Source organism: Ascaphus truei, chromosome 2 (genome assembly GCF_040206685.1).
Source record: "Ascaphus truei isolate aAscTru1 chromosome 2, aAscTru1.hap1, whole genome shotgun sequence".
NCBI lineage: Eukaryota > Metazoa > Chordata > Amphibia > Anura > Ascaphidae > Ascaphus > Ascaphus truei.
The window spans coordinates 51,770,563-51,842,651 of NC_134484.1; positions in this window are offsets into that span (position 1 = coordinate 51,770,563).

The window sequence follows — 72,089 nt, forward strand, 5'->3', positions numbered from 1 at the left end:
CCTCCGCTTAGTCATCCTGGGACACCCACGGGACCCGCGGGGACCGCCGCGTGGTCAGCCTGGGACCCCCGCAGGCCTGTTGTATGGGTGTTGCGCCTGCAAAAATGTAAACAAAGAATTTTTTCTAAGTCCGGCTTTTTTTTATCACCTGCCTTTAGCTGGTGAGCTTGTTTCAGCGCAACTTTCAAGTACGATAAGTTAGCGGAGCTTAGAGAATTGCGTTGATGGGCAGAAATCAGCGCAAACAGCCTATATATATATAATACCCACTGTACAAATGAATGGTTGAAGGGTTGGTATCGGGGCAGGGTGGGTTAACCCCTTAATTACTGTCGTGGTTATTATCCGCTAAGTTGATTAAGGGGTTAGGGGATATTACATTGGCTACTCTTATTCTTTTGTATATTTAGCAGCATTGGAGGGAACATGGGCAGGAGGAAGATGAGGATGAAGACGGCCTTCATCGTGGGTTCCTGGAAAAGGTAAGTGTAATATGTATTTACTGTATTTATTGTGATTAATGTATTTAAAATGGGCAAATGCATTATTATCCATATGTGGATAATAGTAATTTTGCCCATTAATGTATTGTATGTGTTAGGGGGCGGGGGGGGGGGTGTGTTGTATATTGCAATGTTTATTGGGGGCAATTGTCCCCAATAAACATGCTATTGTGCCTTAAATCCTTCATTGCCTTAGCGGATAGTCCACGTCGCGTCTTGGATGCTATAAAGATGGCAGCGACAATGGCATCCGATGCCCCATACCGGGGCCTGTGACTCGGGAAGCAGGGGGCCTCTGAGCCATAAATCAATGCGGTTCTGCTCAGGAGACCCCCTGCTCCCATACACTATTATTAAAATTTACATTAATGCTGCTTCATTATCATAGCGGATAGCCGCTACGATAATAAATTATTGGTTATTGTTGTGTGTGTTTTGACAGTAGTGTAGATGTGTAGGGGGTCTCCAGAGCTGAACCGCATTGGTTTCAGCTTCGGGGACCCCCTACTTCAGGAGATATGGGCCCCATTAAGGGGTGCCGGTATCCCCTGCAGAATTTAAATATTTGGTCACATGACGCGGAAGTTTTAAAAGTGCAGGGGCCTGTATTTCCTGAAGTTTGGTGTCCCTGGACCTGAAACCAATGCGGTTGAGCTCCGGAGACCCCCTGCTCATGTACACTATTATTAAAATGTATTTATTTTGTGTACGATCGCCTATAACAGCCTTGCATGGAGATCCAGAAACTCCATGCAAATGTTACATGCGGCTTTTTTTTTCTATTAGCTATCGCACGTGAAGTTTCAGTGCGCTAGCAGAGGGAAAAAACATTGCACCCATGATATGCCAGATTTTGGCACGTCCGATACAAAATGGGCTCAAGGCCTTAGTGAATCACCCCTCCAACTTCACTTTTTAACGGACGTGCAATTTTTTTTCAGCCTGTCGCAAAATCTCACTGCTTAGTGCATTGCCCCCAATGTCTTTTTTCATAAGAAATATGAAGTTTCAGATCGTTTTCACTAGCTGTAAATATTCAAAATATTCCATTTTTTTTTTGTTATTTTGGCACATTTTTAATGAAATTAAGTAAAGCTATTAGTTATATTTTTTTTTACATTTTTCATGAAACTTTAATGCAGTGTTTTAATTTAATCCCTGATCTACTAAAATTAATAGAAATTAAAAAGGCTATGTTTTACAAGTACATGTATCATTAAACTAGAGTATGGTACTTAAAGAGAAGATCATTAACATAGTGATATGTATATGGTACTGTATATAGTATGTCTTCTTGTGTACTAGTTCTCAAAGGCTTCAATAACTAGAGATTTCAATATCTATGCTCAAAAATAACAGCCAATTCTCTTGTTGACAAATCTTTTCCAAGAAGTTTTCTTTACAGTCATCTTGCCCTACTTCTTTAGAATTGCAAGACTTATTTGAAAGTCATGTCAGCACATTTTTACAGTCCCCAGTGACATTGTTAGCCTTATGTATTGTGAATAACAGAACTATTATTTTGTTAAAGGTAATATTAGTTCATTAATACAATCAGCATTGGAGCAGCTGATAAAACTTCAAAAACTACACAATGCATATTATTAAGCAAGTGTATAAGGCCACAATTACTGTTGGTGATTTAATTTCCTATGTTTTAAGATCCCACACAATATGCAGACTTTCCAGGAGGCTGGTGAACTACAGGATTAGGAGGATTATCACTCAAGGTTGAACAGCTGAACCAATAATAACAAATGTTCTGTTGCTGTTTTATCATTGCCTGCAAAATGCATGTTTTCCTCCATGGTCTTTTTTATTAAATATGTAACTATACATAATTTGCATTATTCTTGTTTGGGTTGTGTCTTTATTTTGTCAGTTTCCTCCATGGAAAAACCTAAAAATAACTGTTTTCCTCTTTCTTTTCTGTATTCTATATAAAACTGTTGTTTAAACTAAATTTATGGCGCTCTTAAAAAATTAGGGATGTGTCCAGAAAATGAAAAAAAAGGAAAGGGGAAGAAAACAACAAGTAAATGAAATACTTTAAACAACATAAAAGTGAATAGGTAAAATGAATAGATAAAAAAAAATCTTAGATAAAGGAAAGGGGGGGGGGGGGGGAGGTGAACCCACCTATGTAGCAGACCCATAAAAAGTAACACGTTACAAGAAAAAGAACATTACACTGTAAAGATGTAGCATTAATGCTCCCGCTGGCACGTGTAATGGGACACAAGCAACGCACCATTGTGTCTTCAATAGCTGCATGCAAAATAGAGGTGGGGCTGTCACATGCCAGTAAGGTTCTATCAACTGTAAGAGACACAGATAATTAAAGCAAATGCCTAATAAAAGTAAAACATGTTGTAACATTTCTGTATTGGACGTTTTAGCCACACCATTTGGGCAACCAAACAATCCAAGGAAAACTCTTGCATTTACTATGGGAGATTTTTGTTTCCAATTTTCCGCCACAGCATAACTACAGTTGGTGCACAAAGTATATGAAAGATTTGCCTCTGATAAATCCTGGAAATCTCAGGGTTTATTTTAAGGAAAAGTGTACATCTATAGGGGCCTATACTAGTACTGTAGCTTCAATTTAATCATTGCAAAATCAAATATGTTGGCATATTACTAGCTTATGGTATCACATTTTCAAAACCGTTTGTTAAAAAAAAAGACATACCACACTCATTTCTATTTGCTATACAAGCAAAATGCCCGTAATGTGTGATTTCCCTCCATCAGTCTGGAAGAGCTGCGCAGAGAGAGCAGAGAGACACTGCATCTCCCTACACAGCTCTTACAGGTGATCGTACTGTATTTATTTTAATTTAATAACATAGGATTGAAGCAGGGGGTTTCTCGACGTGAACCACATTACTTTCAGGTCAGGGGAGAGGCACAAGCCTCTATATCAGTGGCCGGTATCTTCTGCAAGTTTAAATGTCCCACGTCGTGGTCCACATGACGGGACATTGAAACTTGCAGGAGATACCGGCACCTCATACTGGGTCCTGTATCTCAGGATACAGGGGGTCCCCGGACCTGAAAGTAATGTGGGATCAGGTCGGGAGACCCCCTGCTTCAATTCTATGTTATTCTATGTTAATAAAATGTAAATAAAACAGAGCTTCATTACCTTAGTGGCTAACTGCTAAGGAAATGAAGGGGTTAACCACCAGTACCCGCTTTGTTGTTGGTAGAGGTGGTGAGTGAAGGATGTATTTGCTCCAGGGTGGGTGGTTAGGCCTACTGTGATGGTTGCGGAAGGGGTTAACACCATCATTACCTTAGCGGTTAACTACTAATGTAATGACGCTCGGCTGTTATTTTATTTTTATTACATAGGATTGAAGCAGGGGATCTCCGGAACTGAAATGAATGTGGGTCAGCTCCGGAGACACCTGGATTCAATCTTATGTACTGTAGTTAAAATAAATTATACTCCATCTGATGCAAATCGTAAATCCTATCTCGCCACCCTTTAGGGTGTTTTGCAGCGGCAATTTGCATCTTCGAGCTATGTATTTGAATAGCAGTTATTAACACAAATTGTGAGTTTCAGCTTTTTTTTTTTTTTTTTTTAACTATTACACTAATATTTTTTTTTTTGCAAGAGCAATAACGCTTGTAAAAAGGTGATTTTGATATGCTATCACAGCTTTCTGAATAGCTCACATACAAAATCGCTGTGTTGGAGAGAGGACTGAAAGAGTTGTGGAGAGCCAGGGCACAAGAGGCCTGAGACCACCAGCAAGGTATGTGTGTGTTGAGGGGGTGTGGTCATTGTATTGTGTATGTATTGTATGTGTGTGTGTGTGTGTGTGTGTGTGTGTGTGTGTGTGTGTGTGTGTGTGTGTGTGTGTGTGTGTGCGTGGGGCGAGAATTCTATTTTTATTTTGTGGTGGGGAGGTATTATATTTATTTTGTGTGGGGAGGGAGGTATTGTATTTATTTTGTGTGGGGAGACGGTATTTTATTTATTTTGTGTGGGCATGGGGTATTGTATTTATTTTGTGTGAGGAGGGGGGTATTGTATGCATTTTGTGTGGTGAGGAGGGTGTTGTATGCATTTTGTGTGGTAGGGGATATGTATGTATTTTGTGTGGGGATAGGGGTATTGTATGTATTTTGTGTAAGGAGGAGGGGATATTGTATTTATTTTGTGAGGGTGGTATTGTATGTATTTTGTGTAGTGGGGGTTATTGTATTTTGTGTGGGGTACTTATTGTGAGAGATTGTGTGTGTGTTTGTGGCCAGAGGGGCAGGGCAAATGAGTGTGAGGAGGGGGGATTGAGGGAGCAGGGTTGAGTGAGAAGGGGGTTATTAAGTGATAGTGAAGTGGGGTGGGAAAGTGTGAGAGAAGAGAGACAGTAGAACAAGGTGGGGGGAGTGAGAGAGTGGTGGGGAAAGAGTGAGAGAAATACATGGGGAGAGGGGGGAATAGAAGAGGTTGCTCACAATGAGGTGTGAAATGGGGGATCGCAAAGTCGCCAACACAGGGTGGGGTTCACAAGGCCAATGACATGAGGGATGAGGGGCGTCCCAGTGTAAATTCTAGTCCCTGGCCCAGGGAAATCTTTAAGCGGCCATGCTCACACGTATCATGTTTACTAGTGTAACAGTGTTTCCACCACCCAATCGCAGATAGGGGCCATTACAACGGTGTATGGTGCATATACCTACTGGCAACAGGAGGGCTGAGTCATCCGCCAATAGTACTGTAGTGGGGACACAGAAACAGGATCCTGGTGTTCATACCCCACTTATCTCTTTAGGAGTGCAGTGCCTCCTTCTGCTGTAGACTCCAGGAACTGAAGGTGATCTTCCACGGTAGAACTTATTACCTCTCCCCCCAGTAAGGTCACGCACCAGGCAGGAGGTATAGTGCAAACAGGAACGGGTTTATTACTATACTCTGTAGTATCAGGAACAAGACAGGATCTGCCCTTATACAGTCTCTCAGGATTCACCAGAGGATGGTCCCTGGACTGCCACTACAGGCCAAGGGCACCCACAGCCGTCCTAGCTCTTCCCCACCTCCCTAGCGGAGGCAGAGGTGTGGTCCACACTCACTCTCCCCTGGAGGGAAGAGCACATGGGAAGGCCCCAATCTCTGTGTCCCAGTTGTGTGACCTGCCTTCCTCAGAGGGTAAGGACACCACAAACTTTAGGGCGGTCCTGTCCTTAAGTACAGCCAGGAGGCGGGCACCCCGTTGTCCCAGCTACAACCTGATGTACCATCCCCTGCTGTCACTCAAGTGCAGTACCAAAGGTGAGGGGGAAAACCCCATACCAACTACTGGCAACATGATAGCACCAGGGTTTACTGCCAGCCCAAGGGCAGAATAGTAGCCATATCCAGCCATGGCTACACTAGATTAAAATAATGTACATAGCTATACATTCAAAAACACTTGTACATTTGTTACAAAAGACACCAATCATCTAGATATAAACTCTTAGCACAAACATACTTTGCAAGGTTTGATGTTTTTCAGCAATTTTGCAAATTAAGGAGAAATTTAGCATGGTTCGCAAACTTAAACGGAAAATATTTTACATTTCTCAAAATGAGTGTTACATGATTGATTCAACAAACATATGAAGATTGCATACGTTTTGAGTTTGATTAGACTTTGAATTTTGATAAACTACTTTGATATTATATAGAGATAAAAAACTATAGTACCTACAGTAGATTTGTTAGAATGAATTATCAGTAGTTATAACATACTATACACTTTAAATTCCCGTAAACAACTGTAAAACGTGAAGGAAAAAAATGGCTTTCAAAGTGCAAGACCATCTGGGGTTTTTTGCTGTTTTTTTTTTCATATTAAACATCTCTATTCACAGATGCACTGCAGTTTGATGTAGTCAGTAAATATCAAGGTCAATTTTATATAAAGCTGTGGTGACAGGTATACAGAAGAGAAAATCAGCGTATAACTTAGATGTGAGTAAATAATGCTTTGACATGTCACGCTATTATACAAAGAGATTTAAATCTCCAAGATGTATAAAGAAGCAGTATGTCAGAATATGTGTTAAAAAAAAGATTTTCAGCTGTTACTAAATGCTCTAGTGAGTCACTAAAAACCTACTACATAAGCTATTAACTCAGCCCTCTTTCTGTTTTCTTATTACAGCTTATACGTAATATACGTAATAACTTATTATAGCTTAATACTCAATTATTAAAGGCTTTTTGTTTGTAAAAAGGATAGCCCCACATTCAAGCAAGACTAGGTGACCATGTTTCTTCCCTGTGCCTGGTGGTCATTGGTGGGTTAATGTCTGAACGGGCTGCAGTCAGCTTTGGGGGGAAAATGGGACATTGGGACAGGTGCCATTCACTTTATAGATTCCAGGGTCAACTGTCATGTTGGTGAGGAGGTCTCATCACACTCTGCCATCTGCTTTGCTGTGCACAGTAGCTGTTTGACTGTGGGAGCAGCTGGAAATGCCTCTTGAGCTTGCCACCTTTAGTGGTTCTGTTCCTTCTTGAGATCTACACTGGGAGCTACATGGTGGTGAAGAAGCATGCAGCCTATGCTCTGGGTGGAGTATCTGCAGAGGACTCGGATAGACAGCAAGGAGGGAGCAATGTCAGAACATCTGAGCAGTGATCCCAGATGTCCCATCGGATTTAAGAGCCAACAAAAAGAGCTTCTCCATTTTGGCTTTTTTTTTGTTAAATAAATCATGACACAGTGTAATATGTCATGTGTTGTTTTTCATCTGAGGTTGTATTTACCTAATTTTTAGACCTGCTAAGGAACAGATGATTGTTATTATGTCCTGATATGTAAAACCATGGAATTCAAAGAGGGTGTACTTCCCAGCAAGCTCAAACTCCTACTCCCACACCATCATGAATATATATTTATGTCAAAAATAGTGCCCAATGCTACATCCAATTGACAAAACATATATGGTAATACGTATAAAGTTTAAATACTTCCATAATAATAATAATATTTACTGGGTTATTTAGTTAAACTCTTTGACCAAAGCGTCATAAGCCTGCATACCACGTCAAGGTAAACCAAAATTAATGCAGGTCCTAATACTAAACTGTGAACCCTTCCTTTTACCTCTGTATGAGGGGAAAGAACCATAGTAGGTCCTGTTCTTGCAGCAAAGTGAAAGACCTTCCAAGTTAAAAAGGTGAGGAGGAGTGAGCTCTGGGGGGAGTTGACACCTACCTCCATACACCTGTTACCAGTCAGAAATTGATCAACAAACACATTCCCAGATAGCTCAAACTCATACACCCACCACATCATGAATATATATTTATGTAAAAAAGAGTGCTAATGAGCATGGCAAATGTATACAACAAAAGACAGGGGTGCCCAATGCTACATCCAATTGACAAAACATATATGGTAATAAGTATAAAGTTTAAATACTTCAATAATAATAATAATAATTACATGGTTATTTATATATATAATATGAAAAAATCAAATTTAAAAAGCACAAGCCTTAATTTAATGTAGAACTTTTCCTGTTACTCGCACACTTGTGATGGAAGTGTAGTGACGTCAGTAGGTGACTGTGATCAGAGGCTGAGCGGGGACGTGTTCCGGTATGCGGACACGTGCAGGAGCTGCTCTTTCATCTATTGCTGGATTCAACAGTGCGGGTGCCTAACCTAGAGACATCCGGAAACTGTGGACTGTAGACATCAGGATCCGACTGCATATAGAGGTTGTCGGGAGCATATTTTTTTTAACCCACCATCTGTTGAGATACCACCTGATGCCCTTCTGATGAGAAAACCCACTGGGTGCTGTTGGTAACGTGCCCTAATACATGTATTGCCCATTTTGATTAGTACTGATGTACAGTATGTGCAATACTTACCACCTTCATTTTTGTCAATAAGAATTGAATTTACTACACTTTCAGAGTTGAGCTTGTTTTATTTTTTCCTTACTAGCCCTATCGGATGCTGAGTCATCTGAAGCAAAGTAGCAGCAGACTCATTTTTCACTATGAAGGTTTTTTTTTTTTACTATTTTACACTTTCACTATTGTGCTATATAGCAATCACTTATATTACACAGTTGAAGGTTTCACTTACTATCACTTTATGTATATTAATTAGCACAATTAGTAGCGCAGATTTCTTCACATTTTTTTTCACAAACTGTATAGAATCTATATATATAAAATTGAATTTTGTGAGATTGTTACTAGATGTGGTGAATCTGATTGGTCTGTGGGTCTGTCACTCTGGCCAATCAGAAGATTTTTGGATGGCGGTGCAGCTGCCTTGGAAAAAATTTGTGGGACCAAACTTGCAAGAAACTGGGTACAACAAAGTTTAATGGCACATAAAAACAGCAACAAACAAACTCTGACGCGTTTCAGCCGCAGCGGGCCTTTGTCAAAGAGTATAGTATACACAAGACACATAAGATTTAAATACCCACAATTCCCGCCTCCTGTGATGACGTTTCGGCGCTCTCTACCTATGAGAGTCAATCTGCCCCCTCTGACAGGGACGCTAAGTAATAACAGCACTAGACACAGCTGGTATCTCTTAAACAAGCAGGCATCAAACGGAGACAGAGAAGCTCCACCTCCCCTATGACGTGACGGCTGAGCCACCAATGAATAGCTCTTGGTCTGATTACAATTGAGCTTAACTATTAGCCTGCTGGAAACGATAGTACAAAAAAAGGGGCATGAAACAAATGGGTACTATATACACACACAGTATAGTGGAAACTAAATAGATAAATACCTTCCACATTGTACATAATTAAAGATACAGGATTCCAAGCAAAAATGAGCAGCCCTGAACTCCCTTAACTATTTAAGAAGAACTGTGTGACAATAAAACTCACTCCAACCATGAAGTGATCCAAAAAAATTTTTAAAACAAAAGTGCTGAATATTGGATCATCATAATATATAACGACTAACAATAACTGGCAAAATTAATTATATAATAAATTGATATCTTATAATATACTATGTCATTCATGTGTCCTTATATATAATAAAGAACACATATTTGTTGTATATGGACAAAGCACAATAATAAACAGATAACTATACCAATCATCTATAACTTAGATCTATAACATGATTAAATAATACCTAGCCATTGGATAATGTTCATAGGACCTTATATACCCAATGATTATACATGTCCAGCATATCCAACCAAGTGAAAATCTGTTAATCATGAATAAAAATGGGGGGGGAAGGGAAAGGAAAGAATGGACGGCGGGGGGGGGGAGGAAAGGGGGAGGGGGGAAGGGGAGGTAGATGGGGGAGAGGAGGGGGAGGGAGGGGGAAGAAGGGGAAAGGAAAGAAAAGGAAGGAAAGAAATTTAATTAATGTAAAAAATGTTGAAGTTCCCAGTCGACATTGATGCCCACTGGGGCCAGAGTGTCCAGAGAGAACATCCAGAACATCTCTCTCTTATTCAATGCATTTAATCTATCTCCCCCACGTATGTGGGCTTCTACATGTTCAATTGCCATAAATTTAAAGTTATCGATACCACCATGGGGACATTCTACAAAATGTTTGGAGACTGGATGTTTTAGATCTTTACTTCTAATAAATCTCACATGTTCCATCATGCGCTGTTTAAGGGGCCTAATAGTGCGACCTACATAACCTTTACTGCATTTACACCAAATGTAATAGATTACAAATTGCGTATTGCAATTGATGATTGTCTTTGTAACATGTGGTTTTCTCAATTTTTTTACTATAAGTAATTTTGAAGCCTTTTGTTGTTTTTAGCGTAGAAATGGCTTTAGATGAAAAAAGGCTGGGGGAAAGATGATTGGCTTATGTCTTAGCTTTCTTGAAAACTATCTTTGGACCTTTTTTGACAAAGGGAAGGAGGTCAGCATCCAAACTCAAAACATCCCAATGTTTGCGAATTATGTCCATCACTTTTTGGGCCTGGTTACTAAATCTAGTCACAAAGTAGGGTGTTATACCCTCTTTTTTATATTTGGTTCCACTGGTCATTTTCTTAGATTTGCCTAATTTACCACCACAGGAAGCAATGAGATCATCGCGTTTTAAACTTAATGAATGTTGATAAGCGTCATTTATGGTAGCTCCATCATATCCCCTCTCCATAAATTTTTGTTTAAATTATCAGAGTGATGTCTGAATGTCTCGTCTGTGGAGCATAGCCTCCTTAACCTAAGGAAATTGACCTTTAGGTATACCTTTTATCAAGGGCTTGGGATGACTGCTGTCTGACCTAAGGAAAGTGTTCCGTGAATTGACTTTCCTGTATACCTCCATTTGTATGGTACAGGAAAGATCAATATAAAGGTGTATATCTAAATAATTAATCTGAGTTTCGTGACTATCAAACGTGAAATTTAAATTAAAATTATTATTATTCAATATATCAATGATTGAAACTAATGTGTCATTACCCCCATCCGAAATCAGGATGAGGTCATCAATATATCTTTTGTAGAAAATTATATGATTACGAAGTGAATTATTTGTGCCATAAATGTGCGTGCTCTCCCAAAAACCCATAAATAAATTTGCATACGATGGGGCAAAAGAAGTCCCCATTGTGGTTCCCCGTGCCTGAAGAAAAAAGTGTGTGTCAAACATAAAATAATTGTGCGTTAATAAAAACATAATTGAATCTATTAAAAATATATTTTGTGCTCCAGAATAATTTGATCTGTGTAAATAATGGTGGACAGCAGCCATCCCCTAGTCATGGTCAATAATGCTATAAAGCGACGAGACATCCATTGTTACCCATCGGTATGATGGAGACCAATCAATTTCACCTAGAGACTTAATAAGATCTACTGTATCCCTGATGTAGGAAGGCAAACATTTAACTAATGGTTGCAGGAAAAAGTCAATGTACCGAGACAGACCATCTCCCAAAGATCCAATGCTGGAGACGATGGGATGCCCCGGAGGGTTCTCCAGCGATTTATGGATCTTTGGGAGATGGTGAAATATCGGCACAATGGGGCAAGGGGTGAGCAGAAACTCAAATTCATCTTTATTGATTACCTGAAGCATCCTACCCAATTCCAACAGGTCCACAAGTTCTCTTTTAAATTGGACCGTGCGATTGGAAGGCAATTTGGAATATGAATCAGTATCATTCAACTGACATAGAGCCTCAATCTCATAGGCCTTGGCAGATTGTACAATAACTGCTCCCCCCTTGTCAGCATTTTTAATTATTATAGACTTATCCTTCTGCAAATCAATCAATTCTTTTCTCTCTGGCATGGATAAATTAGAGGTGGAGGACCCAAAGGTAAAACGCTGAGACAAAATCGCGAAATCTCTTTCCACTAATCTCTCAAAAGTACACAGATGGGGACCCTTAACAAAATTTGGACAGAAGAGTGATTTCTTTCTATAACATGTATGGATATTGTCCAAAAAGGAGGATAAATCACCCCCTGATAAGTCATCAGTTGGAATTGCTTGTTCTGAAAGAAGACTTTCTAAATCATGAACGACACTCATCTCTTTGAAAGAAGACAACAAGTGTGGTTGATGAAAAACAGATACCCCAGAAGCATCAGGAGTGTTATCAATGTTGGAATCAATATGTGTATAGAGGTTATCTTTGGCAAAGAATTTTTTTAGAGCTAATTTTCTCGTGAACCTCTGTAAGTCAATTGGTGCATCAAACAAATGAAAATTAGTATTGGGCGCAAAATTTAAACCTCTGTTCAATAATCTCAATTGATCGACAGTCAAGTCTACTCCCGAGATGTTGATAACATTATAAATGTCTCTTTCTAGAATTTCTTTCTTTTCTCTCTCCCGCCAAAGTCTCTTCCTTCTCTGTGATCTTCTTGTTCTCCTGTGCGCTTGACGTTTTTTGACTGGGTAAAAAAAGAAGAATTAGAAGAAATGTATGGGTTGTCCCTGGTGGAAAAGGAACTATATGTAGAGTCATCTTTGTTGTGTATGTTACTGGATGTTCCTGGCTCCTCTGAAAAAGAAACACCATGACTTCTAAAATCAGAATCTTCATCTTTGTATTTTATACTGAAAACCATGTGACATGATATACATCTGTGTACACATACATATACTTTTTCAGGTTTATAGTTCCATGTATCTGTGTTTATTTCTCTGAGTGAAGTCTGTTCATCCTTTTGAGTGAAGGGTATATAGATTGGACTGTATTCAGAATTATTCAGTTGATTGACAATGGTTTTTTGTATGTTGATGGGGATTGCATGGAAAGTATCTATTGGGCAATGATTATGTAATTTCTATCATACATGCAGAGAGACATTGATATATTATTATTATTGATATAAGTACTGTACAGTGTCCAAAGTAGGTTCTTTAGTATGTTTACTTAATATGTGTTTTTAAATTTCTGTATGCACACATATATTGAAAAAACGAAGGATTTGTCTTTTTAATAAAGTTATTGTATATGGGTATTTTTTCCTACATTTGCCCAACAACTGATGACTCATAGGGGGCGTACCCATCACAGGGAGTATTCCCATTGGTCCCCTGGCTCCTGTGGATGGTATTTCTCCTCCTATGACTCTGTGGTCACGGATCACTATGGGGGTGGAGTCGGAGTCCGGCGGTGGTCTCGTGAGCCCGCCCCGGGTGATGACGTGGAGCGGAGCGGCGTCTCCGCAATCAAAGGGGGAGGGATGCCATGGGGATTATGGCCGTGCCTACCGGGTCTACATCCATGGTGTAATGTGACGCGAGGTAAGAGGGGAGTGGTGGCCAATCCATATGGATGCTATGGAGGATTTCGGAGGGCGGTCCCAAATAAGGTAGTCACGTCATCATGCATTGTGGGCGTGCATATGACATCAGTTTTTTGCGCGAAAATAGGAAATCATTGCGTGTATAAAAAGGTAGTGATGTATAGACAAAGCATACTCCTTGATAAAGTGTATGTTTACACCAAACGCGTAGGAGGGTGTTAACCTCCACTTTTAGATGGATTAATAAAAAAGAATTTTAAATACATTTGCTTGGGACCCACTCTTGGCGGTGCGCTGGTTTTTTCCTTTTCTAATACAGGCACTACACTGCTGTATTTCTTCTCGATTATTTATAAACAACATTTTATCTTTACAGGTGAAAATTTCCAAGAGTCAGACAGCCCAAACAAGATGCCAATTTAAGAAGATTGTACATTTGGAAGAGGTGAGATGAAATTTGTATTATTGTATTTTTCAAAAAAGTGATTTACTGTAATTCAATAAAAACTATTTCAGATTTTAAAATACTTTATATTCATCTGATGTTCTTAGAGGAATAAGTGGTGGATTACATTTAAATACCATTAAATATCATATTGTACTTTACGAAATGAACAGGAATAAGGGACAGCTTAAATTGCCTTTATATTTTATATTTTAAAGATTTATAGACACACTAGCAAACTAGCACCTACTAGACAAATGAGGCCGTAAATGTCTCTATATGTGTAGCATGTTTATTCTTGTCTCCCAAATGCATAACCTTACATTTATCTGAATAGAGCTCAGAACAAGAAAAGAATAAAGATCACAGAGGTGAGTATAATTTTTTTTATTAAAAGATAAATAGATCAATTCTCACTTACATGTGAAAAAAAAATTCACAGACCAAAAGAACCAGCCAGCCCAAGGCAGATCCCAATCTGCAAAAGAAATTCACCCACCTCTATTTATAAAATGGGCAGCATTCAAATGTCATATATTGATGATGTTTCATCAGGAGATTTACGAACAATAGACACAGCGTTCAATATAACATAGTGCATAAAAATATAAACTCACAATATTGAGGTTTGTTTAGAAAATGAAATTATAGGATATTATTTAGCTTAAAAAATTACAACAAAGTCAATGCTGTTGGATAATTACATATGTATGTGTGCAGTATTAAAATAACATCTTTATCAGTGCTATACATTTTCTCTCGCTGCAAGAACATTGACATATTAATCAAAATACTGGAATCTCATTTTTTAATGTTAGAGTCAAGAGCAACATATAGCTGACAAATAATCCCATTTGGGTATTTAAGGGAAGCATGTCAAGGGGACACTTATTGAATGAAAATATTGATCGCATGAGAATGTTACCAAAGGAGAATATTACTTTCATTATTTCCAAGTATCTGAATCTATAGTGAATGTGACTGATAAAGAAACAGGTTCTTGATTAAAGCAGATTTAACTTTGTTGTTTTACTTACATTATCTATTATATGATATGTCTATGATATGATTTCAACCTGTATAAATAAATCATTCCCTGTTTTATGAAATAACAAATATAATTTTTACCTGATTTAGTGTATGTTAAGAAACAATAAGACTGTGTTTTGCTGTTTCATTTTTACCACAAAAAAATTATTTAACACATCAGTGAGGAAGTACTGTAAAATATTTCACTACATCTACAAAAAATAAATTCTTACAAGCAATATCATCACATTAAACATGTTATTAATAGAGATAGAATTTTTTTTATTAAAAGCAGGTTTTGTGTATCACTGGCAATCCACATGACGAATGATTAATTCAAACCTAAATCCGTAATCCGCGAAACACGGGTGAGGAGGAGGAACTGGGGATGACCGGTCAAGAGATATTTCTCCCTCCATTAGAGAGGTGAAGAAGACAGGCTACTTTGCTCAGTGCTCCATAAAATGAAATATGTTTTAAGGTTATCAATAAAAAGCATTGAATTACTTGATTCATGATAAAAAGGAGGAACACCCATTAAAACGTCTACACTAGAACAAACGACCAGTGCATTTGAGGATAGAATGACCAAGCATGCTAAAAATTCTGAACCCCTAGGGGCCTATGCTAGTAACCTCGATAACCCAATTATTGAGGATTTTGAGCAGAGTTATCATCCAAAAAAAGCTACAGCAATTCAGAAAGCCACAATAAGTGGGTGGCAAAAGCATTTTATCGTCATTTTTGGCTCTCGCCCAAACATGCCGGCAGGTGTGCAGCGATAAACACCTTATCGGGAGTTTTGGAAAATCATACAATTCTAGTTGCCTCGATTATGTTATCGAGGCTTTAGAATGGCAATTTTATCCAACATTCGTCTCGCCATAAAAGGTTGGCGTGAAGATATTGAGAAGGCTGCGAGAGATGGACTTAGAAAAAAATGCATTTTCCCTGAATCGGATTGATGACGGGGGTCTCCAGAGCTTATATACATGAATACCAGCACCGGAGACCCCCGGCATCAATCCGATGCAATAAAAATGCATTTACAGGCATCTTCATTACCATAGCAGCTAACCGCTAAGGCAATGAAGGGGTTAACTACCAGTGCCATGTTTATTGTGGGTATTAGGGTGGGTGAAGGTGACATTTTGCCCATGCTGTGTGTTGTGTAATGAAGGTGTTAACCCATCCCGCTACCCACCCGGTAGGTATAAACACCCACCAAGGGCCATATACTACCTTCACCCAGCCCCACTACTTACAATAAACATTCAAAAACACAACAACCCTACTACAAACCTCCCCTCCCCCCAACACATACAGTACAGTAATGGGCAAAATGACTATTATCCAGATATGGATAATAGCTTATTTGCCCATTCTAAATATAATATTAGCAAGCCAGCATAAATAAAGTAAATAAAACTTCTACTTACCCCTGCCATGATGAAGGGTGTCCACATCACCATTCTCCAGGTCCATGTCCTCAGTTGACAGCAAGAGTACAAGAAAAAATACAATCTAATGGCCCCTAACCCCTTAATCTTCTTAGCGGTTAATATCTGCTATGGTAATTAATGGTTAACCCACCCTCCTTTGCAACCCACCCAGTATGCTTATCCACCCACCCCATTGCCACAGTACCCACCCTTTATCCATTGATTGGCACAGTGGTAAATCATACCCATATTATATGGGTATGATAAGCCACTTAGCAGTCAATAACCAACCTATAAAAAAAATTATCAATCACAAAAATACCCAACAATTAAAGAAATAAACAAGCAACTAAACTCCACAAGAATAAGGGAACTTAAAAGCTTCAACTACACATCAATAAAATTATTCACCAAACACTAAAACCACAAAAGAATAAAACTTATGTTATCCCAAAATACTAGAATACAATTAAATAAACACCTAACCAACATAACAATTCAAGAAATAAAACCGCTAAACAATCCTAAAATTTAATAAAAACAATCTATCCAAATACCAAACAACTTAGTGAAAATAATAAACAGAAATAGAAAAAATAACAATCAATTCAAAACAAGCATTACCCACAAATGCAATGTTTGTCACTGTATTTATCTGTAGGGGTACAGATGAATACATTAGCAGTCAATGGGCAATCAAAAACATAAAAAGAAATAAATAAAAAATAATACCTGAAAAAAGTACAATTACATATATTCAATATTGGTCTTACCTTTCGAAGTCTTTACCGTCCGAATCCAGACGTATAAGAAAGCTCTCAACCGTGACGTCATCCACTGCAATCCACCTCCATCCTCCGCGAAGATCAGCATCAGGTAAAAAAAAATCTTCTTTCTTTCATCTTCTTTCACCTTCCTCTATCTTCTTCTGTCTTTTCTTCTATCTTCTTTTCTTTTAATCCAAACCCAAAGGTAAATTCAAAACAGATGTTGACTTGTTGCCATCTTCAGCTAAAATGAAATGCAACAGGCCTTTTATAGGGCCTGTGACATCACATTTTAGGTTCAAATGGTACAGCAATCTGGTTAAATGCTTTATCATGTGACCAGCTTTTAATTTTTTTTTTTTAAGGATTTGACATCATCTCCAAGGAAGGTATGTCACATCCTTAAAACGACATCACTCATATCACATGGTATTACAGCCAATGGGATTGTCTTCAATCCCATTGGTTCCTGTACCATGTGATATGATCCATTAGTTTTAAAGGATGTGACAGCATCACTTAAAGTGATAGGTGATAGTAATTTTGCCCATTTCTGTACTGTATATGTATGGTAGTGAAGGGGTTAACTCCTCCTGCAACCTTCCCGGAAGGCCTAACCACCCAACCCCCTTCATCCACCCGCTCCGCCCCAAATAAACAGGTTATTGAAGTTGCACCCTCTCATTGCTTTAGTGGCTAGCTGCTAAGTTAATGAAGCTGTTTTAATAAAAAATGTTAATACTTGTGTATGTGAGCAGGGGGTTTTCGGAGAAGAACCGCATTGATTTCAGGTCCGGGGTTCCCCTGCTTCCCAAGATACAGGCTCCGTTATGGGGTGCCTGTATCGCCTATGCATTTAAAATTCTGCTTCACGTGACCAGAACATTTAAATGCATAGGAGATACGGCACTCCATAACTGGGCCTGTATCTCGGGAAGCAGGGGGTCCCCGGACCTGAAATCAAGGCGGTTCTGATCTGGAGACCCCTGCTCACGTACACTAGTATTAAAATTTGTATTAAAACCCTGCGATCGCTGGCGAGATATGTGCAGGGAGAGGCGGCTCTCTCTGTGCAGCTCTCTATGCAGCTGACCCACATCAAAGCAGATCGCACGGGTGAGAACTTTTGAGAGAGGCTGAAATCACACCGCTTCTCCTCGTAAGTTTTGGTCATTTTGCTATCGCATGACTTCAGAGTCTTTCTGAATACTGAGATAACTGAACTGACAAAACCTGCGGCATAAGATGCCAAGCGAGACATTTTATGAAGGCTACTAGCATAGGCCCCCTAGTCTTATTAAGTATCCACTCTGCAATATAAATGTATTAAATTTGAACCTCAGAGCAATGTAAATCTTAAAGAAACCATGAAAAAGGTGGAAGATGAGGGATGTTTGATATCATTTTTTATGGGAACATTGCTTCTCAAAAATGTTGATCTTGCATTCCTGCATTCCTATCTGGAAAACCTTGGTAACTAAATCACCATTTGCACATAGTGTTAGGATCTGCAAAAGGGACACCCCTTGGTGTGGATGCAGGCTTACAATGCCTTGCCAAATAATTTAACTAAATGACACATACTACTAAGAAGAAAAATATATAAGTATAATATTTAACAATATAATTTGTCATATTGGATGTAACATTGGGGCTTTTTGTCTTTTGACATAGAATAGTGTTTTAGTCTGAAGCTGAAGTCATTTGCTGCAGGCTTTAACTTTTGGGTTGATAACAAATATTGTGTGTTTCTGCTGTGCTAATATAGTTTCAACATTAAAACATTTGTCACCTAATAGTTTTTGTGTTAACCTGCAGGTATTGACTGTACTTACTGTTAAGTGGGCTCTGGCTGGACCCTTGTGCTGCACATGTTTCTGTGATTGTACTACATCAAAGTGAATATATAGGAGCATTTATTATTAGTATTGATATAACGGTAAAAAAAATCTCAATAACAATTATTAAGCTTCCACAACAGTTTACAGATGCAGCGGCCGTTATTCGAACAAATCACATAGCCGTTTTCGTGTGCGCTGCTGTACTCCATGTGGCATTATCGCGGCCAATCGCCCCAGGCACACGTGTTTATCGCGGTTGCTTTGTTTGAATTTCATGGATTGGGTGCAATTAAATGCAATGAAATGAATGAATTGGAATGTGTACTGTATTGTGCTACTGTGTCAATTTCAGGTGTTTAAAAACCAGAACACTAATATGCCATTTTCTGCACTCACCTGCACTCACGTCTTAAGGTGGTACAGTTGGAAGAAATCCTGCGCCATGACATGGGCGTTCAGAGGTATACAATGCGTGAAGTGCTCGAATAACGGCCGCTGAATCTGTAATTGTGTCTGATTTTTTTGGGGAAGAAAGGACAGTCTGCATCCATAGACAATATATATCCACTGCTTTACTTCTGCTTTTTTTTTCTATCATTCTCTACTTGTACATAATTGGTGATGAAGGGTACTACTTAAACTCTTACTGTAGCTACACTTTTAAAAATCCCTCTAGTGGAAAAAAGTGTATGCATACGTTACAGTATTTACTTAAGAAAAGTGGGTCCTAGCTGAACCATTAGCAACAACTGCAATGTATCACTAATAGTCTGTAGCTCTGGTTGTGATATTTAACAATCGATTAATCCACCTTATCCTGGGAAAAACATTCTCACACCCACATAATGGTAACTAGATAAAAATCAAGAACTACATGAACTGCAAAACCAAATATGTGGTATACTTTGTCAGATACCCATGCAGATTGTACTATGTGGGCAAAACGTCCCGCATGCTGAAGGAACGGCTATGCCTACATCGTTCATCTATACGGAAAGCCCTGGCGGACACTGATGACAGAGAGGACCTGAGACACCTGCCGGTCACGAGACACTTCAAAGAGCAATAACATGGCTTATCAACTCTACGCTGCATGCCAATATTACAGGCAAATATCCCTAGCCATGGAGGCGATAGGAATAAACTGCTGCTGCAAGTGGAGGCCATAATGATCTTCAACTTGAACACAGTGAGCCCGAGGGGCCTGAACGAAGATTTCAAGTTAAACTTCTTCCTTTAAACAATATGACTGCTGAACACTTCAACACCTTGGTGATGGGAAGATTTCATCCCATGGTTTCTCAAATTTGAGTGGCTTCTACACCAGACATCAGTGATGCGTGAGACATGCCGCCTGGAATATTGGGATACATACCCATATCCACAATTATGGAGTCTTCAGGACCAGTGGATCCATGACAACAACCACAGATGATACCCAATAAGGTACCAAAGGTTAAGAATCCAGTACTAATACGTTGACTGTTTGTCATAATGCAGAATACAGTATACAAATTCAAATCTCTGATGACACATTGGAAAAATTAGTGTGGATTGATACACAACAGAATGAACAATGTCATTGAAATAGAGCATTTAATAGATTGTCTGTTCGATTCTGATATTTGCTTTCACCCTGAGGAGAAGAAATAATGATGCTTTCAATATATTATCTTATTCAGAACTGTGCTCATGTTCCTTTCAGGGTTTTGTCTGTTGATCAGTTTTCAATTATGTGGCACTGCCATGCTAATAACAGAGTTTGCAGATACTTCCTGTGCTTTTTGAACATATGTTTGCTGCATACTGACACCCAAAACATCATCTTGTATCTATATAATTTTTTCCCCGTCACGAGTGGCACTATGGGTGTTTCTAACCACTTTATATTTTTCCAGCCGTGCTACAGTACTACAGAAACTGCTGCTTCAAACCTGCTATTTATTACAGGGTTCCACATACTGTTCACTCGTAGCACGTCCTACAGTAGTAATCACAGGAACGCTTGTGACCAAAAAGCCATCCAGGAGCGCTCACTCGCACATGCACACTGATCCCTTGGTTAGTGTTCTGTATGCCGACAGGGGCGTCTAGCAACACAGGGACACTCCTGCCTAATAGCACCAATCAGGTACACTGGCGACACACTTTATTCGAGCTCGGCTAGTCCCACGAATTCGGGTATACCCGGGTGTATTGAGGTTTGTGACTGTTTTCTGCCCGAGTGCATTGAGTTATTTTCCAAGCCGGGATTGAAGCATTTTATTCCAGCTGGCTGCAATACTGCACAGTATATATATATATACTGCATTACAATTCATGAATTTATGCCATCTGGTAGACACGCGAAGCATTGCAGCCTATTAAATCCTAATCATTATCATTTAACAGATCAGCCACCCATCAGCCAGGCATGAACCCAGGCTGGGAAGGCAAATGCAACGGGGCTTGTCAGAGGTGAGGAGCGGCGCATTCCAGGTATCTGCCAGGTACATACCGGGTATTTGCTCGGATAAAGTGTGTCGGTGCAGTACAAGACACTTGCACATGCACACTAGTCCCCCTTCAGGCAATTGCTTCGGGTCCCGATTGGGAGACACTAAATGCTGTGGGAGGTTGCTAAGAAACGAAACAGGAGTGACAGCGCTAGCCAATTGCGCAAGCTCAGTGAAAACTACATTATGACCGATAGTAAACCCCTGCTCATGAGGGAATTTACAACACACATCTGGATAGGGCTGAGAGACTGGATCTGACTCTCATGATTGAAAGTTAATTGATTGATTGATGGGTTTTTTTGAGGTGGAGGGGTATTTATTGTACACGTATTGTCATTCTCACATTGTATCTCCCTGAGGAATGTCCCGTTTTCTGGGACTGAAACTTTGGAATTTCTGTGCCTTGTTTCTAATACACTATTTCTACTGCAAGATTGAGTGCTGTCTCCTGATTTCGTGGGATCTACACGGTATCGGTCATTTACTTATTTTATGGGACAAGCACCTATCTCTGCTTATGGAGTGCCGACTGACTACACACACACACACACACACACACACACACACACACACACACACACACACACACACACACACACACACACACACACACACACACACACACACACACACACACACACACACACACACACACACACACACACACACACACACACACGAATCAGCACTCCTAGTGAAGATAATAATAAAACCTGGTGCTTGTCCCTTAAAAATAAATAGAAAGAATATACGTTACCATCCGAGGACTGATAAAGTAGAGACAGCACACAGTAGGAAGATGACAAAAGGTTATATTAGCTTAAACAGCATCACAGATAACCGACGTTTCAACCCCACAGAGAGGTCTTTTTCAAGGGGATGTGAAAAAGACCTCTCTGTGTGGTCGAAACGTTGGTTATCTGTGATGCTGTTTAAGCTAATATAAGAAAAATAAGATGCAGCTTCAACCCTTCATGTAGATTGCTTTTCCTCAATCCAAAGTATGTGAGGTGTCCAGATTTTGGGGAGCGCAGGTATACTGTATGTATATAGGTAAAATCACAAGCATATAGTGCAAATACTGTATGTCTTTCAAACGATTGATTATTAATGAGTTCTTTGTAGAATCCAAAGAAATTTGTACTTACAAATTTCTCAGTACAAACATGTACTTAAAGGTATCTTTGCCCCGTAATAGCAGCTTTCACCAAGATAGGCACATAAAAATATGTACCGGACCCTTATCGTAATAGAACAGAAAAACAGGACATAGGGCAGACTGTTCAAACTTTATCTTCATAAAAAAAAATGTTAAAAATGCACTCACATTTTGTAAAATATAATCAAGCAATACGGATAATATTATCCACGCGGACGGAATTCAGCTCCAGTGATCTGTATCCGTGTAATGCCCGTTCTCACGTGTCTGGAAGGGAATCCCTCAGAGCAGCTGGAGGCCGAGCGGTGAGTAGACAGATGACTCTGTATGCGTTCCCCTCCTACGTCACTCGGAATTCTCGCGTCTCTAGGAGGAGCCCCCAGAAAGTATAGGATATTGGAAGGTACGCAGGCTGGTGTAATCCAATGTGTCCCTCTGCTACCTGGTAATAGATTGAACTCAAACGTTTCCCCTATAAAGGTTTCATCAGGACTCCTGATAATGAGAAGATACACAGTAAATGTTAGGGTGTTTCGACTGTTGAACCGACTGTGAAGAGGAGACACATTCCATATATATAAAACAAAACTAGGATGCGCTAAAGCAACAAATGATATTAAGGTCTAAATGAAAAACATAAAAAGTATTGGTAAGGGCTGCTTGAAAAAAATAAACTGTTCCCAGTTCCAATGATGATTGCTTCAGGAAAGGTAATTCAGCACACCTCAGATGATAAAGAGAAAAAAACAGAAAAAGAAAGAAAAAATAGTGAAACACATTTAAAAAAGACTTTCAGAGAATGCCAAAGGTGAGATATGCACTTACATGTGTTCAGGAACTTAAAGGTTTCTCTACTCCTCCTCCACAGCAGTACAGACTGCAGCAGGAGAAAACCTGGCAGGCAACGCTACTTCTTTAAAATTATGCTTTATATACCCTTTTCTTCTAAAGGTATACAGAGTATACATGCAATAAAACGAGAATCAGTCTCTTATCGCTACCCTTATCACCGGGACTTCACCACGCCGTACCAGCGTGTTACGTCACTTCCGGTCCTCGGGTGCCACACAGTCTCCGGTCCTCCTTCACCCTACGCATTTACCAAGAGTTTTGCACATCTTTAAATCATCACATTTGATTTAGACAATTATATTTTCATTAAAACATGGACCTGTATTTTGGACAATTGTTCATTCCAGATAATGAATTTGTTAATCTCACATAGGAGACAATCATTAAATAGACTTTATGATGAGATTCAAGAAATTGAAAATAGATTTGAAAAAATAGAATATGCAGGTGAAGTCCAATAACTAGAGATTAAATTGAATGAGGAATTAGTGGAAAATAAAACAACATAAATATAAAAGGGATAAGAAAGATTACAAATCTAGAAATTATAGAAATTTGAAGAAAATAACTAAAATAAAAAGAGATCAATCTAGAAATAAGAGATGGCAAGACAGAGCTCCTTTAAGAGAAAAAGCATAACAAGTTTTACCTTAGGAACATAGCAATGTAACTTATGTACACAGGTAAACAGATAGAGAACAGGAGAGGTGGAAATCTCAACTTAAAGAAAAAAAATTATTTTCCTAAAGGGAATGATTCTAGACAGGGTCATTACAAAAATTCTCATAAAGAACAATATAGAGAACAGAGACCAACGTAGAACATACACAATATAGAAGATATAATGATTCTGGTTACAATAAAAGAAGGTTTGAAGAAAACGAAAGGGATAAATCAACATATAGATATAAACAAGAGCATGAAAAAAGAAACAGTACATTTTTAGAGAGGGAGAAAAATGCAAATTGGAGAGAAGAAATATGAGAGTCCCTGATAGGGAGAACAAAACATGTAGAATCAACCCTGCGGAGAAAGTACAATTCAATCACAGACGAGGAAACAGGGGAGGGAGAAAGACCTCAAAAAAGAAGAGCCCCTTAAAGAAAACAGAGATTTTTAATTTGAGCTCCCACATTTTGACGAAAACGAGATTAAAGCACAGCAGAGGGGGTTATCATTTGCAATTTGCACCAGCATCGAAACTGAATCCTTTCAACTTATACATAGATCTTAATAAATATATCAGGAAACGTATTATATATATATGTATATGTATTATGTATGTATGTATATACGTATATATAATACGACACATCTGACGAAGGATCAATTGATCTGAAACTCGTTGTGCATGCAGAGACCTGGCCCGGAAGTGCTGTTTGTCTGCACAAGGACACCGTAGCTGGCGCTTGCATCAAGGAATAGCAGCCCTGCACACCGAATGCGGTGAGCAGGAACACACTGCACCGGCGAGCGGGAGGCGAGCGTCGTATACCTGGGGCAGCTATTTAATATGTGAGTTTCATGTTACCTTACTTTTATCTCAAATAAAAAAAATTTAAATCATTTTGTGTGGCGCTGTTTCCCACTGTTTTGCCCTGAGTGACTTTCATTGATGAACGGAGGGAGCAAGAGTGGGACTGACTGCCAAGGAGGAGCAGCTTAAAGATACTTATACAGTAGAAACACCCAGTACCAAACAGGCCCGTGTGAGTACATTTTTTATGTACATCCCCATCACCTCTGTGTTAATGTATGTGTTCAAATTTGTCTGGTGGAGGAACACGGACAGCTCCTCACCTTCTTTCTGGCGGAGGGCATAGTACCTGGCCCAGAGCTCACTCTCATCAACCTCCAGCCCGTAGGTCTCCGTTATGACCTCCACTAGCTTCCTGGCCATTTCATCCCCATTCTGATCCCTATGCAAGCTCACCATCGTAGAGGCTGGGGGTCTCAGGCATTCCATGATCCGCTATCTCTTCACTGCTTCAGTGCCCGTCCACAACTCCACTACCTTGAGAGTATGTTCCTTCCATACTACGATTCCCTCTTCCCCTGATGGGGTTGTTGATATCCCGGAAAAGATTTTCAACTTGCCGTAGGGTTGCGGTGGAGACAACTGACCTATTTTCTCCATTAGTTCGACAGGGAGAGATGGAGCACTACAGGAAAAAACTGCTAGAGAGTGTGTTCCCAATAAAGAGGTTTATTGGATCAGAGCATAGTACACAAAAAATGAGCCCTAGGGCCCCCACCAACGCGTTTCGAGCTTCCGCTCTTTCTCAAGGTGCATAACCTCTGGCAAATCCCCTTACCTGATATAGGTTCATTTTCCCGCCTTTCCTCGCCACTAACCCGTCGCTCAGTAGCGTCACGAGAAGCGCGCCATGTTGACATGACGCACCACGAGTCGCGCCGTTGCACTGGGTAGAGTGGTGACGTCAGCGCGTCTACGAACCGCAACAACAACTTTATTAATGTTATGTAACAAACAATGATAAAATAACTTAAAATAACTTTATTGAATACTTCAGATGTGAACAGTATACATTGTCTTCATTCTCAACGAAGTGTATACCTGGAAAAAATATATTAAAAACAACAGTAATGAATATAAAAAAATCCTAATTAGTTAATGATGTTTATTCTTAGGATACCTATATGTGACTCTTGAAAATGATTCCAGATAACCACAAGCATAGAATTAGACATAGAGCAGGCATGCATATAACTATGAGAATATCATCTTAGATTATTTGCAAAAGATTACTGCTGAGCTATATACCCCATAACCTGCCTAGTCCATTTAGCTATGAAATAGAAGTCAGTAATCTTTTGCAAATAATCTAAGATGATATTCTCATAGTTATATGCATCTGAAGTATTCAATAAAGTTATTTTAAGATTTTTTATCATTGTTTGTTACATAACATTAATAAAGTTGTTGTTGCGGTTCATAGACGCGCTGATGTCACCACTCTACCCAGCGCGACGGCGCGACTCGTGGTGCGTCATGGCAACATGGCGCGCTTCTCGTGACGCTACTGAGTGACGGGTTAGTGGTGAGGAAAGGCGGGAAAATGAACCTATATCAGGTCAGGGGATTTGCCAGAGGGTATGCACCTTGAGAAAGAGCGGAAGCTCGAAACGCGTTGGTGGGGGCCCTAGTGTTCATTTTTTGTGTACTATGCTCTGATCCAATAAACCTCTTTATTGGGAACACACTCTTTAGCAGTTTTTTCCTGTAGTGCTCCATCTCTCCCTGTCGAACCTGTGAATATTCTGGAGAACAGGCAGCACACATCCATGGAAGAAAAGACCCACAGAAGACCCTTCTACAAACAGTGAGTGATTTGCTCCTTTTACACCATAGAAATCCTATTCAATGTATGAGACTGGACACAAGCAAGTGTGAGTATTCATCAATCAAGAGATGTTGCTCTTCCAGCTTATTGATGCAATGGAAATGGTGTTACATGAATAGAGGGTTCATTTAAAACGTGGGACACTTCAAGGATATGGAATTATGTCCTAATATGTAAATTACCCAACAAATGGTCAGGTCTGTGCTAGAGCACCATACAGTGTTGTTTACTCTTGTACTATTTTCTCCATTAGTTGTTTACGAATAGCTGTGGCCCATCTGTATTGCGGGTGCTGTGGTGACTTGCTTTAGACCTCTTACTGCTAGCTTGGTTTCAGATAGAGTTCTTTGGGGAAGACGCAGGTGAGAATACCAGGCACTTGGTAACGCTGGGAAGGGCTCTAAGGGTCTCGGTTTGTGAGCGGCGTTTGGGGTATATTAGTGGAGTTTCCCCTGGTGGGAAGCGGTAGGAATTGTGGCGCATTGTCCTCCACTGACTGGATGCATCCCATTTGTTATCTATAATTTTTGCTTTAGTGAACCCCAGTTTCTGCTTCAGGGTGGTGTGCAAATCAGGTAAGGGTAAGGGTACCGGTACCTGGCTGATGGCAATCATGTGGCCAGGCGACACTTGGCGTCATAGGGCCCCCTTGTGAACCACGTGGCTTGATGGCAGGGACATATTCCCTCTTGGATGAGATTATCTTAAATTTAAATGGGGCACTCCAGGTCTGAAATCTCAGCAGAGCCTCCAAATGTAACCCTATTTTCCCCGTACCAGAGAAGGAACTACCAATGCTGCTATTACTGGTTGGCAACCTCTAGAGGCCTTTACCGCTACCACTGGGAGCCTGGGGTGATACTGGTTTGTATCGGTGCAGCACCTCCACCTGCAAGGGATCCCAATGTGGTGGGATAAGCCCCTTATAGGAACAATACCAAAAATACACACACTCAGGTATATAATGACAACCATTACTGAACACACTATAACAGTACCCTGTACCACACAGTATAATAGGCCCAGCCCCGTACCACCAATGAGTGTCCCCAAAGTACATATGGTGCTTGGCACCAATACACTGATGTCCTTTTCCCCCAATGTCAAGACCCACCGAAAAGTGTAGGAAATAGCGCTATCCCGTGAAGGGTTGGTGCACTTAGTTGGGTACCTGACTGGGGCTCCATCACTCCATCACTCAGGTAATGCAGATTAACAAATGTTCTATTTATTTTTGATATCACTTAACTTTGACAGTAGCGCACATAATTGTTTTCACATTTTTTACTAACAAGGTGATCCGTCTGATCCAACATTGTCATTGTCCGCGATGGCTTCCACCTCCACGTTGGTTGAATTCCGGCATGGATAATATCACCATACAGAGTCACTTACAACGGAGGTGGTCTGGTCCCAGACCAAAGGCCACAATCACCATGCGGAGTCCTCACTGTTTCCCTGACACTAGACAGTACAATGGGGAAGCACCCTTAGCTAAGGGGCCTTCCGGCAGCAACTACAAGCTACTGTGAGTTGGGGCCTAGCTTGAGACACTACCTGCTTGATCCAACTCCCTCTTCTGACTGGCGTGGCTCTCACAGCGCGCCAAATGTAACAGCCCTATTGGCTGTTGCGTGCCATGTGGTCTTTGCCCAAGGGGCTGCAGGGGCTTATTGTTCCCTTTGCGGAGCTTTGGGTGTAATTGCCGCCACTACAGGGCAGTAGCAAGATGGCCACCACACTTGATGCACCTACTGTGCATGCGCGCTTGCTTGTGCGCATGCGCGGCATAAAACAAGATGGCGACGCCCTGTCCGATGTCCCACCGAGGAGCTCTGGCGACCCAGTCGCCCCTGCAGTAGCCTCCCATCCCCCACACCCACAAAGGAGGTAGGGTAAGGGGACCTGGCTACACATGTAATATGAACATTTGCTTGAAATACATTTCTTGAAGAAATCATGAAAATCTGTGTGAAGTGGACTGTGAGACATTTGCACATTTCATAGGACCCCAAAAAAGGAAATAACCTATACACTTTTCATACGTCAAAATATCATTGATTTACTTTTATCTGAAATTGATTTACTTTTATTTTGTATTTGCTATTATCACCAAATATGGACCCATTTTTGCCAAAGTCTCAATTTACTGTATATCCTTGTTCTACATGCTGAAAGAGGGGCGTGAGTAAAGGCACTGACTCTGAAAACAATGACACTACGTTGAAGCAGGGGAGCCTGTTAAAAAAACCCCACTGTCAGCACTACATGTGACCATTGGCAAGTCACTTTATTGCCCTATGCCTCACAAAACAAATTAGATTGTAAGCTCTATGGGGCAGGAATGTACTTTACCTGCAACATTTTATGTATATAATTTTGTAAACTGTTAGCACTGTATAACAAAAACATTTTCATTAGTTATCAATTAGATGGCAAACCCTCCCTGGCAGGGGGCCAAGGACATTCATCAAAAATAGTTGATTTCAGTCTACTTTTCTGGTGCTTACAAGTCTGAAAGTGGGTAAGACAGTGAGGTCAAACATAATACATACAGTATGTGGATACTTTTGGACAACATCAATAACAGACAATGTAATCTCGGACTCTCTCACTTGGTTGACAAGTAAAGTATTTTTTCACATATTTAAAAAGCAGTCTTTGGCCAGAATTTACGTGAATGGTGTGAAGTTGACTCAGGACGCTGGAAGGTGAATTACAGCAGAAAACTGCTTAGTCATCTTTCTTTATTTTACAGTTTTAGGATTTGCTCTAACTAACCAACAAGGAATTTCTTTATCAAGGACTCTAGTATTCCACAAATTTTACGATACATAAAAGAAGAAATTAATAATCTACTGAACATTCCAGAGAATCATAGCTATTACAAACCATTAAGTCTTCACTAACCCTGAAAGCTTCACTAGCACTTGCCTGAGAACATCTGAAATTCCTGTCCATTGGTTCAGTTGTATTCTTCGATTAGTGGTCTTGATTCTCAATTTAACTTTATTAAGTTATGTATTGGTTTGATTACTGTATCTCAATAATTATACTGTACCAATTATGCAGATTCATTATTCACTACATGAAAACAGATATCTTTAATCATGTAACCCCTTCAACCTACTACATGTTCCTTAGTATCCATCTTTTCAAACCCAAATGTTTGGAAGCATCTCTCTTCACCTCTTCTCACAGAACTCAGCATATAGTTATAATATGCTACAAATGTAGCTAACCTAACTGTCCTCAGTGCCGCTGCCACCCATGGTCACATAACCACATTGGTAGTGGCACCTGAGGATTAACACTGCAGGGGAACCGAAGCATAGATCCAATACAATGTGACCGCATTTGATACTGTCTTAAGAGCTGCAGACTTTCACTTTTGCTGCCACACCACCGGAGACAGTAAGTCTAGCTACATCTGTATACTGTACCTTGTAGAGCAGTTTGTTGGGAAATTATATATTCTAATATTGTTTGCTTTCAGTTAATGCAAAATTGTATACTTTGATTTTTTTTATAAATCTTTTTTAATTGGGACATTGCAGTTAACATGTAATCACTTTGAGAACATTACATTTGCATATTACATACATTTCACACTTACAGTATACAATAGATATTGGAGCATAATTATCCTTACAAAATAGCTTGCTGCTCGCTACTCATCTCTCCCCCATCAACCCCTGTCTGGTGAAGAAAGGGGGGGGGGGGGGAGGCAGTGCACCAGTCGCATTAGATACTGATGTCTCGATATCTCATTTGCTCTCTTTAATCTTAATCTGGTAATTAAGCAGCTTGCTCTCGGGGCACCTCCTCCTATATCTGTCTCCTTCTTGAGTGGTTACCCTGCCCCCCTTTTTTTCCTTTAAACTTATTCCTCCCAAACATGGGATAATGATTTTGAATATTAACAATAATAAAAAATAAAAATACTAATAGTGGTAACCTGGTTTTCTTAATCACTACTGCCATATATTAGCTTGTAGGACTTGGTCTTTATCCTAGAACAACATATATAACTTTTATCCAAGATCATCTATTGGCTGCCCCCAGGGTGGTCTACCATCATCCTGGGGCAGGGTGACTCCGTGTTTCCTCCTCCTTCTTCCCTTGTTCTAGCTCAGGTTTAATTGTTTATCGAACTTTCTACAGTTGTTTGTCTGTACATGTTTCTTGTTCTTGGGGAGCAAATTATGAAATAATCATCCCCCATTTTGTTTCAAATTTGATCACTTTATCTTTGTCTTCGTATTTTTATATAATTTTGTCAATTGTGATCAGTTTGGCGAGGACCTTTAACGCTGTACTGCCCGCAGACCAGACCGATTCCCAGTACTGAGATGGGTAAGGGTAAAACACACCCAAAGCAGTGAGGGCATGCCCGGAGTGTGGTAGGGTACGTTGCCGGGTCTGGTGAGAGAGGGTTAGCCAGATACTTGCCGAGTCTGGGGTGCCAGAGGTCCGAGTAGTGAAGTAAAAAAGCCATGGGTCAAGGGTAGAAGAAAACAGCGTAGTCATAGTCTAAAGCCAGGTCCAGGGGTTAGAGAGGTATATGTAGTTAAATGGAAGCCGAGATCAAGTCCAGAGAGGGTACACGGAGGGCAGGTTCAGGAACGAGAGCTAAAAAACAGAAGAAAGCCAAGCACAGAACTCCGAACAGCACAAAGCTACAAGAAGCTATGCAGAGCAAGGGAGGAGAGGACGAACTGGGGTAATATACTGTGGTCGACCAATAGAGGGTAGAGGTGGGGCGGAGGTGTGTCCAAACAGTCCCTGTGAAAGGTTCAGGGACATAGAGGAGATGGGAGCCAGGTGTGTGGCTGGGGGGGAGTGAGGTAGCATCCTGTGATTTGTGGGGCCAGCCGTGCGAGGTGAGGGCAGAAGGGATTGGGTTTGCGCACGCCCTGTAATGCTCCTGCATGCGCGACCCGGAAGCGTGGTGGCGCGTGCCGCAGAGGAGAGAGAGCGGGGCAGCATCTGGCAGACGGAGGTGGGGACCCGGCGGGCAGACCGAGCAGGGAATGCAGGGGCAGGTAAGGGGGGGACATGCCGCCGGGAACGTGTCCCCCGATTCCTTACAGGAGAATTTAAATCAAATTTATTGTTTGCCCTTCTTGTGTATCCATTTAGTCAGGATCGCTTTCCTGGCTGTCAGTAAAATCATCTCTGCTGGCAGGACCGCTTTCCTGTTATGGTTGGCCTGAATCGACCAAACTTCTGTGTTGCCAAACAACATGGGTATTGGATGTTTTATCCACTTTACTTTTGTTACACTTGAGATGTATATTAATACTTGGTCCCAGAATTCTGAGATCATATTACATGATTATAGACAGTGGGTAAGGCACGCTTTTTGGAAGTCGCATTTAGGGCACTTTGTTGTATCCAACTCTATATTGAGTATTTGTCTCATGACTGGGATATAAGACCTGTGCAATATTCTGAACTGCGTCTCCCTCCAACTTTCTGAAGTGATTAGTTTACAGACTATTTGTGGTCTATTATTAGTTCCTCCATACATTGGACCTCTTGTATCTCATTTCGCCAGGCCCTTAGATTTGTTTTATTGTTTTTCTCCATATCTTGAACCTTTATTAGTCTATATATTTCCGCCAGTGTATATCTTGAGGTATTAGATTGTTCAGAATAATCATCCAATTTATTGTTTCTTAGTACATACTGGTTATAGTTTTGTAGTTTTCTGCTATAGTTCATTAATTGGATATATGGGAATATTTGTATGTTTGGGATATCGTATTGCCGTATTAATTCTTGAAAGGCCCAGAAGCTCTGAGTATCTTTATTTATAATATGGTCTAAACATGTGACCCCCTTATCCTTCAATGTGAGAAAGATTTTCTGATCTGAGTCAGGGAAGAAGTTGTGATTTCCCCGGATAGGGAAGTATCTTGATTTTGAGTGAGAAAGCTTACATTTCTTTCTCACCGCCTTCCAAATCATTATGGTATCTCTAATGAGTATATTTGTGTTTAGTTCCAAGGGTAGTTTGGTCCATTCTAAATGTAGAATGCCAGTGAGAGTTCATTGGAGAATTGTCTTCCTATGTCTAGTGTAGAGTAGTGTTCTTTTCAAGTATCCAATCACCCACATACCTCATTAGACATGCCAAGTTGTAATCTCTTTGTTAATTTGTTACATTTATTCCCCCCGTCTCCCTAGTCATCTGCATTTTTTTTCAGCAAAATTCTTGTTCTATTTCCTTTTCAAAGGAACTTATTTATCACGTTGTTTAGTTCTTTAATATCTTTGTGTTTGATTAATAGGGGGGTGTTTGCATGGTGTATATTTGGTGCGCAAAAGGAAATCATTTTGATTACCACTGCCCTACCAAACAGGGACAAGGGAAATGCCATTCAGCTTTTTAGTTCTTCCCTTATCTTTTTTATTACAGGTTTTATGTTAGTGTCGTAGAGTCTTAATAGGTCTAATTCTAGATGATTTATGCTTAAATATTTAATTGGGGCTTTCGTAATTTTTAGAGGTACTGTATGTTGCTTTAATTATTCATGTTGTTAGGCTTTAATATTTACATTAGTTCCATTATGGACACATTTATTTTAAATCCTGTGAAAGAGACGAATTCTGAATTTGCCTGTAAATTTTTTTCTATTGAATTGTCTGGATTTGTCAGAAACAGGAGAATGTCATCTGCGAACATCACCAGCTTGAGATCTAGTTTCCCCATTTTGACTCCTTCAAATTCCTCCAATTGTCTTAGATTATGGGCCAGGGGTACTATTGCCGTGTTGAACAGTAGCGGGGACAACTTGCATCCCTGTGTTGTACCTCTGTGTAAGGTGGGGGTTCTGATAAACTGCTTCCTGCAATAATCTTACCTGAGGGTTTGTTATATAGTGTTTTGATTACTGTGTTGAAGTTGCCTTCAAATCCAAACTTTTCGAGCACAAAGTGTTCATGTTCCCAGAGTATATTGCCAAATGCCTTTTCGGCATCTATCGCCACTAAGGCTGAGTTCTTTTCATTATATATGTTTGTATCAAGTGAATGACCGATATCACTTTTCTTATATTTTTTACTGCGGACCTGCCTTTGACGAACCCTGACTGGTCAGGATGGATAATTGAAGGGAGTACTCTGGCAACTCTGTCGGCTAAGATTTTTGTGAGTATCTTCATTTCTTGATTTATCAAAGATATACAATATCGACTCTGATCATAGTGTGTCCTTCCCTGGTTTATATATAATTCTGATATGAGCTAATTCCCTGGTTTGTGGGATCGCATTTCCCCCTTCAATATTCTGAAACATTTTTTTTCCAAGGGGTAGTTAATTTTTTCTTTAAATATTTTAAAGTACTCCCCCGATAATCCGTCAGGGCCTGGGTCTTTGAAATTTTTTAGATTTTGTATTGTTGTGTTTATTTCTTTGGTCGTTAATAGAGCATTTATGTTCTCTATCTGGGCTTCACTAATCTTTGAGATTTTTAAAGAACTGTTCTATCTTTAATGGGTCGACTTTTTCCTTATTGTACAATTTTTCATAATATTCCTTAAATATGTTGCGTATTTCCTCGAGATCTGTTTTAGTCTGTCCTTTTGTGTCTTTTAGTTTGGTGATTGGTTTCATGATGTTAAATCCTCTCATAAAGTTGCCCAGCAATTTGCCTGATTTATTTCTGAGGTTAAAGAAGCTTATCTCTTTAGCTGATTATTTTCTTTTTTCCTGGATGTCTAGCCACAGCTCACAGGCCACTTTTTTGTCTATAATCTTCCCTATTTTGTGGGGAATCAGTTATTTTGAGTGATTTAAAGGCTTTTGCTAGTTTCCTACTGGCTTTATTCAACCCTCTAGTTGCTCCCCTTGTGTCTGCTAACAAAGGAGATAATTTGGCCTCTCATGACTGCCTTGGATGTTTCCCAAAAGAGAGTTGGGTTAACTTTATGTGTTTCAGTATCTACTCATACCCTTCCCCTGCCACCCACCCTCTTCTCTCCCTTTCTTCTGTGCTCTTTGGAATGCATCCTCCCTTTCTAACAAGTTCCTCTCTGTGCATGACTTCTTTATCTCTCACTCTCTGCTCCTATTTGCTATAACTGAGACCTGGCACACTCAGTCTGACTCTGCTCTGGAAGCTGCCCTCTCTTATGGTGGCCTTTCTTTCTCCCACACTCCGCGCCCTGATGGAAGGGGTGGAGGTGTGGGGCTCCTGCTTTCCTCTCTCTGCCGTTACCGAACCCTTCCTATTCCTCCATCTCTTGCTTTTCCCTCCTTTGAGGATCACACTGTCCAGATCTTCTCTCCTCTCCCTGTCCACGTGGCAGTCATCTATCGCCCACCTTCCTCTACTCATCCCCTTCTGCCTTTCTCTCTCACTTTGAATCCTGGCTCTCTTTCTTTCTCTCCTCAGACTCCCCTGTTCTTCTCCTTTGGGACTTCAATTGCCACATTGGTGACCCCTCTCTCCCTTGGGCTTCCCGCTTTCTCTCTCTAACCTCTTCTTTTGGCCTGCAACAGTGGACTGCAGCCAGCACCCACAAGGACGGCCACTACCTCAACTTGGTTTTCACCAAAAACTTCTCTATCTCTGATTTCTCCATTTCCTCCTTTCCTCTCTCTGACTATCACCTCATCTCATTCTCTCTATCTCGCTTCTCCCCTTCTCCAACTCCATCTACCCCCCGGTTCTGCAGAAACCTGCGCTCTATTCACCTACCTTTTTTTGAGTCCACTTTATGCTCTTCCCTCTCCTCTCCCAGGTCTGCTACAGACCCTGACAACCTGGTCAGGAACTACAACTCTGCCTTATCCTCCTCTCTTGATCTACATGCCTCGCTTTCTCTTTGCCGCACTCGCCCTTCTAACACTAGACCCTGGCTAAATTCCCACACGCGCATGCTATGTTCCTCCACTCGTTCCTCTGAACGCCTCTGGAGGAAATCTCATACTCTCGCAGACTTCCTTCACTACAAATTTATGCTATCCTGTCTCAACTCTGCCCTCTCGCAAGCTAAACAAGCCTACTTTTCTTCACTAATAAGCACGCACAAGTCTAACCCACGCTGACTCTTCTCTGTCTTTGATGCTCTACTCAAACCACCCTCAGCTGCCTCTTCTTCCTCCATCTCCGCTCAGGACTTTGCTGACTATCTTAAGGAAAAGGTGGAACCCATACGTCCGAACATCCCGTCTGTTTCTTCCTCCCATCCTACACCTCTTCCTAACTCTCCTCCTGCTTTCCTTGACTCTTTTTCCACGGTCTCAGAGGAGGATGTATCACTGTTGATCTCCTCTTCTTCCTCTACCACTTGCCCTCTTGACCCCATTCCCTCCCATCTCCTAAAACCTCTTGGTCCTACTATAATCCCTACGCTCACACACATTTTTAACTCCTCCCTCTACTCTGATATATTTCCCTCCTCCTTCAAACATGCAACAGTTACACCATTACTCAAAAACAGCAAGCTTGACCCTACCTGTCCGTCTAACTACCGACCTGTCTCCCTCCTGCCTTTTGCCTCTAAACTCCTTGAATGTCTTGTATTCTTGCTTCATTTTCTCAACACCTATTCTCTCCTAGACCCTCTACAATCTCGATTCCGCACTGCTTACTCCACGGAAACAGCCCTCACTAAAATATCTGATGACCTCCATGCTGCCAAAGACAGAGGTCATTACACTCTGCTCATATTACTCGACCTCTCCGCAGCATTTGACACCGTGGACCACCCTCTTCTCCTTCACATTCGCCATACTCTTGATATTCAGAACTAAGCTCTATCCTGGATTTCCTCTTACCTCTCCCATCGTACTTTCAGTGTCTCTTCTGCTAACACCACCTCCTCCTCTATTGATCTCTCTGTGGGGGTACCCCAGGGCTCTGTCCTGGGACGTCTTCTCTTTTCTCTGTACACACTCTCTCTAGGTGCCTAATAACATCTCTTGGGTTTAAATATCACCTCTACGCTGACGACACACAAATTTACTTTTCAACACCCGACCTTACACCTGCTGTACAAACCAAAGTTTCTGAATGTCTCTCTGCTATATCATCCTGGATGGCCCTCTGTCGCCTTAAACTCAACATGGCAAAAACAGAACTCCTCATACTTCCCCCCAAATCTGGCCCTACTACCTCCTTCCACATTACTGGTGGAAGTACGATCATTCACCCAGTAGCCCAAGCATGCTGCTTAGGGGTCACACTGGACTCCTCTCTCACATTCTCCTCTCACATTCAAAACGTTTCTAAAACCTGTCGCTTTTTCCTCCGCAATATCACTAAGATACGCCCATTCCTCTGTTGCTCGACTGCTAAAACTCTGACTCATTCTCTCCCATCTTGATTACTGAAACCTCCTGCTGTCCAGCCTTCCTGCCTCTCACCAGTCTCCCCTACAATCTATCCTAAACGCTGCTGCCAGAATCGCTCTGCTCTTTCCTAAATCTGTCTCTGCGTCTCACCTCCTGAATTCCCTCTCCTGGCTTCCGATCAAATCCCGCATCTCACACTCGATTCTCCTCCTCACTTTTAAAGCTTTACACTCTTCTGCCCCGCCTTACATCTCAGCCCTAATTTCTCGTTATACACCATCCCGACTCTTGCGTTCTTATCAAGGATGTATTCTTTCTACCCCCTTTGTATCTAAAGCCCTCTCCCGCCTTAAACCTTTTTCACTGACTGCCCCACACCTATGGAATGCCCTTCCCCTCAATACCCGACTAGCACCCACTCTATGCACCTTTAAGACCCACCTTAAGACACACTTGCTTAAAGAAGCATATGAATAGCACTGTGGATAATACTGGACACATGATATAAAGCTTAGCCCCCTGCAGACGCACTTACCAGAACTCCCTCCCACTGTCTCTGTACATTCTCCCTACCCACCAATTAGACTGTAAGCTCCTCGGAGCAGGGACTCCTCTTCCTTAATGTTACTTTTATGTCTGAAGCACTTATTCCCATGATCTGTTATTTATATTATCTGTTATTTATTTGATTACCACGTGTATTACTACTGTGAAGCGCTATGTACATTAATGGCGCTATATAAATAAAGACATACAATGCAATACAATACTTCAAATTCCTTCCAGCTATTATGTAGGTACTCTTTGAATCTATAATTTTGAACTAGATAATTAGGGAATCTCCAAATGTTTAGGCTAACCTTTGATATTCCCAGTTCCAACTCAAGATATACTGGTGCGTGGTTCGAGATGACAATCTCCCCTATCTCCATATTGGATACCTGGGAGAGTAGTCTTTCATTGGCTAATATATAATCAATCCTTGAAAAGAATGAATGTAAATTTGAGTAGAATGGGTACTCTATCTCTGTGGGGTTAAAGGTCCTCCAGATATCTACCAGTTTTAGAGTGTCTTTCAGAAACGTCATATTTTTGGTTGGTGTTTCCTATGGGACTTCCTTGCTTAAAACCTGATCTATCCATGTATACATCCTGGATAGCATTCCAGTCCCCTCCTAAAATTATATTATGACAGTTTTGGCTTAAAATATTTTGGGTCTCTGAAATTTTGAGGGATGTGATCATTGGGGTCATATGCGTTTCCCAGGATATACTCTTTTTTCAGTATTTTAATTTTTATTAGTATTCCAAGTCTATTTCTGATGATAACACTTCTATTGATGCCTTCCTTCTATGCAGGATGGCCACCCCTGCGTTTTTGTTTACTGCTGGTGACAATATGCACTGACTCACCCAGTCTCTCTGGAGTTTTGTGAATTCCTTGATATCTAAGTGAGTTTCATGGAGCAGGGCTATGTCTACTCTCTTTTTTTAGATAGCTAAGTATCTTCCTGCGCTTGATTGGGTTATTTAATCCTTTTACATTCCATGAGACCATTTTTACTGGCATTGTCTTAACCCCTCTCCCCTTGCCAGTGCAGCCTTGGTTTTGAGCATTGGGACTATTCAACGTCTTCTGGAAACACAGAGTCACCTTAACATCTACTGTATAACATAAACTGTAACAGTAATTTAAACATAACATAACTTATTCAACGTTTTCATTTTCTTGGACTCCTCTTTTTTTCAGAGGAGCGTGGCACACCACCTGCATTTTGGATTGTTTTCAATTTTTGCCACCGTGCTTCTTTGGAGAATTAATTGCCCTTCTGAGTAATTTTCACAGTCTATCCTCCTTGTTGGATTGTCTTACTCTTCTATGGGTTTCATTAAACCCCTGTTCTTACCATATGCATTTTTTGTATTGCTGTATTATAGTGGTGCCCCTCACTCACCTCGAGGACTCTTTAAGGTTTCTGGCCCCTTGTTGTATACTAAATTCATGTGATATCTTTATCTTTTGGGAATAGTTTTTATTTCGGTCCCTTTTTATATAATCCATCTTCCCTCTTACTGACTTCTATGGGTGGATCAAATCAGTCCCCATCCAGACTATTCATAAATTGTTGGATTAATAATTAGCAGAATTCCCAAGGGCTCTTGTTTAGTACTATGTTTAGTTCTTCCTTGCATTGAGGATTGTGGGCTCAGTTCTCTAGGCCCCAAAGGATCCTCCTCTAATTAGGGTCATATTTTCATTAGGATACCTTCTCCCCCCTCTCCTCTCCCCACCACAGCCGGGGTCTCCAACTGAGAGATATCCCCCCTCAAACCATCTCCCCGGAGCCCGAAGTTGTGGTTAAAAGGCATTTTGTCCAAGCCAGGGTTCCGTGCCGCTTTCCATCCATTTGTAGTAGTTGGCTGTCTTTGAATGCTCTTTTGATATTTGTTTTGTCATAGAAATTCAGATACCTGGCAACCGTGGGCCAGGGCTTGGAGTTCTGATCCTCTCTAGTTTGTCCCAGTCTATGAGCCCTTTCCACTCTGATACTAGTATATTCTTCTTTCTTGGTCAATCCTAATTTGTCTGGCAGCCATTTTTGACAAGCTTGCTTTGCTTAATGGATTCTAGGACTCCAATGATGCGGATGTTATTACTGCACAATCTATTTTCTAAATTGACCATTTTCTCCTCCAAAATTTAGTTTTGTTTTTGCAGATCATCTACCTTTTTGGTTAGTGAGTCCAGGCTATCCTCCACTGTGCTCGCTCTGTTCTTGGCTTCCCCAACCCTGTTTGTGTGTAAGGTAAGGTCTCCTCTGAGCTCTTTAATTGCTAGCTATATTTTGTCTGAATGAATTTCCAGTTTATGCATGAATTCCTTTGCTACAGCCTTGGCTATAGTTTCATTATTCAAACCTTGTTGTGAGAAGGGAGGGTTGGAGGAGTCAGTCTCTTCCTCCCACTGGTCGGATCCTCTTCCCTCATGGCTATCGGCCATTTTGTGGTTCTCCTTTGCCCTTTTTTAGACCACTGCTGTTTTGGGGCTATACTTTCACTTTTAGCTAGATATATCTCCATAAACAAGAGCTTGGTGACCTCTCCTCTATGGCAGCGATATTTTTGGGCAATTTTATGCAGTTATTTAGCCGATATTTTGAACTCCACCTCCAGAGCCAGGTGAGCATGACTACCTGCCCTGGTGCCATACATTATATTTTAATATTGTATTAAAAAGTAATTTTGTGTTAGAAAATACAATTTTTTCCCCAGTATATTTGAGGTATTCTAACAACATAGTTATATGATGAATGGGCAGAGTTGAACAAAGTGATCTGAGCTTTCAGCATGCGTTACGGTTGTGCTTTATCACTTATTTGTTCCCATGAATTGTGTCATGTTGTGTGGGTCTGACAAAATGGGATTGACATGAAGTAAGGACAATAGGTTGAGGAAGAGTTCTTATTTTAAGAATACATTAACTACTGCCAAAATAACCAATTGTAGAAATGACAACATCAATAAAGGGTAAGAATGCCTTAAAAATAGTCTTACTGTATCTCACAATTGGTTTTCTTATGAACCAGCATCAGTTTGTACTTTACCTTTTCCACAGAGGAATATTCAGGACTTAGAAGAGTCATCACTATTGGAATAATCATCATAATTTTTCTAATATGCTATATTAAGGAATATTTATTACAGTGGTAATAAAATGTAGCAAAGGACATTTTTTGCAGATGCTAAAAGCAGTTAGCAAATTCAGTTGTTTGCGATATATTGAAATACCAACTGAAACTGAGGGTACATCTGCATACCATGAATATGACGGTGGTTATAATAACTCTTCCATACTGAGAAAGATTTTTATGTTATGAAAATGTTTATGCATGAACAATTTGTTTAAATTATGATTATTAATTGGGCTTCTTTCCTTTTGATTTGTGCTTCACCACCACCAGCAATGATAGAACAGAAAGTCATATGAAATTAAGAGATGGAAGTAATTGCATGAGATGGAAATAATTGTAGAGAATGAGAGTTTTTTTTTTTTTTTTTTTATAACTTAAATTTTATTGAATCAAGACAGCATAAAATACATTACAGAATACTTTTGTCTTGTATGCAAACAATATTTTAACAATTATATAAGTAACAACGAGATCCTGCTGTGCTTCGGGACCCGGCCTTCCGGGTACTTTGGTGTGGACTATATAGTCCAAGCCGACTCTACTTAAATGGACAAACAGACACATATAACTCAACTTAAAAGGGGAGACAATACATACTCACAGAAAAAAAAAAAAAAAAAAAAGTTGAGGCGGGATGGGGAGGGGAAAGGGGTAGGTTGGGGGTGAGGTAGGGGGAGTGTGTTGATAGTAGGTGCGACACGTGGCTCCGTGCTAAGCATCGCAGATGTTTGCAAGCTGAGTCGTCTCTCTTATTACTTATGTTATAATGTTGCTATAAGGGGTCCTGGGTGAATAGAATACTTCCTGTAAGCCCCTCCCAAGGAGAACGCACCTACTGTTATCAGAGCCATATTGAGGACCTCTCAATCCCCGGGATATCTGTCTGTGCCAGCCAAGGCGTCCAGACTTTTAGAAAATTGTCACCAGTATCGTTAACTAAACTCGTTAATTTTTCCATCTGGCAAATGAACCAAATTCGATTCCGAATATTTGGGATGGTTGGAATATCAGATTGTTTCCATAATGCTGCGATCTCGCACCGCGTTGCAATTGCGAAGTGGGCAATTAGTTTGTTATTTGTTTTGGAAAGGCCCGTCAATGGCCTGTTCAGTAGGAACAACCACGGGTCTGGGGGAATGGTGAGATCGAACAGTCTCTGTATCCAATGTCTAATCGCCTCCCACAGTGGAGAGATCCGTGGACAAGACCACAGCATATGTAACAGGTCGGCTGTTCCTCCGCACTGGCGGGGGCACAGGGGAGAGGAACCCGGCACAAACCTTGATAATTTCAGTGGGGTGAGGTACCATCGCATTAGGACTTTATATGCGTTCTCCTTGAGCGTGGTGCATATGGAGCTCTTCGCTGTGGCCATATATATGGCGCTCCATTCTTCATCTTCTAAGTTTTCTCCCAGATCTGTTTCCCATTGAGAACGGAATGAGGGTATCCGCTGCTCATGTTCACCAGAACTGATCACTTCTCCGTATAGCTGAGATGTAAGTCCCTTCGTGTCGGTCTCAGCCAGACAGAGCTTTTCGAAAGATGTTAATAGGGGGTATGGGGCAAGTTTGTTATAAAATGCCCTGATCTGGAGGTATCTAAAGAATTCTGAGTGAGGGATCTCTTTTTCTTCCCTGATATGGTCGAATGTTTTGATTTTTCTGTCGTGACCCTCCAGATCTCTAATCCGATTGTAGCCCCTCTGTCTCCAGATTGAGATATTACTGACTGATAGACCTGGAGCGAAATCAGGGTTATTCCAAATGGGTGTTGCCATAGAATGTTTTGTCGTAAGGGAATGCCGAAATTTCGTAGACTCCCAAATTGACACTGAGTTGGTCATCGAGGAGAGCGGCATGGCGGTAAATTTTCGCGCCGTTTTAGGTAACCAAATTAAGCTGCTCAGTTCCAGAGGTGCACATGCAGCATTTTCTAATTCCACCCATCTCTTTAACTTTGGGTTAGAATGCCATTGTACAATCTGACTTAATTGTGCCGCCTTGTAATATGATACCAGGCAGGGTACAGCCAGGCCGCCCGCCGCCACAGATCTTTTCATATTTAATTTACTTACTCTCGGTTTTTTACCTCCCCAGATGAATTTGGATATTTCAGATTGAAGTGAGTGCAAGTCCCTCCAACTGAGTGGCACTGGGAGAGTTTGGAAGAGGTATAATAAACGGGGGAGTAAATTCATTTTGACACTATGGATACGTCCAATCCAGGATATCCTTTTGGATGTCCACTTCCGTAAATCAGATTTTAAGGTCCGAATCAGGTTGGGGTAATTTGCATTGTACACGTCCTTTACAGTTTTGGTGATGTGGACACCCAAGTATTTTATGTGGTTTTGTTGCCAGTTAAATTTGAAATTTAATTTTAGTAATTTCTCTGTGTGTCTAGGGAGGTTGACATTGAGGGCTTCCGACTTGGATTGATTGATTTTGAAGCCGGAGACCTTAGCGAATCGATCTAGTAGGGCGAATAGGTTTGGCAGGGAAGTAAGGGGTTTTGTGATAATCAAGAGGATGTCATCCGCATACAGGGCCGCTTTATGGGTTTGGGAGTATGCGTTTAACCCTGAGATGTCTGGGTTTCCTCTGATTTGCGCCGCCAGTGGTTCGATACAAAGGGCAAATAAAAGTGGGGATAATGGGCAGCCCTGTCTCGTGCCACTCTTTATTTGGAATGGCAGAGAGGGGTAGCCTTGGTGTATGACCCTGGCGGTGGGGTTAGAGTACAGCGACAGAATCGCCTCGCTCACCCGATCTCCAAAGCCAAATGTTGCAAGCGTCTCTTTTAAATATGGCCAGTCTATCCTATCGAAAGCTTTTTCTGCATCCAGACTTAACAACATGCTTTGAGTTGCCTTACTATTTGCCAAATCCAACAGATCAATAAATCGTCGTGTATTATCCGCTGCTTGCCGGCCCTTGATAAATCCGACTTGATCTGGGTGTATAAGTCTGGGTAGGATGAGACTAAGTCTATTGGCCAATAATTTAGCGTATAATTTAACATCAGTGTTAATTAATGATATAGGCCGGTAACTTTTGCAGTCTAGCGGGTCTTTCCCAGTTTTATGAATTAGTGATATTGACGCCTTTAACATCTCCTTGGGGATGGGGGCTCCCGCTAAAATAGCGTTAAACATGCGGAGCAACCTTGGGGCGAGCAGCTTTATAAATTTCTTATAGTAAAGCCCTGAGAATCCATCAGGCCCAGGGGCCTTTGATGGCTTCAGTTCTTTAATGGCCTGAGATAGTTCTTCCATAGTGAAGTCAGCATTCAGAACTGCTCTATCAGTGTCCGTCAATCTCCCTAGTTCCGAGCTGGCTAAGAAATCTCTTAGGGCACCGCTCGTTGTAGAGTTATGTGCCACTTTTTCACCGTTATACAGTGTTTCATAGAAGGAGCCGAATTCGTTTACAATTTTCTGAGGATTAGACGTGGGGGTACCAGATTTTAAGCGTATAGCTTGGATGTTATACTTAGCTTGCCTGTCCTTTAGCATGCGGGCCAGCATTGTATCCGGCCTGTTCGCTTTCTCGTAAAATTTTCTCTTTGACCAACTCAGTGAATTGTCAGCTCTGGAAGCTAGTAGCATGTTAAGTTCAATTTTGACATCTTTTACCTCTTGTAATGTTTTGGGGTCTAAATTCTTTTTATGGTTAGAGGAGAAAGTCTGTAATTTGTTTTGGAGATTGATAATTTTGGACTCTCTTTCTCTCTTTCGTCTGGCTGTGATATTTATTAACGTGCCGCGTAACGTTGCTTTATGGGCTTCCCATAGGACAAGCTGTGAGTCAACAGAGCCCGTATTGATATTGAAGAATTGGTCAATCTCGTTGCCAATAACATCACATATTTCCGGTATTTTTAAGATTGATTCATTAAGTTTCCAGTTCGTCCCAGGTCTATCAGTTCGGATATTATTGCACCTTAGCTCTATTGGTGCATGGTCTGACCATGAAATATCATGGATCCCTGCTCGGGTAACCTTAGGAACCAGTTGACAGGACACAAAAAAGTAATCAATTCTGCTGTACGAGCCGTGTGGGTGAGAGAAGAAAGTGTAATCCCTGTCTGCCAGATGTAGTTCCCTCCATATATCTGACAACTGGTTGGTCTTGAGGCCCCGGCGCAAAGATACACCCGCTCCTTTGTTGTACTGACCCACGACCCCTGACCTATCCATGTGCGGTTGCATGACTATGTTAAAGTCACCCGCGAGCACGACGCTCCCTTGGGCTACTGAGTTCAGGGTTCTGAAAAACTTATCGAAAAAGATCGTGTTCTTCTCGCTGGGAGCGTATAAGCAGGCCAACGTGATTCTCTGCCCCCTAATTGTTCCTACAACAATGATGTATCTACCATCCGTATCACGTTTAGTTAACTGCACCTCGAACGGAATGCTGTTCCGGAATAGTATAGCTACCCCCCGTTTTTTGACTGCTGCTGCTGATGTGAAAACCTGGGTGAAATCTTTGTCAAGATATTTAGGGGTACTTGATTTACTAAAGTGTGTCTCCTGTAAAAAATGGATTTCAGCATGTTTCCTTTTATAGTCTGTAAAGGCCAACTTCCGTTTGGTTGGGTTGTTAAAGCCCTGTACGTTATGGGAAATAAGTATCAACGCCATTTATTAAAGTGTGTGTGTGATAGCTTCGTGAAATCTTTGGACTCACCCAAGAATCCATCCTTGGAGCATGTTCGGTCGGTAGTGCTGAGACGCATCTGTACCATCTGTTGTGTGTTGTGACGGTGTGGACGATGTTCCCCTGAGAGGTGAAGGGAGGGAGAGGTGGGAGGGTGGGAGGTGGGAGGGGGAGGGGGGGAAGGGAGGGTGGGAAGGCGGGGGATGGGGGACCACATGCAGGTAAAAACATTAGGGAGGAAACAAAAAATAACATGCATATATAACGTCAATATTGCAGAGACATCAAATAATAAAAAAACAAGAATCCACCTCGGGAGCCCCCGAGTGTGTCTCTTGCGCCCATGGGGTTGGTCTCCTGGTCCAGTCTTATAGAGGGATCTCTCCGTCTTGCTGGGACCCGACCTCCCTGGGACTTGTGTGCGATCCCTCTTTCTCAGGGATCGAAAGTGGAAATGCATGCACGCCAATACGGGGGATCCCGCCAGCGTGTTTTTCATAATCAGCTACTATATGTAACTCCGTTAAACTCTTCAACGATGGAAACTGGAACAGAAACTGCATATCAATAAACACCTCCTAAACATAACGAAAAACTTTGCCCTGTGTCTAACCTTCTGTCACCCTCCCTGAACCACGTTACCAATTTGGAGCTCATCTACTTAGTTCCGTGGAGAATGTTAACTCATATACCTCCAGTCTGAGATGATCATGTCCACAGCAGCCCTTTTCTTCTGGGTAACTCTACCATGTATGAGGATATCTACACTGATGAACAGATGTACCCTGCCCTCCGTGAATCCGAGCCTAACATATCAAGTGATTAATCCTCGTCAGTCTGTCTATACCCTCCAAAGAGCCTGTCCCCTCTTAGATTGGGAGTTGCATGTCTTCCAGTAGCCCTATGCAGAGATCCCTCTGTGCATGTGCCACAGACGTAGCGGAAATAACCTGTCTCCCTGCCCACTTATGCCTGCGCTCTCTATATACCTCCAGAGGCTACGTTGTTCAGCATCTTAGCGGCTCCTGTACTCATCACTAAGGTATCTCAGGTCAGGAGTCTAGCTTCTCAGATAGCGCTTTATAGGGAGAGATAGGCTTTAGTCTCTCTAGACCGTGGTCGAGGGACTTAAGTAAATTTTATTTTATTTTTAAACCTTATATTATGAACCCTGTGGTGGGATTGGCTTGTTTTTTGTTTACCCAACCAGTCGCCCTTCTTCTTCCTTCCCCCCTTCTTCATCTCCTTCCTCCCCTCACCTCCTCTTTCTTCCACCTCTTCTCCCTCCCCCCTCACTCCACCTCTTCCTCCCATCTCTCTCTCTTCCTCTCTCCCACCCCCCTTCTTCTCCTCCTCCATCCCTCTCCTCCTTCCTCCCCCACCCCCCTTTCCCTTAGATCCTTTTTATTGTGTGTACATCTGCATCCCCTCTCCTCCTTCCTCCCCCATCCCCCTCTTCTCCTCTCCCCCCTCTCCTCCTTTTCCCCCTCCCCCTCCCCCCCACTCCCCCTCCTCCTCCCCCCCCTCTCCCTCCTCCTCCCCCCCCCTCTCCTCCTTCCTCCCTTAGATCCTTTTTATTGTTTGAATGTTTTATATGTGTGTATATGAATGCTGTATGTGCATATGGGGGACCACAGTTCTGGGGCACAGGCACAGGCGGAGGCTGCTATGCACACTTCTCTGCAGCGCGCCTAGAGCTCCTCTATGCCTGTGTCCCCATCAGCCCCCTCATTTCTGTGTGGCAGCGCTCCTCGGCCGCCATCTTGGTGAGGGCAGCAAGCCCCTCCGCCTCCTCTCTCTTCTGCGCAGGCGCCGGGATCTCGCGTGTGGCAGCGCTCCTCGGCGGCCATCTTGGTAGGGGCAGTAAGCGTCCCTGCCTCCTCCCTCTTCTGTGCAGGCGCCGGAGGTCCCGTTCGTGGCAGCACTCCTCGGCGGCCATCTTGGAGAAGGCAGCAGGCGCCTCCGCTTCCCCCCTCTACTGCGCAGGCGCCCGGGATCCAGCTCTCGCGGGAAGACGGTGCGGGGTGATGACGTCACTGGACAAGCCCGCGAAGATCAGTGAAGCTCCCGCGCGCCTCGGGGAAGGAGCAAGGGAAGAAGCAGGGGAAGATGGCTGCCGGCAAAAAATGTGAGTAGGACCTGCTGCGTTGTCGGGCGCTGATTCCCCTCTCCAGGGACTGGTGAGGGCTACGGAAGGGGTCCCAAACGGTCCCGAGGGCATGAGGGGCAGTGTTGGGGTTGGTCCATACCGTAGATTCTGGCGGTTGTGGCTAGTGGAGGGTCTTTCATGCAGGGCTCAGTGTATCCGTCGTGGGTTAGCTCATGGCTGCGCGGGGGCGCCATCTTTAGCCGCCGCATGGCGAGGGGAGCTCTGAGTTGATCCCAGGACCCTCCTAAGGAATCCCTAAGTGTCTTCCATATTTTTGAGGATATGTGTCACTCCGTTTTTAAAGACCATGAGGGCACATGGGAACAGCCAGCGATATCTAATCTCTTGATCTCTTAGCGTTCTGGTTACTGGGGACATTGCTCTCCTTTTTGCTAGTGTGGCAGGTGACAGATCCTGATACACTTGAAATTTTATTTTCTCAAACTCCACTACCTTCAGTTCCCTTGCTATTCGGCAAGTTTTTTCTTTTGTGCGGTAACAGTGGAATCTAAGCACCACATCCCTTGGGGGGTCTCCTTGCTGAGGTCATCCCCTCAGCGCCCGGTGGCATCTGTCAAGAACTAGGTCTCTGGCAGCCATGTCTGGAAATATATGTTCCAGCCACCTCGAAGTAAATTCCTCTGGGTCAGTTATAGCTTCTGGGACCCCTCTCAGTCGAATGTTACAGCGCCGGTCGCGGTTCTCTGCGTCCTCAATTTTATCCTCTAAGGAAGTGACCTGTGCCTTTAAGGCGGATATTTGAGCCTGTGTTTCTGCTGTGGATGTAGCTGTCTCATCTGCCCTGAGTTCCAAAGCGGCCGTACGCTCCCCTATTGCGTCCACATCCTTCCGAAGTGCCCAAAGCTCAGACTTAAAGAATTGTTGCATATTGGTGCAAAACTCCTTCATGTCTTTACGTCTCATTATATCCATATCGTCTGGTTCTTCAGGTGCGGAGTCCAATTCTGGGTCTGCTGATGCTGTTTGCACTGGAGATTCAGGTACGTCAGCCCTGGCAGCCTCTTTGCTCTTAAAATAAGTAGACACCGGCTGTGTTTTTTTTCTTAAAGTCTTAGTTGATGCCATGTCTGTATATTTAGACACGTTCTGCAGATACTGGATTATGCAGATGCTGTGTTTTTGCTGGAGTTAGATCGATTTGAAACGCCGGAGGGGATGGAGCTCACACTCTAAGCTGCCATTCACCTCCTTGTCGTGCACGCCTCTCCGAGAGTTTTAAATAATGGTCACAATAAAAACTGCTTCCAGTCTGAGTAATTTTACGACTTCAGCCATTTCATATAGATTTAGGCAGACTTACTGTTTTCAGAGATTCCACCCACGGGAAGACTTTGTTCACCACAAATTGACTAAAGGCTGGCTACAGAAAGCCATCAGAAATATTTGTGGGGTTTATTCATGTAATTGCAATTTAGTATTTGCCTGAAGATCGCGCACTGAACATCTTTGCCTGCGGGGAACGACACAAGAATTTAACAATATAAAATAATGCAACCATCTCGCCCCAAACACTGTCTAGAAATGTCAAGAAACTAAGATTGACACACAACATCGACAGCATGTCTTAAGTCAGAGCTCCTGCAATACCGGCAGCCAAGACAGAACTTGTGTAACGCGTAGCTCACCACAAACGAGGCGCGACCGCAGGGCTGAGGTAGTGATTGGTACAGAACGCCGACCACAACCGCGAGGGATTGGAGAGTGTAGAGTAGTCGTAGAGCCAAAGCCAGGGTCAGTGCTGGAGAGCAGCGTCATCATATTCCAATGCCAGGGTCAGTGTAGGAGAGAGTAGAGTAGTCGTATCCAAAGCCAAAGGTCAGCACAGGAGAGTATCACAATGTAAGTTCCAGGCAGGGTCAGGCAGCAAGGTACAGGCAGACAGGCACAGAGTAGTGAGTAACAACGTCACACAAACTGGAGTTATGCCCGGCAATGACTGAGAGTTCTGAGAGCATATTTAAAGGACCTTCCACCAATGGGAAGCAACCAAGAAGTGGGTCTACAGTTCTGGATAGGCTGCTGGTGGATCATGCAGGTGCAATCTATTGCACAGGGGGTAAGTAGAACTCTATTTATTTACTTGATTGATGCTGTTTTATGTGTTTATTAATGGGCAAATAATCTATTATTCATATCTGGATCATAGTTAGTTTGCACATTACTGTACTGTATGTGTTTGGGGGGTATTTATTTCTTTAAATGTATAGGACGAGGTTTATTTATTTTAAATACAGGGTTGGTTCCTTAGGTTTGCGGGGACCTCTGGAGACCACCTGAGGGCTCCCCGGACGCTCACGGGTACTAGGCTGCGGACTCACGGGTGATACCTGCAGGGAAGAACCAGACCCCCGTGGGAACCACCTGAGGACACTCAGACACCTGTGGGGCTGACACGGGGCCCCCCAGACACCCGCGGCCCTACCCATGGAGACCCCATTTGGGGCCCACGGTGACCCGCGGAGACCACCTGGAGGACCACGGCACTTGATGGGGACCACCCGTAGGCCTCCAGACCCTGAGTGCACCCCTTTGCTGGACCACTGTGGGGCCTGCAGACCCCTGCCAGGACCACCAGGGACTCCCATGGGCTTGGGGTATTAACCCTGTATGTAAAAAAATAAACCATGTATTTATGGGGGGGAGGGGCACAAGGGGTGGGTTATGTATTTTTTATTAAATATAGTCCTGTTTATTGGGGGTAGCGGGGGTGGGGGAAGGGGGTATTGTCCCCTTGCCAGTGTGGGTAGGCCTCCCGGTGGGTAGTGGGTGAGAGTGGTTAGGCCTCACGGGGTGGGTAGTGGGGGAGGGTGTATAGGCCTCCCGAGTGGTGGGTGAGGGTGGGTTAACCCCTTAATGACTATAGCGGTTAATAACCGCTAAGGTGGTTAAAGGGTTAGGGGACATTACATTGGCTTTTTTATTCTTGTGTATGTTTTGCAGCATCGGAGGGTGGCATAGACGGGAATGAAGATGAGGATGGCCTTCATCCTGGCAGCCGGACAAGGGTGAGTGTAATATGTATTTATTGTATTTATTGTGCTTTATGTATTTTAAATGGACAAATGCACTGTTATCCATATCTGGATAATAGTAATTTTGCCCATTACTATAATATATGTGTTAGGGGGCGGCGGGGTATTTATTTACAAGTATGTGTGTGTTTGTAAATTATTTTTGGGGGGCATAGAATTGGTACTGCAGGTAACTGCGGGGAAAGCCCGAGGGCCACCGCCGGCCTATAGTATCATTGCTGTGCATCCCAAAAATGTCATATATGTACTGTATGTTAGGGGGCTATAGGGGTTGTTGGTGTTATATATATATATTTATTTATTTATTTATTTATTGTGGGGCTGTAGTGTGGCATTACATATAGTCAATATTAGGTGGGTGTGGGCGTTTGAGCTTGCTGGGTGTGTATGTTAATTTAATTCCTGACTGGAACCAGTTGTATGGAGGTTGTGGCACCTCCCCCAGAGCTCACGTCACCTCCCCCTTTTTAATGGTGGATCTTCTCATCTTGCTGCAGGTAATGAATCTATTATGGTTCTTCCTCCTCACACAGAGGTATAGGGAACTAATGCAGTGTAGTGTAGGACTTGCACTTATTATGGTTTACCTTGACGATTTGGTGTGCAAGCTTATGATGTTTTGGCCAAAATTTCTAACTAAAAAAACATATTTTAATATTAATAGCATTAGCATTATTATTTACACTGAAGCATCATTTCTTGTAATTGATACCATGTATGTTTTGTCATTTGGATGTAGCACTGGGCACCCCCTGTGTTTGCTGTATTTGTGTGCCACAAAAGTCCAGTTGCACTCTATGTGGCACCCAAGATTAGGTGGGTGTGGGCGTTTGAGCTTGCTGGGTGTGTATGTTAATATATATATTTATTTATTGTGGGGCTGTAGTGTGTATTTTTTTTATTGAGGGTAGCGGGGGGAGGGGGTGTGAAGTGGGTATTATCCCAAACAGTGGGTGTTTAGGGCTTGCGGGTGGGTAGCGGGAGGGGTTAACCCCTTCATGACCGTAGCGGTATTAACCGCTAAGGTAATGAAGGGGGTAAGTCCCCCCGCAAGCCCTAAACAGCCACCAAGAGCCAAATACCCCCTTCACCCACCCCCGCTAGCTACAATAAACCTGGAACGGGTGGTTAACCCCTTCATTGCCTTAGCGGTTAGCCGCTATGTTAATGAAATGGGCTGTAAATGCATTTTTCCTGCCTCGGATGCATGCCGGGGGGCTCCGGTGCTGGTATTAATGGGTATCAGCTCCGGAGACCCCCGGCATCAATCCCAGGCAGGAAAAAGACCTGATTTTTTCTAAGTGTCGCCCTTGCCGATGCTTCTCCCCCACCAACTTGCCATCTTGAGTTGTGCAATCGGCTGCCGATAAGTTTTTTTCGGCAAGAAAAAATGACGATTTTTGGAGCTTATCAGCGCTTATTGAATCGGAGAGGCATTATTGGCGAGAAAATGGCGAAAAACGGCTTTTCGGCGCTTACTGCATGAGTCCCTAAAATTGAGGATAGTAGATGACATCACACCAATCATATGTGTAGCAGCTGGAGAATCGCTACCATTGTATGAAGGGTCATGGGTTCGATTCCTGCATGGTATGGTATAATTTATAAATTATTATTTAATATAATAAATTATAAAATAAATAAAATAATATATTATACATTAAAATAAAAATAAAATAATAATTTTACCATACCATGCTGTATTTATATATATATATATATATATATATATATATATATATATATAGATATAATGTGTGTAAATATATATATAGCCACAGAAAGGTATCGACTTTTTGTTTTTAATGTATATTATATATACAAATAGTTTTTATAGTATATATATATAGTATATAGTATATATAGTATATATAGTGCAGAATTGGTACAGTATTACTGATGAACAATGGGATCTATGGCTATGCCCCCCCCCCATAAAACAGAGATGTAGATAAGGTAGGGTGGGACAGTGGTGTTTGAAGACATGGAAGGGTGATAAAACGGTGACAAAGAACAGCATGGATGGGGAAGGGGATGCTATGGGTGGGTGGAGGTGTGGATAAGAACATTGTCAGAGTGGCAGGCAGGATAATTACAAACAATTATGATAGTGTGTGAGAAACCCATATCCGCATTAAGTCCCCTTGTTTTGGTGTCAAATAGTCTTATCATTCTGAGTTCAAATGTTTCCCGTTCTGTTCATATTCATTCTGCAATGAAGCTTTTGGCTGGTTTCGCATCCTTCATCACATTTGTTACATTGAATCATATATACTGCATTTCTGGATGTGCAGCAGTAGTATCCTTTTACATTGAGTGTTCCATGGTTGTGAATGGCTGTGGGATCTTGGCATATATGTTTGCAGAGTTTGCAACGTGTTTTGTTGCACGGTTTTGTGCCATTATGAGTGTATTTAAGTTTGTTATTAAGTTTTCTGTTGACTCATGTCTGTTTGAGGTTTGGTGGTTGCCGGAACGCAAGAATGGGAGGTTTGGGGAAGGTTTCTTTTAATGTCACATCCTCTGCCAGCATGGGTTGCAGATCTTTGATTATATTTCGTATTTCCTTAAGGGTAGGGTTGTAAATAAGCCTGTCACGGGAGACCAGGCATTTACACCTTTTACACTGGGATCATAACACTAAGCAAAACAAGTTGGTAAAATAAATTGTCATTTATTCACTTAAAATAGGCTAAGCACAATGAAACACAAAATACATGAAAAAATCACACTTACTGGGGTCTGGGGCAAATAACTAACTTTTCCTGTTGAAATAGACAAATAAACAAAGGTTTTAGTTGACCGGGACTTGGTCCCAAATGTCCAGGAACTCAAATCGACATGAAGTTCCTGATACCACCGCTCGCTTTCTTCTGGAGATGCTGAAATCCCTTGACCGGGAGTTAGTTCCAAACTGTTTTAAACAAATTTATATATAAATTTCTGCTTGTTTTAGCCATAGATCACTTTGTTAATCAGTATTGCCGACATGAGAAAGAGAGGAGAACTCTCGAAATCTTGTCCTATTACATAAATTGTTAGTTCAAATAAAAAAGGTAATTATTTTATGTTTGACAAACACTTTTACGGGGTACTGCAATGGGGACGTCATTCGCCCCATCTAATGCAAATTTATTTAATGATTTTTTGGGAGAGCACACACATATATGGTGGTAGTAATTTATTTCGTAGTCACATTGCTTTTTATAAAAAATATATTGACGACCTCATCCTGATCTGGGATGGGGATCGTATTACTTTAGACACTTTCATTGACTCACTCAATAATAACACTTTTAATTTACTATTTACCTACGAGAGTCATTATAATTGTATTTATTATCTTGATCCACACCTTTTGATTTATCTTTCCCTCACTATCCAAATGGATGTGTTCAAGAAGATCAATTCACGCAATACCTTTTTTAAGGACGGACAGCAGTCACCCAAAGTCATTAATTAAAGAGATACCCATGGGCAGTTCCTTAGGTTGAGGAGATTGTGCTCCTCTGATGAGACGTTTCTATCTCAATCCCAGGACCTTATGCACAGATTTAAAAACAGAGGATATGATGACTCAGTTGTAAAAGATGCCTTTGATCAAGCTTTTCGGTTGGACCGGGACGTTTTAGTTTCTAAATGTGGGGAGGCGAAAGCAAGAAAATTGAAAAAAAGTTAATTGTGGGTCAGCAACCCCTCTTTTCATTACTGAATTTAGCAACCTGGCCCAACAGGTTAAGTCCATCATTGATAAACATTGGGTAGTCCTTGGCCTTGTCCCTGATCTTCTCCCATCTACTAAAATGGGTCCCAAATTTGACTTTAAAAAAGCCAAAACCTTGGCCACATACCTATCTCCCAGTTTATTCACTTCAGAAAATCCCTCACCCCTAATAAATTAAAGACCACAAAAGGTTTGTTTAAGTGTGGTTCCTGCAACAGTTGTGAATATGCTTTTCCAGCGAAATCCTTAAAATTCAAGAAAATGAGAAACCCTTATGTTATTACAGTAGATCATTTATTAATTGTAATACACAGCTTGTTGCGTATTACATTTGGTGTACGTGCACTAAGGGTTATGTTGGGAGAACAATAAGATCCCTAAAACAACGTATGATGGAACATGTTCGCTTTATTAAGAACAAAAACCTTAAACACCCTGCCTCTAGACATTTTGTACAATGTTCTCAAGAAGGTCTTAGAAATTTTCATTTCATGGCCATCAAGCATGTTTCATTGTCTAAACGGGGAGGAGATAGACTGAACCTCTTGGATAGGAGGGAGATGTTTTGGATGTACCATCTCAATACACTTAACCCTGCAGGAATAAATATACATTTGGAACTCCATTTTTTACATTAAAAAATCCCAATCGTATATGAATATAATTTTGTTTCAATATGGATTTGTATTGCTGTCATCAATTTTTATCATTAAGACCTTAAAGGGCTATGAATTTTGATCTATATTTCTGATTGTCATTTTGAATACGCAAATGTTGGTCAAAATTCATTCAATATCAATATCAATATCCAAAAATTAGAAATAAGGGGGGTCTCTTTATAGTTCCATATATACACATTTTCCATTTGTCTTTTTATTAATTTTCCTTTTATTAATTGATAGATTATTTTAATTTCATTTTTTCTTATATAGCTTAGATCAATTTATCAAATCCTCTTGATAACAATATATGATTTATTAAAATTTTAAATTAAAATAATCTTTGAACATCTGCATCATACAGTATGTATGCATCACTTCCTTCATTGGTATATGGAGTGTTAGTCTGTCAATTTATACTTGTCCAAAGGCTGTGATTGGTTCAGAATTGGCCAATCGGACAGTACTAACACAAACACAGTACTAACACAAATCTCAGCAAGTGTAAATCAAACAATAACAATGATACAACAATAACATATGCACAACATAAAAACATAGGTACTGTACAACATAAAAAACATAGCAGTACAACAATAATGAAAAAATATACTATAGCAGTATATATTTTAGTTATCAAATATGTTATATACTATAATAACATATAAGCATGCAAGTAATTAATATTAAAAGCAATAAGCTTAGAGTTATTTATCCCTACACTTTAAAATAATTCAATGCACTTAATGTTTCTTTAATAATTGTTCCCACACACCCCTACTTTCATTATTCACATAGTTTACCATTACGTGATTATTCCAATAAGTGACATATAGAATTCACACAGATATTTAGAAGATTTTAATTACAGACAAAGCTAAAACTTTCAGAGACATCATTTACCCAGATGCAAATTTTTGTCAATAAGTGACACATATGCAAGGCCATCATTCTAGAAAGCCATTACCAACATGGTGCAGTAGCATCTGTCTTCAGAAATGTCCCAAGTAAGTACCATGTATCCTGTGTCTTCCTCCCTTCATATGAGCACCTAGGCTAGTTACCTAAAATCATTGTTAGTGCCTTGCTACATTAATCTCATATCTATCAGTCATAATTGAAACAAGTACATATCAATTATTGTTAAAATACATAGTATAACTAAATGTACAAAAAATAATAATATAAGTATATAGAAAAGTTATTTGAAATATTAAATATATTATAATATTAACGTATTTAATATTTATTTCAATATTTAATTAATTTCATTATAGAGTTTATTCAACCAATATCAATATAAAAATTAAGTGATAAAATTATCTTAATAAATTTATAATACGTAAAGAAAAGTTACTCCAGTGCTAAAGACCATCAAAGAAATGTTGTTGCATATACAGTAGTTCCTTTTTTTTTTTAGACAACAAGTTGATTCTAGTGACTGGAGACAGAAGGTCTGGGCAGAACCCAGAGAGTAGCAAGAGTTCTGGTTAGAACAGACTGATATCCTGCCCACCAGGATGAAATCTGACAAGCTGAGTTCAGGGCAGACAGCAATTAGGAGTTTTGTCAGAAATGCTGTGATCAGGACAGGCAACAGGCAGTTCAGGACAGTCAGGAACAAAATTGCAGCAAGGCTGGAACAAAATGGATGAACCAAATTGAACTGTCAATGAGGATCAGGAAAAAGTCTGCTTATAACGAAATCTGGGGTAGAGGAGGAGGGTCAAAGAGACCGATAGGTGCAGCAGAAGGATGGACAGGCAAAGTTCAGCAGTAAAGATGTAGCAAGATTTACTATTGTTGGTGCCGCAATCGCACACGGTCCCGAAACTGTGCGAATTGCAGCACCGAAACCGGAAACAATTATCATTGCGGGAAGTCCGTGCTTCTTAATGGGAACCCCCGTAGGTTAAATCCCAAACCGCCTCTCAGTTAACTCCTGTCCAACCCATTTGACCGGACTGTGCTACAAATTGTTTGGCACTGTCCAACCCTCTTGATGACGTACATCACCGTACTATACTATAGGACCATATTCAGTCATCTACACCATTAAGGGGGTTAAACTGTGCTAAGTTACAACTGCTAAGGAAATTAAGGGGTTATTGTTTGTTTTAATGGGGTGAATGAAGGGTGTACTTAAATTGCCCTGGGGAGGGTGGTCATGGGAAGGTTGCGGAATGGGTTAACTCAGGGGAGGGAAAACTTCCTGCATTGCGCCCCCCCTGCCTGCTCCTCTAATGATCGCACCCCCCCCCCCTTACCTTCAATGGAGCGTCAAATGATGCTGCGGGGTCATGTGATGTCAAGTCACATGACCTGTGGCATCATTTAACATCACGTCTCCATGGTAACGTCCGTCATTTAACGCCGTGTTGCCACTGAGACGCGTGGACAAGAACTGGTAAGTAAATCTACAGAGGCTTCGCGGTCTTAGCGCGGGGCCTCTGTAAACATGTGGGCCCCCCAATAAAGTCTTGCATCCCTCCCAGTTTGCACACCGCTGGGTTAATCCATTAATTACCTTAGCAGTTGTAAACACTATTTTAATTTCTGGGTTAACTCCTCCCACTACCCAACCGAGAGGCCTAACCACCCGCTAAGTAACCGCTAATGTAATTATGTGGTTACTGGTGTTTTAATGGTTGGGCATTTGTTCTTACATGTTGATGAAGAAGAAAAGGAGGATGGACTTTATCCTGGCTGGGGAATTTATTAATTTAATTTGTACTGTATTTTAATTTATGCATTTTACTGTATACTGTATTTGAATGGACAATAGTGTTAGTAGCCATATTTGGCTACTGGGGCATTTGCCCATTCCTGTGTGTGGGGGCGGGGATTTTTGGGTGTGGAGGGGTGGGTGAAACCACTCACCATAGGGAAACTACCCCCTTCACCTAATTCATCTACCCCTAACAAACAAGGTATTATGGTTTAACCCCTTCTATACCTTAGTGGCTAGCCGCTAAGGTAATTAACTGCTTTGATTTTATTTTAATAATCTTGAATTGAAGCAGTGAGTCTCCAAAGCTGAACCACATTAATGTCAGCCCTGCGGACCCCCTGCTTCCTGAGATACAGACCCGATATGTGGTAAATATATTATTAAAATTATAATAAAAGAAGCGTGATCACCTGTTGGAGATGTGCAGGGAGAGGGACCACTTATAACTGCACAGCTGTTCTAGATGCAGCCTAGTAGGATTTATACAGCAGGAGTCCCATTCAGAAGCAGGGACCCCCACTGTGTTTATTCTGATGGGAAATTCCCCCTTGCTCTGCACTTTGCTGTGAAGTGACAGGGGATGTAAGCACCACTACGCTATGATTTCCTGAGCGGATGGCCAGTCTATCTTCTGACCTGCTTAACTGTTTAGGCCTTGGCTGGGGCCTGACTCAGACAGCTCAGAGGAACAAGGCTTCAGTTTTTCAATCAACCTTTAGAAGACTCATGGTTTTTAATCCAGCAAGTTACAGAGTCGTCATTGCCACATTGAAAACATTAATATCCTTTACGTGTTTCCCTTTCCCGGTTTTAATCCAATTAAGAGACCTTGTTTTTTGTGAATATTTCTTTTAAATACTGAAAAGCACATTTTTACACAAGTTTCACATCCCCTGTTATTGTATGTAATGTAGATAACTAACTTGGGATATCCTGGCCCATAAACTCCCAGCCAGTGCATAAGGCTCCCCAAATTCCCCCGCATATTAACTCCCCCTCTTCTCAGCCCACCTGAAATATAGAACTAAGGCGGCACCCCGCGAGACAAGGGAGCTCCCTCTAATAGGTGGACCCTCCAACTTGAGGTAACAAAAGTCTGAGAACATTGGAGATGATGATAGAACTCAGGAAGGAAAATGGTAACAAACAGGGTTTAATTAACGCAGATACATGTAATCTGGAAACATGCATGGTAAAATAAACAGGACTTGGAAACAGGGACAGGGATATGTAAACAGGGACAAGACTGGGGCATGGTCAAAGACATGGACATGGCCAAGGACAGGAACATGGACAAGAAACAGGAACATGGACTAGTGACAAAATAAAGTGTTTAAATGCCTATAAGGAGCAATTTCCTGGAGTTTAAATAGGGGACAGAGAATGAAGTGAGCGACTCCTAGGCTGCAATGCCTCTGGGAGTTGTAGTCTTTCTAGGCTACACCCAGTGGACAAATGCAGCACTGCAGCAACAAAATTTCATAAGGAAAGACTTTCTGAGCACTTCAAAACATGGCTTATCACCGATGCACAGAAGTGGTGTCTTTGATGATTCTTTTTCTTGGTCTATGTAGTCCATGTTGTCTCTGGAGACAAGGTACTTTAAACACATTTTATATTTGTTAAGGGATTATACATTAGGCAAAGCAGAGTAGTGGAAAAAAAATGTAGTTTATTTAGGTAAACCCGTGTACAACAAGAAGAAATATACAATAGACAGACAAAAGCACACTTACTGGGAGTCTGGTGGGGAAATAAAGGCTTTCCTAGGTACAGGGCACCCGCTTGAATAAAATTACCCTGACTGTTCTCCTGGTCCTCTTTTTGGCTTCAGTTCCCAGCCACGACCGCTATGTTCAATTCTCAGAACTTGGTCCTGATGCGGGACATAGTCTCTGCGAGGCAGACTTTCTTAGCTTCTAAACAGAGACAGTTGCTCAGCTATTTCAAACAGAGCAACTTTGAAATGCCTGCCTTAGCAAGTCACTCAATGGTCTGGTTCTCTGCCTGTTCCGATCCTGTCCTTCCAGGGGGTCCCTGGGGGGTTGGAGGAGTGGGGCGAATGATGACAGCTTTGTGATGGCAGTTTCGCTGGATCTGGTCTCCGTTCTCCCTTTGGGAGCTTCAGGGGGGAGGGGCTTAGCTCTGTGCCCTTCGCATCTAGCATAGGTTCCATTAGGCCTCACTCAGACAGGCTGCTACACGGAAGTGCGTTAGCGTGTCCGCGTTTGCGAGCCTTTGTCTGATGGGCGATATGTGAACATCCCCAGCAGACAGAATGACACGATTGGGGGCGTAACTTAAGGCGGGAAAAAGTGTGTTTATGATTGGCTGGAGAAGTACACATGATGTGGCTGTCGCTTGAAATTTCAACTTCAAATACTCTATGCCTTTAATGCACTTTAATGCACTATTTTTTTCTTTTCTTTTCAGAGCTGCTGCACTACAGGAAGGAGGGGACATGTGTAAAAGTATTGTACTGTGTGTATACAGTAGTAATAGTCAGTAATTTACCCTAACCCCTCCCTTTCTCAATGACAAAAGAACTACAGAATGCAATGCAGCCATTACGAAGAAGATAAAGACAAGATTGTAAATTTGGAAGAAGAATTATTCATTTTTCCATGATTATGCTCTACAAATAAAATGTTTCCTTCTTTAAATTACAGTGTGTGTGTGTGTGTGTGTGTTTGTGTGTGTGTGTGTGTGTGTGTGTGTGTGTGTGTGTGTGTGTGTGTGTGTGTGTGTGTGTGTGTGTGTGTGTGTGTGTGTGTGTGTGTGTGTGTGTGTGTGTGTGTGTGTGTGTGTGGTGTGGGGGGGGGGAAGAGGTGTGTATGCAGGATTATTAGTTCAAATAAATATTTTGAACAGGTCAACAGAATGTTTTGAACCTCACACCCCCAAATAAAAATTACAGTTTACCACCTACCTCATAAAGTACAGTATACATGACTGTAGTGTAGAATTACAAAGCTAGTGATTGATTCTAAGAATAGCAAAAATAAAAAAAGGGGTCTATTTTTTTTTCAGACTTGAAATTCACATTGAATGAGAAGTCATTCTCACCAAAGCACCAAGAAGGGCTTTTCACACGTACGCATGTGTTGTGTGAACCCGGCCTCAAGAAGATTACACAAAGCCACAAAGTCTCCAATTAAAAATGAATGGCTTTGGGGGAGGTGTCGATAAGCAGTATAAATACTTTAGCTTTTGTGTGTGTGTGTAGGGGGGGGGGGTGTTGGGGATGTGCTACTACTCAACTTTGCATCAGCTTTGACAGTCCAGGAGTGTGTGCTGTATGCAGGATTATTACTGTAGTTCAAAGAAATCTTTTGAACAGGTCATCAGAATGTTTTGAACCCCACACCCGCAAAAAAAATTACAGTATTCCACCCACCTCATAAAGTACAGTTTACATGACTGTAGTGTAGAATTATAAAGCTAGTGATAGATTCTAAGAATAGCAAAAATTGTTATGCAAGCCCATGTCGAGAAACAAAACAAAAAAAAAGACCCCCAAAAAAAGGTCTATTTTTTTTCAGACTTGAAATTCACATTGAATGAGAAGTCATTCTCGCCATAGCCCCATATGCGTTTCAACAAGGTTCCAATGAGAGATGCACGCATGCGCCTAAATGTGATAAACGCACGTGCCTGGAGCTATTTGCCGCAATCATGCCGTGTGGAGTACAGCAGCGCACACGAAAAACGGCGCTGTGATGCCTTAAAATAATTGCCGCTGCATCATAACAGATGATATATCCCTCTCAACCTTTTGGGAGGCACAAATGACTTCATCCGGGTGTATGTATTTGTAGCTCCTCATAACAAAAAATCAGACTGAAGCCAACCTCCCTGTAACAGGGGACTTTTCCCTGTTCAGTAATGTTCCTTTAATCTAGCAGTGTGGTAGTTAATTACTAAACACCACCTGCCTGATTAGATTGTTTACAAAAAGTCTGCCTTTGAGACAGGAAGTGACTCTCTTTAGCTCTGACTGAGAGCTGACCTTTGGAGACACCACAATGTCTTGAGTTCTGCCAGCCACACAGCAGAGCTGATTGCAAGACACCCAATAAGACTTCTAAACCTGGATGCTGATATTTTTCTGTGCACGCACGGGTGCGGTTCCAGGAGAGCAGAGAAGCTTACTCTACAGCTGATAAACAGATAAGACTTTCATTATTAAGAGACTGCTTATATCTGCTTATTTTCATGCTATGTGTTTGGGATGGGAGAAATGCTTAACTTAAGGAGATGTGAACTAATTGCATGGATTTCACTAGAAATACTCCCAAGTGAATGGAAGCTTTGTTCCCCCCTGTGTGTGGATAATGTCCTGATGAAAAGGACAAGGCACAATAAAGCCTATTATAATTTCACATTATAACGACTCCAATTGTGTACCTCTGTGAATGTCCGTCTACATTTGGTGTCCGAGGTGGGACAAGAGGTGTCTTTGTAGTTAAAAAGGACCGGAGTTTTTATGTGAAATTTTTTGTTATGCTTTTTGCCTACAAGTAGTCTAAACAACTTGAAAAAAAAAAAAAAAACCTCTCATGCAGCAGAGGCAGAGTTAAAGGGGTAGACACCACTGAAACTTACACTGCACTGAGACTTACAAAAACCACGGATGGACTCTTTTCCCCAATCCCAAGAGACTGCTGAAGCAGGTAAACCTTTAATTGCCTATCACAAAGTGTAATATGGTCATTGAAATAGGGGTTTTGCCTTCCAGCCATAGTCAGGTTCAAGAAGTGAGTCAGCCCTTGAAAAGGGATAGGTGTTTGTTGTTTTCAAAAGTTTCGCTGAAGCAGTGAATACAGATGGTGACCCATGAGGGGTACTGATTTTGCAAATAAAGGTTGCCTCACCGCATAGTGCTACCAGCTGTGAATGGAGTATATGCAGAAAAATGTGAAAATTGATACAAAGACTGTGCTGAAGCAGGGGAATTTTTAGCAAACAAATGCTGAGTGTAAAATTGCCCTATAAAGGAAAAAGGTTTTTCAAAGCCAATTGCTGAGTGTTGAGTCACCCTGCCGGGAATGAAAGAAATAGTCCACTGCAAAGAATGTTTTTTTTTCTGCAAGTAAAAAAGTATGCCTATTATCTTGGGAGCAAAACAGACACCCAAAGAGTGAAGTGTGAATGCCATAATACCCAAAGATGAGACTGAAAATTACTGAACTCAGGCAGAAAATCAAATTCTGTTGCTGAAGCGGAAGGATTGTACCCAGCAAGTAAATGGTGTATAGCAAATAGACTTTTTTTTAACCTAGAAACTGCACATCTTGTATACCTGATAAAAGAAAATGCATGCACAGTACTGATGATATTGAAAAAAAAAAAATTACCCAAGAATGGTGGGGATTACCACAATTGGGGGTTCTAGCAAATACAGTGGCAACAGCTGCAATAGCGCCTCCTGAGGTCAGGAAGAAAATTACACCTGATAGCCTAAAAATGAAGGACAAGACGCAGCGTTCCTGTAATGAACCCCACCCCACGGAAGAGTAGCCCTTCCAGTCCAATAAAGAGGAAGACATCTCTTACGGGGAACGCGAACCGAGTCACACCCACAAAACACCCCAAGAATGGTGGGGGTGCCTGAACTCGGCACGAACAGAAAAGACTGCTCCCTTTGATGACGAATATGATCAGCAGGAGACAGAGCGGGAGCAGTGGATCACCAAATATTTCTGTCAGCTAAAGCAGCTGCAAGAAAAGCCTGGCGTATATAATGAAGCTGCTAAAACTTCAAATGAAGATGGAGACCCCAGTATCCCTGAAGGGACAGTGTCATCCAAATCAAAAAGGAAGAAAAAGAAAAGCAGTTCTTCACTTACCGTGGAAGGAACAGACACGTCCGCAGATCCTGTGGAGGAAAAGGGGGACCGAGTTGCCCTGCAGCCTAGAGAAAATGGAGAATTCGTCCCACGGTTAACCGAATATCCAGAGGGCCCAAGGCAGAAGTCGTGTACCCCAAAGAAGTGTCTGTCCGGTGCCAACAGTGAGGAACCCTCAACTAGTCATCCCAGGGAAGCGGAGCTGGAACCAGTGAGTGACGATCCCTTGACCAGCCCTGAAGACGCCCTGAAAATTGCCAGGCATGACTGTGATCTGCTCTGTGAAGAATTAGGAAGAGAGAGAAAAAATAATGCTGAGATACAGAAGACTGCTCGCAATTTATTCTGCGGCCAAGACCGAATTGGAGGATCTCAAGACTGAGCTAGATACTGCAAAGGCTACTATCTCCGTCATGGATGAAAAGCAGAGCCAATCTGTTAAAATGGTGGCTACGCTAAAGCGGAATTATGAGGAGGCACTGAAGCAGATGACAGTCTTCCAGCAAGAGGTTCACACTCTTCGTATAGAGCTTGATGCCTCACATCATGAGACCAACAGCTGCCGCACAGACCTGGAAGTTTCCAGATAGGAACTACACAGTCTCACTGAGGAGCTGGACATTGCTAAAGAAACTATTGGTAATCTTGATACAGATCTCAAAGTCTCTCAGAAGGAGCTTCAGACCCTCAACCTAGAGAAGGAAGGCTCACGCCAGGAGATTGTCATTCTCAAAGCAGATGTACGTAAATGGAAGGAGGGCTGCAAAGAAGCCCTGAAGAATACAGAGACTGAAAAAGGAGAAAGTTCAAGATTAAAAATAGAAAACTTTAAACTGAAAGAAGAAAATTTTCAGTTAACAGAAGAAGTCAAGAAAAAGTTTGACGCAGAGCACCGACTGCAGAACCAACTGCAAGGTCTGCATACACACCTCCAGTATGCTGAAGAGAAGCAGCAAACGCTACAGGAAGAAAAACTGCAGGCTGCTAAAGAGGTACAAGCGCTGCAGGAACGTCTGAATACCCAGTAGGTCCACACAGAGCAGTATGAGGAGCTAAAGGCCACGCTGCATGTCTTCAGAGCATCGTTGGAAGCGGAGCTTCGATACCAGGTGACTCTGTATGAGAGGGAGTGTGAGAAGGCTCAGAAACTGGAGCAAGAGCTGGAGAGACAGAGAGACTGTTCCATTCCCTTGAGTCAGTACACCAAGGAGAAAACAGACGCAGCGGCAACTTTGACGACAAAATTTACAGAGCTCCAGAATATGAAGGAGACTCTGATACAGATTCCTCCAATACGGAAAAAGGTTTTGGCTCTGCCCAAGCACCAGTATCCCACAGTAACTAATGCCCGTAAGGACAAGGGTACAGTGAGAGTTGGGGACTCCACGCAACTTCAAAACAAAATTACGATGTTTGAGCCACCAAAGAAAGCACTAGCCAAACCTACAGCTGCCCAACAGGCAACAAACAGAGGTAGGAGTGCAGAATCAAAGCCAGAAGAATCCTTAGCTGAAGAAGCTGAACTGGCGACTCCGTGGTGTGGAGAAGCTGCAGAAAGACCACTTCAAGAGCAGAAAACTCTAATGGCTAGTCCTAACTGCTCTACAACTGTTGCCATACACTTTGTCTACAAAAAGAGGAGTGCCCGACGCAACAGAAATCTCAAGACCGCGCACGTGATAAAAAGACTTTACGTGGAAAAAGTCCTCCTCGAGTGACTGAGGAGTGCTGATCTCAAGCATCTTCGGGAGGAGACAAAAATAAACTGGAGAAAGGGCTCCAATCCCAGCGGGACAGAGGGTTCTCTTCCTCCATCCACTCTCATTCAAGTCACAGAGATATCTAGAATGAGAGTGGAAGGATGGGCTTTGGCCGTGGTAAGCCCGAGCTTCCCACAAACAGGGGAGGTATGTAACATGGGACTTTTCCCTGTTCAGTAATGTTCCTTTAATCAAGCAGTGTGGTAGTTAATTACTAAACACCACCTGCCTGATTAGATTATTTACAAAAAGCCTGCCTTTGAGACAGGAAGTGACTCTCTTTAGCTCTGACTGAGAGCTGACCTTTGGAGAGACACCACATAGATAGTGTGAAATTAATTTCTTTTGTTCCATTTGGCTGCAAGAAGGTAGTCAGCTTTGATGTTTTTATTGTAATATTTCAGCTTAAGCCATGTACTTTTTTGATCAGTATGGTTTATCATAAGTAAGTTCAAATCTCCCCTTATTTTAACTATTGTATCTCTGAGCTTCTTAGTTGTCTTATATTTATTTTATTGTTCAAGGTTTTCTAGTTCTTTAGTTAAAAGGGAGTGTAGACAGACGTTCACAGAGGTTCAAAATTGGAGTCGTTATAATGTGAAATTATAATAGGCTTTATTGTGTCCTTTTCATCAGGACATTATCCACACACAGGGGGGAACAAAGCTTCCATTCACTTGGGAGTATTTCTAGTGAAATCCTTGCAATTAGTTCACATCTCCATTAGTTAAGCATTTCTCCCATCCCAAACACATAGCATGAAAATAAGCAGATATAAGCAGTCTCTTAATAATGAAAGTCTTATCTGTTTATCTGTTTATCAGCTGTAGAGTAAGCTTCTCTGTTCTCCTGGAACCGCACCCGTGCGTGCACAGAAGCTGCAGCTGAGTTCCATCTGCTCAGACGTGCTTCCTGGAGCTGCAGGAGTCCCTGCTGATGAGCTGCACCCACGAGCCGACAGAGACGCCAGCTAAGCAGAGAGCAGCACACAGATGAGAGGGGATACTCTCTAAAATATCCACTGCCTGCAAACCTATTCCATCTGGTGAGTAGGCATTGCTATCATCAATAAAATTTTACCATTATAAAGGATATACGAAAACCAAGCCTGTTGATTGTGAAGATTGTTGATCCTCACGGTGGGCTTGAAAACAAAGAGAAAGCACAACACATAGCGTAATACTGTTGAAACATTAAACAAACAACATATAAGACAACATATAACAGCTGAATACTGAAATGGTATTTTTAGGACAATAAAATCATTTAATAACAATTAATATTTAATATAATGCACAATTTGCATGGACATATAGATTTAAGCAATTAAAAATCTGAATAGGTGGTTCAACTGCTCCGTAGCACCAATGTTGATGATAGCAATGCCTACTCACCAGATGGAATAGGTTTGCAGGCAGTGGATATTTTAGAGAGTATCCCCTCTCATCTGTGTTCTGCTCTCTGCTTAGCTGGTGTCTCTGTCGGCTCGTGGGTGCAGCTCATCAGCAGGGACTCCTGCAGCTCCAGGAAGCACGTCTGAGCAGATGGAACTCAGCTGCAGCTGATTCAGCACGATGTCAGCCACGGACCACCGTGAGCTCGTCTATCTGCTGCTCACTGCTAGCTGGCGTTTCTATCCGCTCGTGGACGCAACTTGTCAGCAGGTACTCCTGCAGGGCGCCAAGCAGGGCGCTTGAATAATGGGAAACCGCAACAGCTGGTTCAACTCGTCGGCGGCTATAAGAGATGGTTAGCTGGCAGCTCACGTTGATTCACTGATGTACGGGGGGTACTACACCAATGTGTGCGGGGCTTGAACCTCCACCCTACGCGTTTCAAGAGCGATCTGCTCTCTTCCTCAGGGGTATATCCTTGACGTGCTTCCTGGAGCTGCAGGAGTCCCTGCTGATGCTAAGCTAATGTGAACATGCCGCACTGTGTACAGATAATGAAGACTATGTACTTACACGAAGGAACAGAGGGTGTGTTTTGATGCACTACACCATTTTTGGGGGTGCATTTGCATAAAACATAAGGTTATGCTCTAGATCTGCTCTAAAATCGCACGCTTGGCTGCCTTGTTCACACGCACTTAGTGCGCGCTCAGTTGAAAACATGCATTTGTTTTGGCGGCGCGCAACATCATGTGCCTGGCAGCATTTGGTATAAGCACGGCCTAAGGAACATTTTCTGACATATGTTAGAAGCCAGAAATTGACGCTATTTTCAACTTGATTTTCGACACATTTTTAATACACAGATTGAATGGAGAACAAAGGATGCCGAGCGCACATTTTGATACATCTCAATATAATGTGTGCATCTTGCAATGCACATGCGCGAGAGAGGGACAGGAAGAGGAGGATATCCTCCGCGGGATGAGAGCCCGCGAAGCAGTCGCATGGGAGCCAGCAAGGAATCCGGTATTGTCCAGGGAGCAAGTGGCTCCTGGGCTAGGCCTAGCGACTACCCCTTAGGCCCCAGCTAGGCCCTGAGTCACCCCAGTGGATTGTTGCAGGGAAGGCCCCAGATAGACTCTTTCCCTTTATTATAGTGGTAGTGCTGAGGCATCGGTGACCGGATGGCCACGTGGTGATCTGCGGCCTAGGATCAGGCCACAGGACCCTGAGACATTCAGATGGGATCCTCCTGTTGGAGCTCACCTCGTGAGAAGGATCAGGAGCCTAAGGAGTGAAGGGATTGGTGTCGGAGGCCCCGCTGCGTGGGACCTGACTGTTCTTTGCTCCAACAGCTGCACCTGGGTACAGGAGTGCCCAGGAAGGTATACACGTGCACCAACGGTTAACACGGGGTAGCGCTACCTGACATTTGGGTGGGACTTGCTGGGACAGGACACCAGGGGTATTGGTGCCAAAGTACACTCAGTACTTTGGGGGACCACCATTGATGTTAATGCATTGTATTGTATTAATGTGATTATTGTTATCGTTTGTTATACTGTACTACAGAAAAGCAGTTATATTATACCAGGTTGTATAGTAATTATTGTGTCCTATGAGGACACCAGGGGTATTGGTGCCACGGCACCCTCAGTACTTTGGGTGAACGGCCATGTGTTGGGTCATAGGTGTTATCTGTGGGTACAGTTATTGTGTGGCATATGTGTTTAATGTATAGTAAAGCTTAGTTATATACGTGGTGTATTAGAAAAAAAAGAGTGGTGTGGATAGTGCTAAAAACTAATCGTAACAAATATACTAGTGATTGTAAGGACAACAGTGTGAATATTAAATTAATTAATAAACAAGGCTGCCAGGAACATCTAACCCAAACACAGTTAGTGAGACACAGAAAAAAACAGATACAGACCGGCGCCTTATAGTCCAATTGGATGGTAAATAAAGTCCAATAGATGGCTTGAAATGTCCAATAATTGGTGTTCTAGTCCAGTGGACAGCAGATTCCTCAGCAGCAAAAGTAATATGCCATGCAGGGAAGACAAGAGAACAAAATCATAGTGTAACACAGTTGGTTAAAACTTGACATATATAGACATACACAGACAAACACAAACAACACTTAAACAACACTAAACAATAGGCTGACTAATATTAATGATTTTAATGAACACAGTAAAATCCAGCACACTGGTGACGAGCGGATTCGGGTTCCGGTGTTTTAAAATTCTACTTACAGCAAGACCACAGGATATAGGCAAATGGATATTGAATCGATCATCTGTCGGTAGATGCTTGTGAGCCTGGGGTGAGATCTTTCTCCTTGATTCACCGATGTACGGGGGGTACTACACCAATGTGTGCGGGGCTTGAACAGCTGTTGCGGTTTCCCATTATTCAAGCGCCCTGCTTGGCGCCCTGCAGGAGTACCTGCTGACAAGTTGCGTCCACGAGCGGATAGAGACGCCAGCTAGCAGTGAGCAGCAGATAGACTAGCTCACGGTGGTCCGTGGCTGACATCGTGCTGAATCAGCTGCAGCTGAGTTCCATCTGCTCAGACGTGCTTCCTGGAGCTGCAGGAGTCCCTGCTGATGAGCTGCACCCACGAGCCGACAGAGACGCCAGCTAAGCAGAGAGCAGCACACAGATGAGAGGGGATACTCTCTAAAATATCCACTGCCTGCAAACCTATTCCATCTGGTGAGTAGGCATTGCTATCATCAACATTGGTGCTACGGAGCAGTTGAACCACCTATTCAGATTTTTAATTGCTTAAATCTATATGTCCATGCAAATTGTGCATTATAGTAAATATTAATTGTTATTAAATGATTTTATTGTCCTAAAAATACCATTTCAGTATTCAGCTGTTATATGTTGTCTTATATGTTGTTTGTTTAATGTTTCAACAGTATTATGCTATGTGTTGTGCTTTCTCTTTGTTTTCAAGCCCACCGTGAGGATCAACAATCTTCACAACCAACAGGCTTGGTTTTCGTATATCCTTTATAGTGGTAAAATTTTATAGGCGCCCACGGAACTATTCCCTGTCCATACTGTTTTCCTGACCAGGGGGTCAGGCTTTGTGTCCTAGGCAGCCCCTTATGTATAGTTTTAATTAATATATAAGGTAATAGTTACTACACCACACACATTGCGGTTAGCGCTACCTGTTTTGTTGTTTCTATATATGACATGGGCAACTATTGTTGTGAATAAGGGAAAGTTGAGAATGAATGTGAAAATTATACACCAATCTCCTTGTTAAACACAGACCTAAAAATATAGGCAAAGGTCTGGTCAATAGCTGAACACCTATCTACCTGATTTGGTGCCCTGATATCACTGGGATCACAATAGGGCAAAATCAATACAAATAAATGCATCCAAATCCACAACTCTAGGATTAAACCTACCCCCTCGCCACATACTGTAAAGTTGTTGAATCTCAGTTTCATTTTCTCTTGGTGTGTCTCACTTTAAATTACTAGGGGTCAATATAACCTCCAAATTTCACACCCTACTGTATATAAAAACAATTATCTTCAGCTTTATAAGACAATCCTAAGCTTTCTTTCAGAATGGAGAGGTTATGAGCTGTCTTGCTTTGGTCGATATCCTGCTCTCAAAATGACTATGCTCCCTAAGATCCACTACTACTTTCACATTGACAAGGACTCAAGAGCATCCCATGGTGTGTTGGTCACAGAGGGACCACAGTATGAGAAAACATCCCACCCCCATGTAAGCCCTGAAATGGACTCCAATTATTTTCATTGCACACTACATGGCTGACATCATGAATATTGCTGTGCTGAGGAGATAAAACAACTTTGTAGTTAAATACGTAAGTTCAGAGAAAGCAACACAAATCTGGCTAAACAATTACATTACCTAATTTATAATACTGTGCATGATGCTGTAGCAAACACTAGTACCAGTACCTCAGTGGAACTACATGAACTAAATGTACTACAGGTACTGCACATGCCCTGCATCACTGTGACAGCCCTCTATTGTTTGACGATGCAGAGGTATTTGTTCTGAGATGACACCACCTCATACTGAAATAGGGGAGTCGAATAGTGGTGGTATATGCTTTCCCACATGCACTTCAAATCTGAGTCTACTCATGGGGCACAGCACATCAAACATCACAAAATGTGCAGAGGAAGCATGACTTATCTTGTGCCTGAGTGAATATTTGGCTGACATCCCCTTGGTGGTCATGTCAAATTGTCTACCACAGTAACCACAGTACTCTACAAAGTTCTGATCAGCTCCTATTTCAAGAACACTCCCCCTGTGAGATATATAAAACATGTGACCATAATGTTAATTATGATGGCTTTAGGAGAAAGAGCACTACCTGTTAATCTCAATGAGGAGATGGTTTCTCTCCCACAGTCACAGTACAGACTGCAGGTCTCTAAGAAAATTAAAGACACTCAATGCCCTTCTATGTGCTCTGATCTAGTAGCTGGAGAGCAAGAGTTTAATTAACTTGTCTCATAGTTAATTGTTCATTTTCTTTCTTTTAAAATAGTATTTCCATTGAAGTTAATACAGTATAGTGGCTTAAAAGTTAACTTAACAGTTCTTTATTTAATAGCTTCTGTTTAATAAAGTCCAATGTTACAGTATTAACAAAAATAGTGCAATGTTTCCTTTAATTGAGCTTTTGGGCAGTAAGTGTGTGCTTCAGTGACACATTAATGAACACAATCACCTTCCCCCCCACCAAAAAGTAATCACTGTATGGTGACATTAAGGAAAGGTTGAGTTTAAACATTACATAATAAAATCTAGTTAGAAAAGAAAAGTCAATCAGCAAAGAGATGTAAAATTATTCAATAACATTTTAAAGATCAGTCATAGAGTACATTAAAATAGACATGAAAGGAGGCGTGGCCAACTACCAAACAGAGTGAACGTGCAGACCCTGAGCTCCGGGCCCCAGTGCGACAAAGAGCCCTTTTTAGCCCTCTAAAACGGCAGGGAAATAAACCTATATATAAAGCAGATGATCACAGTGCTATAAACTTCTCTGGCAGGAGGAAAAAAACACAGAGAAGAGAGATAAATTGGCCTGCTTGCACTCACGAGATACCAAGGTTGAAAGTCCAAGATGGCGCCGTTCTGCTTCCTATAAGAAATGAAACATAAATAAATAAAATAAAAGAGTGAAGAGCTAGAGGTGCGGAAAATACCCACCGGTAGGTGGTCGGCAGGGTGAGAGACCACCAGACGGGGACCACCGCACATATCAGGATAGCTGGCAAGGCGAGAGGCACGGCGGCCATCTGGTTTTGGCGGGCAGCCAGATTGCAGGCAGATCCCGCATGCTCCGAGGTTTGGGCAACTGTGATTGGGGCTGGGGAGGTAAGCAAAGACCCTGCCTGCCTGTCAAGCGATCGCTAGTGGCGAGGCCCAGCCCG